Source organism: Miscanthus floridulus, chromosome 17, assembly GCF_019320115.1.
Source record: "Miscanthus floridulus cultivar M001 chromosome 17, ASM1932011v1, whole genome shotgun sequence".
NCBI lineage: Eukaryota > Viridiplantae > Streptophyta > Magnoliopsida > Poales > Poaceae > Miscanthus > Miscanthus floridulus.
Genome location: NC_089596.1, coordinates 87,940,112 through 88,004,896, shown reverse-complemented (window position 1 = coordinate 88,004,896; position 64,785 = coordinate 87,940,112). Strand labels below are relative to the sequence as shown.

Below are 64,785 nucleotides of genomic sequence, written 5' to 3'. Positions count from 1 at the left end.
CAAGTACTAGGTGATGTCTTGACACAAGAGACATACCATGTGGAAAGGGAGGGGGATGACAAGGAGGACAAGAAGGAAGAAGAGGACAAGAAGAAGAAGAGTGTAGCATTTAAGGCTAGCTCGTCATCATCCAAGAACAAGGGCAAGTCCAAGAAAGAATCAAGTGATGATGATGATATTAGTGACATTGATGATGAAGCCATGGCTCTATTTGTGCGCAAGATGGGCAAATTCATGAAGAAGAAGGGCTATGGTGCAAGAAAGAGAAGAGATCACACCAAGAGCAAAGAGTATGTGAGAAGATGCTACAATTGCAAGAGCCCCGATCATGTTGTAGCAAATTGTTCCTACAATAGTGATAATGATGAAGATGAGAAGAAGAAGCACAAGAAAGATAAAATGAAAAGAAAGAGAAGAAGGAGAAGAGAATGATCTTCCAAAAGAAGAAGGGTGGAGGCTATGTAGTCACTTGGGATAGTGATGGTTCCTTGGATGGTGATAGCTCTAGTGATGATGACAAGAAATCTATCAAGAGAGCTCTAGCAAGCATCGCCATCAACAAGAAGCTCTCCATCTTCGACACTCCATCAACATGCCTCATGGCAAAGCCTACCAAGGTAAAATATGATGAGAGTGATGATGATGATGAACGTGAAAGTGACTATTGTAGGAATAATAATGATGATGATGATGAAGATGAGGAGTACACCAAGGAGGAGCTCTTGGACATGTGTGAGCAAGTGCATGCTTGCAATGAGATGAAGAGAAAGGAGTGCAAAGAATTACGCAAGAAAGTAAAATTTCTTGAGTAATCCTTTGATGAGCTCAATGCTACTCATGAGAGGCTAATGGAAGCCCATGAGAAGCTTAGCAAAGCTCACTCTAAGCTTGAAAAGGCTCACTCCTCTCTCATTGAGCAAGTCAAAGTGGAGGAAGCCATGAAGGAGCAAATGATCATATCATGTGATGTGGGACTAACAAGTGATCTTATTAATGAATCTATTTTTGTTGCTCCCACTAATACTTCTTGTAGTAATATCATTTCTACTTCACCTTTGAGTGATGGTCTCACTTGTGAAACCTCACTAATGGTGGAAAATAAGACCCTTAAGAAGGAGGTGAATGAGCTCACTCATGCCTTAGGCAATGCCTATGGTGGAGAAGCCCGCTTGCTAAAGTGCTTGGGTAGCCAAAGGTTTTCTCTCGACAAAGAGGGATTAGGCTATACCCCCAAGAAAGGCAAGGGGGCCTTTGTCACTCCCAAAGCTAGCTTTGTGAGGGACAATGGTCGGTTTTGCAATAGATGCAAGCAAGTTGGGCATATAGAGCAAAATTTGCAAGACTAACAAGAACAAGCTACCTAATGTATCCTCAATCGAATTTGATTCTTGTTACATGCTTTATAAGGGTGCCAACGGTGTGAATGCTAAGTTCATTGGTACACCAATTGTGGGGCCAAAGAAGAAGGCCATTTGGGTACCAAAGACCTTGGTGACTAACCTACAAGGACCCAAGCAAGTTTGGGTACCTAAAAGAAATTGATCTTCTTTTGTAGGTAAATTATAAAGCCAAAGGAAGGCATTGGGTTCTTGATAGTAGGTGCACACAACACATGACCGGTGATCCAAGAATGTTCAATTCAATCAATGAAAACAAGAGCAATGGGTTTGATAGTATCACATTTGGTGACAATGGAAAAGGCAAGGTCAAAGGGCTTGGTAAGATTGCAATATCCAATGACTTGAGCATTTCCAATGTGCTACTAGTAGAGAGCTTGAACTTCAACCTTTTGTCGGTAGCTCAATTGTGTGATCTTGGTTTCAAGTGCATATTTGGTGTGGATGATGTAGAGATCATAAGTGTAGATGGCTCTAACTTGATATTCATAGGATTTAGATATGATAATCTATACTTAGTTGATTTCAATGCTAGAGAAGCTCAATTGACAACATGTTTGATCACTAAGTCTAGCATGGGTTGGTTATGGCATAGAAGGCTTGGTCATGTTAGAATGAAACAATTAAACAAGTTAATCAAGCATGACTTAGTTAGAGGCTTGAAAGATGTCACTTTTGAGAAAGATAAGCTATGTAGTGCATGTCAAGCTAGAAAGCAAGTTGGTAACACACATCCAAAGAAGAGCATGATGAGCACATCTAAGGCATTTGAGTTGATGCACATGGACTTGTTTGGACCAACCACATACACTAGCATTAGTGGAAACAAATATAGATTTGTGATTATGGATGATTTCACTAGATATACATGGGTCTTCTTTCTTGTTGACAAGAGTGATGTGTTTGCAACATTAAAATCTTTTGTCAAGGGTATTCACAATGAATTTGAAACAACCATAAAGAAAGTAAGAAGTGACAATGGAAGTGAATTCAAGAACACTAGAATTGATGAGTTATGTGATGAATTTGGAATTAGACATCAATTCTTGGCCAAGTATACTCCTCAATCAAATGGGCTAGTTGAAAGAAAGAATAGAACCTTAATTGATATGGCAAGATCAATGTTGAGTGAGTACAATGTAAGTCATTTATTTTGGGCCAAAGCAATCAACACGGCTTGCTACTATAGCAACCGACTCTATTGTCACCCCATGATGGAGAAGACACCTTATGAGCTATTGAATGGAAGAAAGCCAAACATAGCATACTTCCAGGTATTTGGTTGTAAATGCTACATATTAAAGAAAGGCACTAGATTGAGCAAGTTTGAAAAGAAATGTGATGAAGGTTTCTTGCTTGGTTACTCCACTACTAGTAAGGCTTATAGAGTTTGGAATTTGGCTAGTGGTACGCTTGAGGAGGTTCATGATGTGGAGTTTGATGAAACAAATGGTTCCCAAGAGGAAGATGAGAATCTAGATGATGTGAAAGGCACTCAATTGGTCAAGGCAATGAGAAACATGGACATTGGTGAGTTAAGGCCTAGAGGGGTGATTGATATTGAAGATGACAAGAATCAAGTGCTCTCTAACTCAAATGTGCAAGCTAGTGGTTCTCATGATCAAATCCAAGCAAGCACTAGTGATGGCAATGTGCAAGATCAACAAGTGGCTAGTTCATCATCTTAACCAAGTGATCAATCAAATGCTAGCAATCAAGTGCAAGTGCTTCAACCAACCAATGTTGCAAGAGATCATCCATTGGATACCATCATTGGTGATATTTCAAGAGGTGTGCAAACTAGATCAAGATTGGCTTCATTTTGTGAGCATTTCTCATTTATGTCATCCATTGAACCTAAGAAGATAGATGAAGCTTTGAAAGATGTTGATTAGGTCAATGCTATGCATGAAGAGCTAAACAACTTCACAAGAAACCAAGTATGTGAGTTAGTTGAGAGGCCTAAGGATCATAATGTGATTGGAACCAAGTGGGTCTTTCAGAACAAGCAAGATCAAGATGGGATAGTAATAAGGAACAAAGCAAGATTAGTGGCTCAAGGTTACACTCAAGTTGAAGGTCTTGACTTTGGAGAAACATATACCCCGGTTGCAAGATTGGAAGCAATTAGGATCTTGCTAGCCTATGCTTGTGCCCACAACATCAAGTTGTACCAAATGGATGTAAAGAGTGCATTTCTCAATGGGTACATCAATGAGCTTATGTATGTTGAGCAACCTCCCGGTTTTGAAGATGATAAGAAACCCAACCATGTTTACAAATTGAGAAATGCTTTGTATGGATCGAAACAAGCACCAAAAGCATGGTATTAGAGATTGAGGGATTTCCTACTCTCTAAGGGATTTAAGATGGGAAAGGTTAACACCACTCTCTTCACCAAGAAGCTTGGAAATGACTTGTTTGTAATGCAAATCTATGTTGATGATATCATTTTTGGGTCAACAAATTAAGATTTTTGTGAGGAGTTTGGCAAGATAATGGCAAGTGAGTTTGAGATGTCCATGATTGGAGAACTTAGTTACTTCCTTGGTCTTCAAATCAAGCAAATGAAGAATGGCACATTTGTGAGTCAAGGCAAGTATATCAAGGACATGCTCAAGAAGTTTGGAATGGATGAAATTAAAGCTATTAGTACACCAATGGGGATAAGTGGAAGCTTGGATAGTGATGCAAGTGGCAACATGGTGAATCAAAAGATGTATCAGTCTATGATTGGAAGCCTACTCTATGTGACCACATCAAGATCGGATGTGATGTTTAGTGTATGCATGTGTGCTAGATTTCAAGCCTCACCAAGAGAAAGTCATTTGAAGGCAACTAAAAGGATATTGAGGTACTTGAAGCATACACAAAATGTTGGGTTGTGGTATCCCAAAGGAGCAAGGTTTGAGTTGATTGGATATTCGGACTTTGATTATGCGGGATGCAAAGTTGAGAGAAAGAGCACATCGGGCACATGTCAACTATTGGGAAGATCACTTGTATCTTGGTCATCAAAGAAGCAAAATAGTGTAGCACTTTTAACCACCGAAGCAGAGTACATTTTGGCCGGTAGTTGTTGTGCTCAATTACTTTGGATGAAGGCTACTTTGAGTGATTTTGGAATTAGGATCAAACAAGTGCCATTGCTATGTGACAATGAGAGTGCCATCAAACTCACAAACAACCCAGTTCAACACTCAAGAACAAAGCATATTGATGTCCGCCATCATTTCATAAGAGATCACCAACAAAAAGGGGACATTTGCATTGAGAGTGTGGGCATCGAAGATTAACTTGCTGACATACTCGCCAAGCCACTTGATGAGAAGAGGTTTTGCAAGCTAAGGAATGAATTGAACATACTTGACTTCACCAATATGTGTTGATGCACCCCCATTATAAGACTTGCCTCTCCTTCGAGCAACACAATGTATAAATTGATTGGCATGACATACATCCTTGCTAAGGACATGATTAGTGCATCTAGACATATGTCACATTTGAATAGGCTCATTCATGAAAATCAAATGAATTTGATGCTTGTATGTTACTACTATTGCTTGTATGTTTGAAATGATCTAATGGTAGCATATGACATGTTTGTAGGCTTGTAAACCTAGTGTTTGATCTATAAAATGAGCTATAAGTGTTTAACTCAACATGGTACAAGATAACCCTCATTTGGAGGTGTGAAGAAGCTTGTCCTTGGATCAAACCGAGTTAAATATCTTTTGCAAGTAATCTAGATTGAACCAAATTGAAAAATGATCCTCATTTCACATGGTTTCACCCCAACCTATCTATAATTTGAACCTATCTATACTTTAAGCCTTTGTGGTTATTGATGACAAAGGGGGAGAGAAACAAAGATTAGAGTGTGAAATAGTGTAGAGAGATAAGATATGACAAAGGAAGATATGACAAAGGAAGGGTAATCTTGAGCACACAAATAGGGAGAGCAAGCTCATGAACTTGTATGATGCATTTGAATGTGCATTTCATATGTTTGCTTGCATGACACAAGTTCTAAATTTCAACATCCATGCTTGTGTGGTGTATGCTAATTGTAAATTTGCATGATGAAATGAAAATCTAGTATGCATAGGTCATCTAATGATTTCATTCCCACAAATTTACAAGTGGTATCTAGCTATCAAGTGGTATCTAGCTATAGTAACTAGACTTATGTTCATCATATGGAAACTAGACCCTTACTTGTAATTTTGATCTCATGGGGTATTCTAGTTTTTATGTATGTCTAGTTACTAATGGTGCTAAGGATGGTATAATGGTGCACTTCGATTGGTATTACGCTTCAAAGGTCCATCTCTTATACCTTAGCATCATTTGGTAGAAATTGACTCCTATATTTCCTATCTAAGCATATGTGCAAAGCTACAATCCAAACTCTTAACACATATGTAGGGGGAGCAATTGCTACCATATGGAGTTCATAAAACTTGTCCATATCCTTTACACATGGTAAATATGCTTGGGCAAGCAACATGAATTCAATTGAATCTTATTTCATATCTTTGTATAAGGGTTGTCATCAATTACCAAAAAGGGAGAGATTGAAAGCTCTAGGTTGGTTTTGGTTAATTGATGAAACCCCAAGTGCTAACCTAGTTTATCAAAGTGATCATGAGATATGTAGCACTACTCTAAGTAATGAAGAAATGATGAAGATCATGACAATGGTGATGGCATGGTTATGATCAAAAGGCTTGAACTTGGAAAAGAAGAAAGAGAAAAACAAAAGGCTCAAGGAAAAGGTATAAAATGTAGGAGCCATTTTGTTTTAGTGATCAAGACATTTAGTGAGTGTGATCACATTTAGGATAGATAGCCGTACTATTAAGAGGAGTGAAACTCGTATAGAAATGCGGCTATCAAAGTGCCACTAGATGCTCTAATTTATTGCATATGCATTTAGGATCTAGTGGAGTACTAACACCCTTGAAAATATTTGTGAAAATATGCTAACACATGTGCACAAGGTGATACACTTGGTGGTTGGCATATTCGAGCAAGGGTGAAGGAGATAGAGATGATAAAGGGTCAGTCTCGCTATTTTTCTACTGACCGGACGCTGGTCTTAGGGGGATCGGTGCGTCCGGTCAGGCATGGTAGTGATGACCCGGCGTCGGTCATGTGACCGGACGCTGGGCCTCTGACTGACCGGACGCTAGAAGGATGCGTCTGGTTAGAGCTGATGTAGCTGTATAGAAATTAGGGTGACTGACCGGACACTGGCTGTGTCCGGTCAAGTACCACCGGACGCGTTCGGTCAGGTTTTGCCGTCTTTGGGAGCTCACTGGAAATGACCGGACTTTGGGTGTTCGGCGTCCGGTCACTTATGGCTGAGCGTCCGGTCATGTCATGACCGTTGAGATCAGACAACTCATGTTGTATGTAGGATGACACGTGGCTGCCATCGGGTGACTGGATGCTGAGCCCTGTGTCCGATCAGTAAGACCGGAGCGTTCGGTCACCCCGATCAATGCCCAGTGAAGGGGTACAACTGCTATATTTCGTGGGGGCTTCTATTTAAGCCCCATGGCCGGCTCTAGCTCACTTTCTTGCACATTTTCATTGACATAGCAATCTTGTGAGCTTAGTAAAAGCACTCCCACTCATCTCCATCATTGATCCATCATCTTTGTGAGATTGGGAGAGAATCCAAGTACATTGCTTGAGTGATTGCATCTAGAGGCACTTGGTATTCGTGTTGCGCTGTGGATTTTGCTTGTTACTCTTGGTGGTTGCCACCACCTAGACGGCTTGGTGTAGCGATGGAGGATCAGCACGAGTTGGTGATTGTTCATGGCCGCCTTCGGTGATTGTGAGGGGAGTTGTACCTTCCCCGACGGAGTGCCAAAAGGTAACTCTAGTGAATTGCTCGTGTCATTGAGTTACCTCACTTGTGAGTAGGTTCTTGCGGTGTCCAATTGTGTGGACGAGGTTAGTGAAACACCTCTTAGCCACCGAACCACCAAGTGTTGGTCGACACAACGGGGACGTAGCGTGTTGGCAAGCACGTGAACATCGGGAGAAAATCGGTTGTCTCTTGTCATTTGCATTCTCCCGGTGATTGGCGTTATCTTCATCTTGTGATTGGTTCATTCCTCTACATGGTGGTATAATCACCCTACTCACTCATTTATATTTTTGCAAACTAGTTGTAACAAGCTCTTTAGAGTAGCAAGTTTGAGAGCTCTTAGTGAGTAGTTGAAGGGTCGAGATGGCGACAAGAGGGGGGTGAATAGTCTTTTCTAAAACTTAAACGCGTCGGCTAACCGATACAAATGTGGAATTAAAACTATCGGTCTAGCCAAGACTATACCCCACTATATATGTTCACTAGCACCTTGCAAAGATAACAATTATGCAACAAAGGTGCCGGGCTAGTTAGAGCTCTCCTAAATAATTCTAGGAGCAAGGTTACACAAACCTATGCCACTAGTACTTTAAGCAACAAGGGAGCTCCTACATATGCTAGTAAGCAAACGCACAAAGCTAACTAAGCTTACTAGCAATGCTCAATAACAAGGCAACCAATGCCAAATTAGAGAGCGCAAATACTTAGCTACACAAACTAAGCAATGTGACTAACAAGGTTACTAAAACCAAATTAGCCACTCAAGGGAGCTACTTCTATGCTACACAAGCAAGAAGGTAATTAGCAAGCTACACAAGCTATCTAATTACAAGAGCAACTACACAAGCTTAATATGTATAAAAGTAATTGCAAGCTTGTGTAATGGGGATGCAAACCAATGGGAAGAACAAGGTTGACACGATGATTTTTCTCCCGAGGTTCACGTGTTTGCCAACACGCTAGTCCCCATTGTGTCGACCGCTCACTTGGTGGTTCGGCGGCTAATTAGCATCACCCGCTAAGCCCGCACGTCGGGCGCCGCAAGAACCTACCCCTTGAGTGAGGGTAGCTCAATGACATGCTTTACTAGAGTTGCTCTTCGCGGCTCCCGCGGGGCGAGCACAATGCCCCTCACAAGCACTTCTCCGGAGCGCCGCACAAGCTTCTTGCGTGCTTCGACGGAGACCACCACCAAGCCGTCTAGGAGGTGGCAACCTCCAAGAGTAACAAGCACCACCGGCTTGCAACTCGATCACCTAGTGCCACTCGATGCAACCTCATGATGCAATTGCACTAGAATCGCTCACTCACACAATCGAATGATCACTATCAAGTATATGTGTGATGGAGGGCTCCCAAGCACTCACAAGCATGGACACTAAGTCCCCCAAGGTGCTCAACACCAGCCATGGCCGAAGGCCACTTCTATTTATAGCCCCAAGGGCTAAACTAGCCGTTACCCCTTCACTGGGCAACGGTCGGGCCGACCGGACGCTCCGGTCGTGTTGACCGGACGCTGGACCTCAGCATCCGGTCGCCCATAGATGACCACGTGTCCCGGTTCCAACGGTCACTTGACTTGACCGGACGCAGCAGCTTCAACTAACCGGACGCTGAACCCCCAGCGTCCGGTCGTTTCCAGTAAGCTCCCGAGCATGACCGGACTCATCCGGTCGAACGCGATCGGACATAGCCCCAGCGTCCGGTCAATCTCCAGCTACTGCTACACTCCACGTCAGCGCGACCGGACGCAGGTAGGCAGCGTCCGGTGCTTTTGGATCCAGCGTCCAGTCACTTGACTGACGCTGGCATCACCTCCATTCTCTTCACCCTTGATCAAGTGTGCTAACCACAAGAATTTGCATCCGGCGCAATAGAAAGTAGGCATTCCATTTTCCCTAAAGCGCCGAAAACCCATCTCACCCCTGCAAACACCACCTCCTTTGTAAATGTGCCAACACCACTAAGTGTACACCATCATGTGTATGTGTGTTAGCATTTTCACAATCATTTCCCAAAGGATGTTAGCCACTCAACTTGCCACGCCACTCGATCCTAGCGACAATGCAAAGTTAGATCACTCGAGTGGCACTAGATGACCGATATGCAAACAAGTTTGCCCCTCTTGATAGTATGGCCATCTATCCTAAACCCGGTCATAAACTTCTCTACACACCTATGACCGGTGAAATGAAATGCCCTAGTTTATACCTTTGCCTTGCGCATTCCATTCCATCTCCTCCAACGTCGATGCAACACATGCACCAACACGATCAACAATGATATGATCCACTTCATATCATCACATGATCATATTGGTTCATCGATCTTGACTCTACTTGCTCTTCACCGTTGCCATCGTCCATCGGTGCCAAGTCTTGCTCAAGCTTCACCGCCACGCGGTCCATCACTCCAAAGCCTTCGACTTGCCCTTCACGCTTGCAACCGGTCCATCAAGCCAAGTCTTGTCTTGATCTTCTCCACCTTGATCACATGACTCAATGTCATGTCTCATGTGCATTTAAGCTCCTTCATCATCACATGTGTGAGCTTTGCAACATCTCCAAGCCATTTTCACCTTTATGGCATATGTTGCTCACACACATGTACCTGTGGACTAATCACCTGTGTATCTCACATAAACACAATTAGTCCACCTAAGTTGTCACTCAATTACCAAAACCAAACAAGGACCTTTCAGTAGTAACTTTGCAAGTTGTGTGACTAGTAATCATTGCAACTAGAATTGTTGGATAGGTGGCTTGCAACCCATATAGAGCTAGAGCAAGTTTGCATTTTGCTATTTGTCATACTAATCAAATTGCTCTAGTTGATTTATAGATTTTTAAATAGGCTATTCACCCCCCCTCTAGCCATACTAGGACCTTTCAGACTAAGTCAAATCACTGCAAAACAGCTGCCACAAGACAAACTGCCACTGCCAATTGAAGCTCCCCTTGACTCAAGTCACACTATCCATTTGACACTCCAGAGGCTTGGCCTCTGTTCCATACTCGTGGGCTTGGCCCTAAGTTCAACAATCACTACCCACTGACCAAGTGCCTCAACACTAACACACTGCTACGAATGGAATAGATAGAGTACAAGTAAGCAATATATTCACTAGAGGTAAGTGTGTCCTATTTAGAAGCAAAGCAATATAGATGAGAGAAAGATGTCGTGGCTTTGCTACCTACAATAATCGATGATACAGCACCCAAGCAGGAGATAAGAGGCCACGGGGCACCACACATCAACTGCACAAGGGTATGACAGAAGAGAATAAGCAAATCAGCATTCGGAGGTGGTTTAGGCAAAACAGCGAGCAGTTGGCGTGCAGGGAGGGATGCTCACCAAGGAAAGAGCGTTGCGAGCAAAAGGAGATGCCTGATGGCAAGCACACACAGCACACGAACATTGCAAGATCACTGAGAAGAGAGAAGTGCAAGCTCCAGCGAGTTCCAAGATGATGATGGCGAGCTCGGCCTCTAGGAGCGCTGTAAATCCTTCACGATCGGAATGGATGCAGGCGAAGGTGGCACTGACGTGGCTACGCGCTGGCACTACGAGGCCACAATGGCAGGATGGGAGCGCGGCGGGTGCACATGGTGCAGACGGGGGCACGCGCGAGTGGTCGGTGAGGCTACAGCGGATGGAGGCGTGGGCGAGCAGCTGGTGAGGAGAGGCACGGCGGCCGGCGGTGAGACCCGAGGCGTTAGGGTTAGGAGCGCGGTCGCCGGTGACGTACGGTCACGAAGCAAGTGCGTTTTGGAGTCAGGCGTGGGCCAGGAGAAAATGAGGAAGAAAAGGGAGCGGCTGACGACACGGGCCCACATGATAGAATAATGAAACACGCTTCCAAAATGGTCACCGAACAGGCACTATTGATGCGGTGGTGACATAGGCGATGCACCGTCATCAACTGTCCAGTGTACACTGTCAGTGGCAGTGCCCAAGGTGTTTTTCTGCTGCTAGCACTGGCACCGTCACATGAACTGTTCATGTTCGGTGGCCTATCCGGTGCCTCCCTGAGTTCCAAATTGAAGTTTGTCTTCGTCGGACCTACACCCAACCGAGTCCCAGCCATAGAGAGAAGCAACTAAACACTAGTTGGGATTGGTACGAGTCATCCTCACTCAAACTCTTATTTTCAAAATAATTTTGCCATAGGCTTAATTAATTTTTAAGAAATTAGGCAACAAAAGAGCAAGAAGACATCATGTGGCCACCACATAGGGGTCATAACTAGTAGGAGCGTCAAATGCAATGCACATGCAAGAAAGTAAATCCAGTTGCTTGTCAAGTTTGATCCAAGGTTAAGCTTTTTCACACATTTTTCGATGGTTATCTTAACCATGTTAGACAAGCCCTAAGTGCATTACTAAAATTTAAACATGTTTTATATTACAATGCAATACAAGGGTCAACACAAACTCATTTTTTAGTGAAGTAACTTAGGTCAAGCACATTGAGCTCATTCCTCAACCTACAAAAGGTAGCCTCATCGAACGGTTTTGTGAAGATATCCGCCAATTGATCCTCGGTCCTTACACCTTCTAGTGATATATCATTTTTAGCAACATGATCTCTAAGAAAGTGATGATGGATATCTATGTGTTTGGTGCGAGAGTGTTGAACCAGGTTATTAGAAAGGTTTACCGCGCTCTCATTGTCACACAAAAGATGTACCATTTCTAGAACTACACCATAGTCTAGAAGAGTTTGCTTCATGTAAAGGATTTATGCACAACAAGCACCCGCGGCAATGTACTCCGCCTCGGCGGTGGACAAGGCTACACTATTTTGCTTCTTAGAGGTCCAAGACACTAGTGATCTACCAAGCAAGTGGCACCCTTTAGATGTGCTTTTTCTATCAATTTTGCAACCAGCATAATTCAAATCAGAATAGCCAACTAGTTGAAATCTAGCTCCTTTAGGATACCAAAGGCCAATGCTTGGTGTGTATTTAAGGTACCTAAGGATTCTTTTAACGGCAACTAAGTGAGATTCCTTAGGATTAGCTTGAAATCTAGCACACATACATACACTAAACATGATGTCCGGCCTAGATGCGGTCAAGTATAACAAGCTACCAATCATAGAACAGTTGAGAGTTTGATCAACCAAATTATCTCCCTCATCTAGGTCGAGATGTCCATTAGATGGTATTGGTGTCTTGATTGGCTTACATTCATCTATTTTGAACCTCTTGAGAAGATCCTTGATATACTTTTCTTGAGAGATGAAAATCCCTTCTCTCATTTGCTTGACTTGAAAACCAAGAAAGAATGTAAGCTCTCTAATCATAGACATCTCGAACTTCTTCGACATCAATTCACCAAACTCTTTGCAATAGTCTTCATTTGTTGAGCCAAATATGATATCATCAACATATACTTGACAAATGAAGATTTCTCCATTAAGCTTCTTGGTGAGTAGTGTGGTGTCGATCTTCCCAATGGTGAAGCCTTTCTCAATGAGAAAATCTCGAAGGCACTCATACCAAGCTCTTGGGGCTTGCTTTAGCCCATATAGCGCCTTGGACAACCTATAAACATGATTAGGATATCTAGGGTCTTCAAACTCGGGAGGTTGATCAACATAGACTAGTTTATTTATGAAGCTATTTAAAAATACACTTTTAACATCCATTTGATATAATTTTATTTCATGATGAGATGCATATGCAAGGAGGATACGAATGGCTTCAAGTATTGCAACCGGTGCAAAGGTCTCTCCAAAATCCAAACCTTCAACTTGAGAGAACCCCTTTGTAACTAGCCTTGCCTTGTTTGTCACAACAATGCCTTGATCATCTTGCTTGTTGCGGAACACCCACTTTGTTCCAATAACTCTTGCATCTTGTGGTCGCTCTTCAAGTGTCCAAACTTTATTGAGGGTGAAGTTGTTCAATTCTTCATGCATGGCATTTATCCAATCCGGATCTTAAAGAGATTCTTCTACATTCTTAGGCTCAATGCAAAAAACAAATGAGTGATGTTCAATAAATGAAGCAAGTTTTTGAGAGCGAGTCATTACACCTTTTGAAGGACTCCCTATGATGAGATCTTGTGGATGTGCTTGAAGTAGAGGTGAATTTCTTCTATCAACCACTTGAGGAGGAGGTTGTGGAGCATCAACATCTTGAGCTTGTGCCACTATTTGATCATGAGAGACATAAGTATCTTTATTTTATACTCTCCCATCTTTATCATCATCTTGTGGCACATTTGATGAAGAAGGTGGATCAATCACATGTACTTTATCTTCGTCATCTTTAGGCTTGATGCCTCCAACCGAAATGTTTTTCATAGCCTCCCTCAATGGTTCATCTCCTACATCATCAAGATTCTCATGCGCTCCTTGGGAGCCGTTAGATTCATCAAACTCCACATCATATATTTCTTCTACCAAGCCAGTTGCATGGTTGAATACTCTATATGCTTTGGACTTCGATGAGTAACCAACAAGAAAACTAATATCACAACTTCTTTGAAACTTCCCTAGGTGTTACCGCTTCTTGTAGATGTAGCATTTGCAACCAAACACCTGGAAGAATGAGACATCCAGCTTCTTCCCATTGAGCAAGTCATAAGGGGTCTTGCCAAGAAACTTTTGAAGAAATAGGCGATTGGATACATAGCATGCGGTGTTGATAGCTTCCACCCATAAATCTTGTGGTGTGTTATACTCATCAAGCATTGTTCTTACAAGGGTGATTAGTGTCTGGTTCTTTCTCTCTACTACACCATTTTGTTGAGAAGTGTAGGTTGCAGAGACCTCATGCTTGATCCTGACTTCATCACAATGTGCTTCAATGTTTGTGTTGTCAAATTCTTTTCCATTGTCACTTCTTGTCTTCTTGAGCTTCACTTTAAATTTATTTTGTGCTCTCTTGGCAAACTTCTTGAAACATGCGGCCACTTTGGTCTTGTCATGAAGGAAGAACACCCAAGTGTATCTAAAATAATCATCAACTATCACAAGACAATAGAGGTTGCCTCCCAAACTCTTATAAGTTGTTGGTCCAAATAGATCCATGTGGAGAAGCTCTAGCACTCTTGTTGTTGACATGTAAGCTTTGGTTGGATGAGTGTTAGCAACTTGCTTGCTGGCTTGATATGCACTACAAAGCTTATCCTTCTCAAATTTTACATCCTTCAAACCTCTCACCAACACATTCTTTATTAGCTTCTTGAGTGAGCTCATCCCAACATGTGCAAGTCTTCTATGCTAAAGCCACCCAAATGATATTTTGGTGAATAAGCATGTCTTCAAGTTTGCATCTTCGGAGGTGAAATCCACTAGATATAGGTTATTGTATCTAAAGCCCTTGAATATAACTTGATCATCATCTTTCTTTGACACAACAACTTCCTTCTCGGTGAACAAACATTGAAAGCCAAGATCACACAATTGACCAACGGATAGCAAGTTGAAGCTCAATGACCAACTGGTCTTGAGATGCTCTTTCTCCAACTTGAGTTTCTTGTTTTCTTCTCTAAATTCATCATGAGTTGATAGCCTCTCAAGATTCTTCTCCATCTTGAGCCTCTTGTTCTCTTCTCTAAGCATCTCATTCTCAAGAGCCATGTCATGATCATTGTCAAGTGTCTCCAAGACAATTGAGTTGGTGGTTGCTAGCTTTTTAAGATCTTTCTTAAGCTTCTCATTCTTATTCTTGAGCTTGACATAATCATCATAGTTGTCGGACTCGACCACTTTCTTGTCTTTGCTACTAGAACCTTGCTCAATGCTCTCAATAAATAAGTCATCATATGATGTGGCTATATCAATCTTAACAACTTGGTTAGTAGCATGATGTGGTTCATTGGATAAATACTCATGAGAAAGCACAAGATTATCATGATTAACTTTGAGAGTGGTGTATTCTTCTTTGAGCAAGTTGTATCTAGTGGTGAGCTAATTATGTATCCCCTCAAGTTTATCATATTTTTCTCTAAGCTCCTTTTTAGAAGTTTTGAGCTCCTTGAGCTTGGATGACACAATTTCATTTTCTTCTCTAAGCTCGCCACTAGCTTTTGCGGCTATGTCATATTTTGCTAAAAGAGACTCATTCTCAAGTTTTAGCTTTTCATTTTTAGCTCTTGTCTTTCTTATGATTTTAGTGTAGTTATTTAGCAAGACAACTAGATCATCATATGAAGGTGATTAAAATTCTTCATCACTATCACTACCATTTTCATCACCACTACAATCATCATCACTTTGTACCTTTCGATCACCCTTGGCCATAAGGCATAGGTGTGTAGAGGATGATGGCGGCAGTGGCGGTGGAGGTAGTGAAGTCCCAATCACAAGAGCGGCCACCTTCTCCTTCTCATTATCACTTTCATCACTGGATGAGCAACTTGATGATTCAATGTCCGTGAGCCAATCACCAACGATGTAAGCCTTACCATTCTTCTTCTTGTGATATTCCTTCTTGTTGTTGTTCTTCTTGTATGGCTTGTTTTTCTTCTTCTCATCATCATCATCACTTGAGTCATCTTTCTTGTCCTTATACTTCTTCTTGTACTTGTCTTTCTTGGGCTTGGGGCTTTGATGAGCTAGATGACCAAGTTCTCCACAATTGTAGCAATCCATTTTGGAGATGGGCTTTCTCTTGCTACTAGTGAAGAATTTCTTCTTCTTTCCATCAAACTTGACACCATTCTTGTTGAACTTTTTGAGCATCTTGGCGGTTCTTCTCACCATGAGAGCAAGACTTGCATCATCGATCTCATCATCACTTGAGCTATCATGATCAACTTTCGCTTTTCCCCTTTTCTCTTGGCTTTCCTTGAATGCCAAATCTTTCTTCTTGGTGGAAGAAGAGCCATCTTGTGGAGTGATATGCATGTACATCTCATGTGCATTGACCTTTCCTAATATTTGAGTTGGCATAGCGATGGAAAGATCACCTTGATGAAGCACCATTGTTGACGGTAGTTAACAACCATTATAAACTATTAATATAACATGCATAAGGACATAAATATGATCACCAACAAAGGTCTAGGGGTTTAAACTAATAAATTCCATGAGTTTTGGTGAATTTGTATTTTCTGCAGGGTTTAACCATAAAACCGTCAAGGTGGACCTACATGTCAGATTTAATTGCGCTTATCCACCGCGAAACGGACACTAGAAGGTTCTAGAGGACACCAGAGGGTGCCACGCTGAGGTAGAGAAGCAGAGGTGGCCCCCACCTGCAGGTCGTCCGGCCCCTAGGCCCACCTGTCAGTCTTCACGTTGCAATGTCAGTTCCCCACCGCCTCCTAGGTTGCATTTACGCCGTTCCTTAAGTCAGTTTGATTCAAGGGCTCACGTTTGATGCTCTAGGCTATATATACCAGCCCCTACCACCCCCTAAGGCATCAAGTCATTTGAGAAGATAGAAACCCTAATCATCCTCAAAGCTCCATTAATTCTAGGGCATAGCTAGTTAGGTTAGGTCTAGAGGGAGGCAAGCAGGCTTCGCTTGGATTCCCGATCGTGTCAAGAGCGTGGTTTGGTATAATCCTTGTACCCCCTCTCTTCTGTATCTCCATTAGTTTTATATGCTTGCTACAATTGTTATGACAATATTAGTATTCACCTTATTTATGTTCTTTGTTATAATGTTCATCGTCTACTTTGATTATATACTTAGTAAAGTTAGTTTATCATTATGTTTATCCATAAGTTCGCAAAGTGCTCGCTCCAAAGTACACGGGGTGAGTGGTCGACATTGTGTAAGCGTGGTGCTTATACATTGTTTACCTATGGATACATCCTATATTCCAAGCCATGTGGTAGATCGCGGATATGACACTACCGTTGAGTCCTTTGTAGTCCACTCCCCGAATATAGGTATACAAGTAGGATCTAGTTATGAAGGAAGACAAGCTCTGTTCTTAATCTTCCTTAGTAATGTCCCTTATGTGTAGATATAAAGATGATCTTAGCCATGATTACTAGGTGTAATTACACTAATCAATGTATGCTTTGACTTGTAATTAAGAATGACTTAGGAATTATTCCTCTAATATTCTACTAGACCATGCTAATGCCATAGAAAGGAGTACTCTGAGTGATTTATCATCATCATTAATCAATACTTTTTATATCTCTTATCCTATGACTTACCCCTATTATGAGTAGAATATTGGCTATGGTTTACTTCTCCATCAATGGTATAAGTTATCAATACTTGTCCAAGCTAGACCTTCCCTGTGGTAAAATATAAATAACGATACCTAGAATACTCTCGGGTGAAGTGCTACAATGGTATAATTATCTGTGCGCTTGCAGATCCTTTTTTATTCATATATCTTTATATTCTTTCTAGTCACATAAAATGATAAAGAACTACTTAGTATCATTCTAGTAGTGATGCTAGGCAGTACCAACAAGCATCTCTGGCACCATCACTAGGGATGACAACCTAGTAAAGTAATGTTAGATGTAGGTAATTAATAGGTGGCTACTAAAACAAGTGACAAGTTAATAAATACCAACAACCATCACAATATGCCCATACTTGTCAATGGAGAGGACACTCAAGATCTTTCTCACAACATCGGATGGTTGCATTTGGGTGAGTCCAAGCCCATTAACCTCCTCTACAAGAACATTCAAGGGAGAATACATTTCATTAGCACTTTCACAAGGTGATAGCGTTTCTCATACTCACTCTTGGTTCCCTCATGGAGCGCACAAATGTCCGACCATAGCGAATGGGTGTATTTGTGATTCCGCACACAGTTAAAGACGTCCTTGCAAAGGCCTCTAAAGAAGGTGTTTCTAGCCTTTGCATTCCACTTCTTGTAGTGAACCTCATCACCTTGAAGGTTGGCGGGGTCCTTAGGTTTTGGGAAGCCTTGGGCGGTGACTCTATACACTCCAACATCTATGGCCTCTAGGTACGCCTCCATGTGAATTTTCCAATAAGGAAAATCATCTCCCTCAAAGACGAGAAGGGGTCCATCCCCGTGGGACATCTTGTTCTAGGTGGTTAAGCCTAATTTAAGGAGCACGAGGCTTTGATACCAATTGAAAGGATCAAGATGCCCAAGAGGGGGGTAAATTGGGCTAATTCTAAATTTTTTGCAATAATTACGTTCTACTCTTAGCCCATTTCACCCCCTTGTGCCTAAAAGTGATTCTATTGTTCTACTGCACAAAAGTTTTACACCCTAGGTTCCAATTCTTCTCTAGCATGCCAATTCTAAGAATGTAAAGACATGAATTGAATTGCTCAAATGTAAATGCTCAAAGTAAAGAGAAGGAAAGGAACGCGACAATATTTTCCCAAGGTATCGGAGAGTTGCCACTCCCTACTAGTCCTTGTTGGAGCACCGCGCAAGGGTGTAGCTCTCTCTTGATCTACGCAAGGATCAAGTGCTCTCTATGGACTGATTCTTCGACACTCCATCACGATGAATCGCCCACAACCACTCACAACATGACTTGGGTCATCCATAAGCTCTGTCGAATGATCACTAAGCTTCCAATCACCATCAAGCCGTCTAGGTGATGGCGATCACCAAGAGTAATAAGCATGAACTCTCACTTGACCCCAACCAAGCCTAATGAGAAGAGTGGATGCACACTTGCTACTCTCTATGCACTAATGAGGTCCTTAATCTTGGATTAGCAAATCTCAATCACCCCACTAGGCTCTTGCCCTCCCTTGCACACCAAATGGTTTCCTCAGCTGAACAAATGGGCAAGAGAACCTCAATGCACGAGATGGAGGGGTATAAATAGCACCAAGGGATGGAACTAGCTGTTACCCTCCAACTTAGCATTTTTGGGGGCACCGGACAGCAACGTGGCACACCGCCACCCCTTGTTTGGTGCCACAGCAACGGCTAGTTCTTGAACTAGCCATTACCAGGCTGGCACCGCCACCCCCTGGGCGGTGACCAGCCCCAGAAACCCCACTCTCTGGATAATTAGGGTGGTGGCACCACCATCCCCTGGCAGTGCCCTATCCGGTGACACTCTTAGCACAACATCAAAACCACGAGCCTTGGGAAAAATAAAGCGGTGGCACCGCCACCCTTGTGACGGTGCCCTGTCCGGTGGCTGCCTAGAGAAAAACACTAAAACCGCAGCCTCTAGAAAAATAGGGCGGTGGCACCGCCACCCCCTAGGTGGTGCACCGTCACCCCCAGGATGGGGTACACCACCGTGTCCGGTGCCACCCCCTTCATTCACCTCCATTCCAAGCGCCATTTTGAAACGTTTTCAAACTTCTGATGATCTTAGGCTTCATCTGAGCTACCTAGTGCTAGATTAAACAAATGTGCAGCACATTCTTCTCACTAGACTGCCTAGGTCAAGCTACCCATCTATGCCCCTTTATAGTACAAGTAAAAGAAAACAAAGTCCTAAAACTAATCTAAGTGTCTCTCAACGCCTAACGACACTTAGAACTAGTCTGTCCTTAACCTTGTCGTCCATCTTTTGAAAACAGAAACGAATTTCATCGGCAGGGGCATGAATGCCATAAGTGCCCAATCAATCATCATTACCATGACCTAACTTATAATGCCTCTGCAAAACACACATTAGTCACAGTAATCATGTGTCATCATTAATCACCAAAACCCAAATAGGAGCCTAGATGCTTTCACGAGAACCCACCTATATCTCGTAGGTGACAGGAAATCACCTGACTTCTATCGGTCTAAGCATGGCTAAGCATAAATTGACCTACTCATACTAGTAAAGGTCCAGGTATGTATATCTGGTGACTGGTGGACAAGGTAAGTCATGCAACAATGGTTTCATCCAACTCCTATAACTTAATGCACAGTATATAAAAGATAGACTCGAGTGCATTTGCAAAGAGAGAGGGTAGGAGGCTTAGAATGCTCTGAGGCTTGCCTGGGTCCAACACTAGGTTAGTGTTTGTTAGATGACACTCGCTTGGTGAGCATCTCCTGTTCTCACACTTGCTTAGTCCTTCCATCTTCGGGATAGATCCACCAAACACCATCTTCGGGTTCGGCTCTAACATCACATCCTTCCATCCTTCATGTGGTTCATCTAGCGTACCTAGATGAGATGCACAATGCAGATGTATGAATACGAAGAATGACAACAAGTGATGCATCACATAAAAGCATTCAAGACAAGCACAAGGTTACACGAGAATAAATAAGCAACTAGGGTTGTTCAACTAAACGTGTTTAACCAAAATAAGAGCAAGTTAAAGCAATCAACTTAAGCACATGCACAGCATCTGGATAGCAGCACAAAAGGCACTTGTTTTAACCATAACTAGAGTTTTAGGCATCCAATAAAGATGATCCTAGACTTTTTGAAAAGCTTAGGAAATTATCTATAACTTTGTTATTTACACCTAGATCTGATTTATTAGTTAACTAGGTCAAAAACCACAAGGAAGAAGAACTGCACAGCAAGGATAGAAAACTGACATGAACTTCAGAAATGTATATTTGAAGTTCTAGACATCCATCCAACATGATTCCTAACTTTATGGAAAGTTTATTAAGTTGTCTATAACTTTCTTATTATCATCTCAAGACGATTCAATAGTTAACAAGACCAACAACACTAAGAAGCAAATCTGTCCAGACTTGGACAGATTCTAGCATTAAACTTTAGGTATCTGTATCTAGAGTTCTAGACCACCAAAAGGAGTGTTCTTTAACATTTTGGAAAGATTATGAAAAGCACTACAACTCTTTTATTGTCACTGAAAGGTGATTCACAAGTTATCTTAGTCAAAAAGGCATATCAGTGTAACACTGTCCATAACACAAACAAAACCTGATAGGGTATTTGTAAAAGCTATAACTCCCAAACCAGTTGGCCTCAAATCATGAAATATTAGGACAACCAAGATAAGTAAGTTATCTACAACTTTTATATTCACCACATCTACAGCAAACACCATCATCAACACGTAAATATCACTACAACAAAAACTATACAAGCAGTCATTTTCAGCATATGTGTAACCAAGTCCTTCACTTGGTTCAACAACAAGATCAAATATGTACAACTAATTACATGGCTCTCAAACTACTACTAATATAATAAATTAGCATTAGTCATAGCTAACATGAAAAGCATATTAACATATCTTCAAAACATGGAGGTTACAAAGTGATACTTATCTCTCATTTCCATTTACTGGACACTCGTTTACCGAGTAGCAAACATAAGCAACACATAAAGAAAGGTAACCTACCCCAAGGTGATTTAGAGGCTAGTCTTCACCACACACAAACATCCTCAACAACCACACAACGATCATCTCATCCAAAGTAGAGCTAAAGCAAAGATTATCGACTTGCATAAGCAACATAATTATTAGTTGATTATACTAACATGAGAGCACACATATGTCATTCAAAAGCTCAAACCAACATCAACATAGTTCAGCCACCTCTGTACCTTAACGCAAGCAAGAAAGCACCACATGAATCATATAAATCTTTTCCAAACATCTCTTACTAGCTCTAAAGTTAATTCTTAAACCTATATAATTAAAAACAAGGTGGTGTGGCAAACATCTCATTTGAAGCTGAGATTTTTATGTGTGACAGAGGTTATCAAGATAAGACTACTTCACAAATTTTTACATGCCCAGGTTTCATAAATTAGTTATTACAATCAAAACAAGTTTTACATGCAAAAAGGCACGTGAGAACAAGATAAATCTATAACTTAACATTTTCTGTAAACACATGGCTATATTAAGGTTCCATAGGTCCTAACAACATCATACAAAGGTAGTGGAAGCACATTTTCTATTTTTACACATGTATATTATTTATAAACCATTTAACAAGCACTAAACAAGTTAAATCAAAAGCTCAGTCATAATACACCTAATAAACCTGAAATTTTTACCATAGCACAAGCATCACATTAATATCCTAGCATAAAAATTTCACTCCAATTGAAGCACTACAACATCATATATGATTTAAGCACAGAAAACCCTAACAAGGCATAAATATAAATCTACAACAAAAACTTTCTACTAAAACATGCTATGTTATAGTTTCACTGCATAGATCTACTCATAAGGATTCCAAAACATCTTCATTTACTATTTTATGATTTTTCTATGAATTACTATGTATTTTCAAAGTTTCAGCTAGATTATATGCATAAAAGAAAAGATTAACAGATAAAGGAAAACACTTTCTCAACTAGGCCCCTGAACTTTTCCGGATCTGATCGGCACTATTCATATGAGTGTAGGGTTTCACATCTGGAACCACAAAAGAGTTTCTGTTTCCATTTTACTCCCTCTCTTCTTCTTCTCGACGGAAAATAGAGCAGGGCAGCGGGTGGAGAACGTCAGGGAGGCCGGGACCCGGCGAGAAAATGTTCGGCGCTGGTAGAGAAGGGCCGATCGGGCTTGGACGTGGCCGCGCCTGGCCTTGACTGTGCCGGCTGTAGCCAGCCGCAGCCTGGCCACGGCAACAGGCGGCACCGACGCACGGAAACGACGATGGCCAGCGGTTGAACTCAGGCTAGGGTTTGGGGAGGTAGTCACGGAGTCGGAGGCAAGATCGGTGGTGGTGCTAGAGTGGCCCGCTGGGGTGGAGGAGAGCAGGGAGTGGTGGTGGCAGCCCAGAGTTCTGCTTGGGCGGCAGTCATGGCGGTCGCGTCCACACTCTGGCGCAGAGCGAGGAAGGGAGCGGGAAGAGTGAGCGCAGTAGGGCCAGAGTGATTGAGGGTGAGCGTGGAGAGTGCGGAGGCAGATGGCGCACTTGGGCGAGCTCCCCATCGAGGCAGCAGCACCGGCAGAGGAGGTGGGGGCGCTGCCCACACATGGACGCCACGCAGCCAAAACGACGAACACCTGGCGGGCGCTGTTCAGCACGACTTCGGGTCCAAATTTCGGCATATTCGGTTGAGATTCGGATCTTGGGTGCTATAGCAAAGTTTCTCTTCTCTGGCTAATCTCCCATCCCTATTAAGGGTGTACGGTCATTAGAGTTCTATATTAGCGGCTAATTAAACCCCAAGTTGACATTGTCAGTGACTTGACGAGGTTTAAGCCTTGTTCTGCTTGAGCTCCAATTACTTGGTCCAAACATGGTCAAACTTGATCCAACTTCTTCCTAGACCTTCTCCATGGAATTAGCTCCAACTCTTATCTTGGACCAATTCAAGTTGCTTCACAAAAACACGAGAACGTGACGTGTCAACACTTATTGCCATGTAATCTCAGACTTAGAATTATTTTGAGTAGGGAGAAAACATCAGTAGATTAAATCTCTGAGCCTCTGTTTGACTTGTTTGCAAGCTGATTCAGGGTATGCTCCAAAAACAAAGTTCGTTTTACTCCACTCAAACTATAACTTTTATTAAAGGTCAAACCCTAGAACTGGTACAGAAGCCACTCATTTTATCTTGGTCAAAGTAGCATCTCAATAAAGCTTAAATGGTTCTTTTTGTCCATTGAAGCACCTTATTGACACTTGCTCAACATGAACATTTCATAACTTTTGTTCATGAGTTTAATTAGAGTTGTTTGAGCAAGGTTGTAAGGTTTGGTTGACTTTACAAGTTTTCATTCACTTAACAAAGTAATCCAAGCAAGAATATTACTTGTCATTCCATTGACCTTTCGATCCCAAACTTCATGAAACTTTTCCAATGGTCAAGATAGCTTGATACTAAGGTGATGCTCATGAAAGATGCATGCTTAACTACTCAAGCCTACATTTGAAAAAGGTCAACATGTAAGCAAAGTATGTTATCCAAGTTTAAGTTGGGGCTCATTTTCATAGGTTTGACCTTAACACCTTCATCACCACTTCCAAAATTTTAGACTAGAGCTCTTGATCATCACTTGATATAACTTACTTGAGTCCAAACTCGCTGCTTAACTCGTGACTAACACCTGGGGTGTTACAAATCTCTAGGCAGGAAAAGGTTCCAGTGGCCGAGATACATTCTTCAATTCTACTATTTCCATTAAAATTATAGGAGTCGTAAATTTTTTTTGCTCAAATTCAAATTAATAAAAAACACGTTACTCCATCTGTTTCATGATACAGATACATTGTTTTTGCTCTGCACTTAGATATATACTATGTCTAGATACACTGTTATTGATATGCACCTAGATATACACTATGTCTAAATACATAGTAAAAGAAATATATCTAGAAAAGCCAAAATGTCTTATAATTTAGAACGAATGGAATATTAATTAAACGCTTTCTTAATATTCCTATCTTGGCCATCACGGTGCATTTCTGCTAAAGCAAGCGGAGGGAGGGCAGTAGCATTACACATCCCTATCACACCTCATATACAAGCCCAACAACCTATTTTAACAAAGTTGCCACCACCAACACTACAGACACTTCTTTTACACAAACTGAATAGAACCAACACATGAAGATAGCAGGTATGATATCCAACTTCATATCACTCATAATAGACATATTTGAATCTTACACAGACACTAGTCTATAACATGATACAAATATGAGGGGTTAACACTTCTTCATATGCAAATGCAAACACATAGACAACACATGACATAAAAAGCTTAAGGTTCATATATACAAGAGCAGATCCTAAACACAAAGTAAGTTCAACATCCACTAGCTGAAGATAACCAATGAGCTAAGAAGTCTCCATTAAACAACTTAAAGGAAGATACCTGATCCAAAAACTTACATCACATAGAAAACATCAAGCCTTCGAACAATATGGGTGAACAATGTCATCTAAAGATTCAAGGTGTGAAGTGACAGACTAAAGACCTGATAGAACGTAACTTGATCTTCACCAACTTAATAGACCCGAGAAATAAAAGAATACTACCTCCATCTCTAAATAAATCAATTTCTAGAGTTGTCTTAAGTTGAACTTTTTTTTAATTTCACCAGGTAAAGATTTATGACACCAATTATCTTACATTGTTCAGGCGCTAAAGGAGACCAATGCAAATGTCTTGTGCTATTGGGCAAAAAGTCTCCCCAAACGATAGCATATAGTCATTTTTGTGGGTCCAAATCTCAGTTCCCTTTTTACTCCCTCTGTCTTCAAATAAATCAATCATAGAATCCGTAACTTTATAAAAAGAGTAACAACATCTATGACATAAAATGAACATATTATGAAAATATACTCTATGATACATCTAATGATATTAGTTTGATATCATAAATCTTGATATTTTTTCTACAAATTCGGTCAAAGTTTAAAAAGTTTGACTTAAGACAACTTCAGGAATCTATTATTCAGGGACAGAGAGAATATCTTCATGATCCGTTATGAATGTTACCCGGCCAATTGACTTAGTAAATGCAATAATCCTTGCTCTTTGTGAGGTTTAAACTCTTGTAGAATTCGTCAATCTATTTTTTTTATGTACAATTTTGAACACTAATATTTTGGTTTAGAAGATGTGAAACAAATGAGGATGCTAGAGAGGGTAAGGTCCTTTTTGCTAAGCTGGCCAAATATCGATCCAAAAGTTAGCATTGTTATCTTTCCCCACTGTTATATTATTATTATCCTGTAATAAAGATCTAAAACCAAAAGTTAGTGTAGTTACCTTTTTTTGCTGTTACTATTGTCATTGCCCTATAAAGATCTTTAAACTGTATCAGTTGTCTCCAAACCGTGTGTAGTCTTGCTGATTTTGTCTCCCAGTCCTTTTCCGTTGGTACAATCTGAATTCCTTATCACACACATTTAATTTGAAGGGCACATCCCACCCAAACGAAGATATTGAAGATCAAGGGTGCAATTAAGTTGAGATTGATTGATTAGCACAGTACTCTTAGTTAGTACGCATGTTTAGCTGCATCGTTATAGCCGGTGATCTATGTCAGTGTGCAGCCATGCAGTGACCTCGACATCTCGCCGTCGTTTGCCGCCGGTTTGTGTTGCATGAATTCTAACCTCTCTTAATGAAGCACGTGTAAAGCACGCTTTCCAAAAAAAAAATATAGCACAGTACTCCATTAGATTAGTCCTGGTGGGATTTAATTCGAATGCAAGCTGCGCTACCTACGATTTGGGGGAAAAGGTCAATAATGAAGAAAGGTCGCTGACGTCAATGTCCAATACAGGTCGATCTCCTCTTTGCTCCGAATTACACGCAGCAAAGGCCAACGAGCCAACGACCAAATCATCTTCCAGCTGCATTTAAAGAGAAGGCCCAGGTCAACCATTGCACGAGTGGTCGAGTGCTGGTGCTGGGAGGAGTATTCTTCGGTCACCCTTTTCATACTATGCATACGCAATAAGCAAATAAGAGCCTGTTCAGTTCCAACCCAAAATCCCAAAAAAATGCTACAGTAGCCATCACATTGAATGTTTGTGGCCCGTGTATGGAGCATTAAATATAGACGAAAAAAAAACTAATTGCACAGTTTGATGGAAAATTACGAGACGAACGTTTTGAGCCTAATTAGTACATGTTTGAACACTAATTGCCAAATAAAAACAAAAGTGCTACAGTAGCCTAAAATTCCAACTTCTTGAAACTAAACACGGCGTAAAGCAATGGTCATCACCACTGAAGTGCCTTTAAAGAGCACAGAAGGACGCAGCAAGAGCAGAGAAGTGCCTAAGCATTAGCAACTGTACGTTAGCGACCAAAATTAGCGATTTGGCATCAACAGGAACCTTCCTCAGCTAGCCATGCACAGCCTTCTTCCGCTCCTTCTCCTCGGCTGGTGGTGTCTCCGCCTCACCGCAACAACTAACAACGACAACCTAAAGTTCTACATCACCACCGAGTGCTCGAACAACATGAACTACACGCGCGGCAGCGCGTTCCAGGCCAACCTCGACGCGATCCTCTCCTCCCTCCCAGACGCCGCAGCCGCGTCCTCTGGGTTCGCCGAGAACACCACCGGCGCCGCCGCGCCGGACAAGGCGTACGGCCTCGCGCAGTGCCGTGGCGACGTTGGCGCGTCGGACTGCCGCTCCTGCCTCAACGACACGGCGCATGAGATGGCCAGCGCGTGCCCGGGCCAGAAGAACGCCATGCTCATCTACGAAGGCTGCATGCTGCGCTACTCCAACGCCAGCTTCTTCGGCGACCCCTACACGTCCAACCCGATCTTCCAGCTGGCGAACGACGAGAACGTGACGCAGCCGGAGCGGTTCATGTCGCTGCTCGGCGTGCTGATGAGCAACCTCACCAGGGAGGCCGCCTACGGGTCCCCGCGCAGGTTCGCAGCCGGCGAGGTCCAGCAAACAAGCTTCGTGACGCTCTATGGCTTGGCCCAGTGCACGCGGGACACAAGCGCGGGAAACTGCATGCTGTGCCTCGCCATTCTCGTCGATGCGATCCCCAAGTGCTGTAACGGGAAGCAGGGCGGCCGGATCTTCTCGCCGATCTGCCAGCTCCGGTTCGAGATTTACCCGTTCTACGACCCCCTGGCCGCCCAGCCGGCCATGTCACCAGCGCCGGCGCCACGAAGTGGGCCAGTCAACGGCAGCGACCTTCCCGGCCCACAAAACACTGGTAAGTTGAACTACCACTACAGTGGCCTTGCCAGTGGACTGTGGACTCCAAATTATGCGTGTGGCTCTAGCGAAGTCCAGGACTGGCCCAGCTGGGCCCCGTCACTATCGTTGGGCCCTCGCCAGCCAGCCCATCAATCAAATGGTAGAAGTCGTAATCCTATTGACTCCGCAAGAGCGCACGCAGTCACGCACTGCCCCTGCTGGTGCGTCGGTGCACCTAGACCTAGAAATGGAAGTCACACTCCTGTCCAATAAGATATTTTGACTTTTCTAAATACATTATTTCTGTTATGCACTTAAATTCATATGCATGTGTACTAGAAGACAAAATTCCTGAAATTTTGTTTTGTAGTTCACATACAAGTGAAATTTGTTATTTTCGTATGATTTTTTTTTTCCAAAAATGGTTTTACATCTCAACTTTGCATGTGACCACATATGTCAATGAACTATAGATATGCCAAGTTTCAAATTCTTTTGAGTTATACAAGTGCATTTTGAATTGGTTTTCATGTTTTCACCAAAAATGTGGTTCCCATCATATATTTCCACTAGTTAGCTAACAACTAGTTGAAGGCTTGACAAAAAAAAAATAACATTCATGTTTGAATATACTAGGGCTAGTTTTAGATAATTTTTAGCTAGCTAGCAATTAGCTCTGGCATCTAGACAGATCCTTACTCTCAATACGTATGGATTGGAGGGGGTTTTCTTCTATGTAAATATGCCCAAAAGAGGTCAAGAAATCATCTGATCTAACTTCAGTTTGTTCAAAAAGCATGTTAGTCATTACGATGTCATTTATCACCAAATCACGAAAATAGTATTAGAAACCCACAAAATTTGTTTCCAAATGCTTTAAAGAGTCGTGTCTAATTGGTAAAGTATAACAATTTCCCGTCAATCTACAATCCGTTTCATTGTATTGTCTAATAATGAGGAAAGTGTAATTTGAATGCACGGTGGACTTGCCTTCCATCCAGATCCAAATAATGTTCTATGGCTTTCCATATATAGTTGTCAACTAGTTTATTACAAATGCTGTTAAAAGCACGATGGTTTCAGTAGTTTGGTTCAAAAGATGAGTGATTCTAGGTGAAGGTTGATGAAAGAGCTTCTGTTCTGATTAAGCTCCGTCGGTGCAGGAAGTAATAGCACAGTCAGGACAGCACTTATTATTGTCTCGATTCTTGCTGCTGTCATGCTGCTGCTGCTGCTGCTGTTTGTTGCTGCCTACGGCTGCAAGAAGAACAAAAAACCATACAAGCACGTGCAGATAGTAAGAGACGGTAAGTTACTGAAATGTTGTTAGCTATCAGGAGAGAACATTGTGGTGCAACCTTCAGGCTTGGATCTTCCGTTTTCTCTTATCAATAGGACATGGGGCTGAAGAAGAAGAAATGAGAAGTTCAGAACCTCTCACATACGACCTGAGTACTCTGCGAGCTGCAACTGACAACTTTTCAGAGGAAAATAAGCTCGGGGAAGGAGGGTTTGGTCCAGTCTACAAAGTAAACTTCAATCCTGGAGCCCGACCAAAAATTAGTGCCTAAAAATGGTCTTTCTCATAATAAGAACACAAAATGTCTGATGGTCCGATCTCATCTCAATGTTCTTCAGGGTACCCTACCAGATGGGCAGGTGATTGCAGTGAAGAGACTCTCCAGAACTTCGAAACAAGGGCATGTGGAGATGAAGAACGAGGCTGTCCTAGTTGCAAAGCTCCAGCACAAGAACTTGGTGCGGCTTCTGGGCTGTTGCATCGAGGAAGACGAGAAGCTCCTTATCTACGAGTTCCTCGTCAACAAGAGCCTCGACAAGATCCTTTTTGGTGCTCGCTTGACCATAATCCTTGCATGTCAGGCCACTCGGTCCTTTTGTTTACTGATGAGTGAACTCAACTTTCAGATCCTATAAGGCAGCAAGAGCTAAGCTGGGGGCAGAGGTACAAGATCATCGAGGGAATTGGCCGAGGGCTTCTCTATCTTCACGAGGATTCGAGGCTGACGATCATCCACCGTGATCTCAAGCCAGGTAACATCTTGCTTGATGCGGACATGAATCCTAAGATCTCAGACTTCGGCTTGGCGAAGCTGTATGACATCGCCTTGAGCGTGGCAAACACAAGCCGGATAGCTGGTACATAGTAAGTTTGGTCTCCAAATTCTTCTATATAACCGTGCCACACGTGTAATTACCAATAGCAAGGATGTAGATTTATATTGTACCTCCTAACTTGCCATGTCTTCGAGATGCAGTGGATACATGGCGCCGGAGTACGCCGTGCGCGGCACCTTCTCCACCAAGTCTGACGTTTATAGCTACGGCGTACTTGTCCTAGAGATCGTCACTGGCCGGCGACCAGCCGAAAATCTCATAAACTTTGTAAGTTGTAACCTTTGAATTAGAACATGGATTGCAGTTTACTAGTCCACTCACTAACTCTGCACGGGATAGAATCTTATGAAACTTAAGCATCTCTAAGTTTGTGATATATTTACTATCAACAACTAATCAAAATTACTTATCTTTACACACTATCTATTTATTTTCTACATCCATTTAAAAATTAATTACTCTATATGTTTTTTCCATCAATATTCATATTGTTTTCTCACTTTGTATCACATATCTATGTCCCTACGATATGTGTTTAGTCGAAATCTTAATTTTAAGTTATATCAGTTCTTGTTGTAGCCTATGTATTATGACATAATTGATCTAGATTTTGGTTTCTAAAATTTGATCTTATTAGGTACTATAATTTTTTTGTCCACATTAAGTTGAAACTCTAGTACTTATGGTACCTTTTATTCCAAATTCTATTTGTGTTTTATAAAAAATGGATTCTATGCTGTGCAATAACATGCCATTTATTTTGAGATCTGATACTGAATATCCTCTATGAAAAAATATGTATATTTTAATTTTCTTAAAAATTACTTAAAAATTAAACTATCTGAGAGGACCGAGGATGTCGTCTAGAGGGGGTGAATAGGCGTTTCTAAAATTTAACCCTTTAAAATACGAAAACGATTAGTGTTGGAGAAATAAATCCCTCACGAGTTAGCCAACAGAGAATACAAGGTATAAAGAATATATCTAGAAGCTACAACCCTGCAACAAACAAGTTAGAGCAGCAGGTATACAAATTCAGCACAGTGACCAAATAACAGACATGTCCGGTATTAATACCGGACACGTCCGGTATTCACGGGTTTGTCCGACCAGCTCTCAACTTGCTCCGATTGATCTCTCTTTTCAAACCAAGGTCCAGACCACTATTGGTAACCTGCAGATAAGCTCAAACAACACACAAAGATCACAAATACCAAATGTAGAGAGAAATCGAGACACGGTATTTGTTTTACTGAAGTTCGGACTCCGTCGAGTCCTACTCTCCGTTGAGGGGGCTACGAGCGACCCAGCGAAGGTCAGCTCTAGAAGACCACGAAGGCCACTCTAGCCGGAGTCTTTTTCAACTTCTTTTCCTCCTTCCACTAGTTGATTCCATCCCTTGCGGCGGTGGAATCGAACCGTTACAAACTTCCCGAGGCACACCACAATCTCTTGGGTGCTCTCCGACAACGCCTAGCCGTCTAAGACCGAAGAGTCCAAGAGTAGCAAATGCAAATCACGAGATCAACAAATATGCACAAGTGCTCAAGGGTGGCTTGCTTTCAATTTTGAATCTCACTCAACCCACAAGATAATTTTGCAAGTTTGAATCAATCACTCACTAAGAGATGGTTCGAGAGTGTTCTCAAGGCTCAAAAACATGTGAGGTTGTCAGCAGAATCAGCCGCCTCCAAAGGTGGAGGCTAAGGGGTATTTATAGCCCCTTTGAAAAACTAGCCGTTATGTAGCCGTTGGGCAATACTGGACACGTCCGGTATCTGCCGTACGGCCCCAACAGTAACTTTGTCAATGTCGTTGTGAGGCGTCGGAACTCCCGACGAGCCAAGCCGAGACAACGAAGAAATTGCTGTGACAGGGCAAATACCGGACACGTCCGGTAGGTATTGCCTGCACAGTGCCAACAGTCACTGAGTCAGTGGCGCAAGTGAGGCATCGGAACTCCCGACGATTGCCAAAACTCCCGACCGTCGGAACTCCCGACTCACGTCGGAACTTCCGACGAACCAACCCGAGAAAGCTGAGGAAATTGTTGTGGCTGGGAAAATACCGGACACGTCCGGTATTGCTAGACCAGCAACACCAAGTTAGATCTTATGTCTCTCAAACACTCAAAACTCACATGGGTTGGCTTGAGCACTTATGAATGATTATCCATCAACATGATGCATCCCTCTTAACAGTACGGCATACATATAACTCAAGTTTAACTGAAAAAGGAATTTGAAGCGCTTGAGTTGAATTTTCTTGAACCGAAATGCCATAGCTTTCAATCTTCATCAAGAGAGGGTGTCAACATGTCGACTTTGATTTTATCCTTGAGCATAGCCATCTTGACCATTTTGACTTGATTCTATTCAATAAATGTGAATTGGCTTCAAAGTTATCAAGTCATCCATTTATAAAAGTCATATAGGATTTGATTCTCCACTTCAATATGACCAATATGATTTGATCGGTGCCTTGACTAAATGCAAGTACTTCCTTCTTTACCTTATCTAGGTTCCTCGGTCACCAAGCCGTCGCTTGCCCTTCACCCTTGCTTAATACCTCGAAGCCTTTCCTTGCTATCTTCACCATCTCAAGCCATCTAGTCACACTTGGTGTCAAATCATTCATTAAACTCATTTGTATACATGTCTTTAACTTAGCAAGCTTTAAAAGGTGAGACCAATCTATATGCAATCCCTCAAGTCTCATTAATTATTATTCACCGTGCTTGCTTTCATATGAGTCATCGAAATCCCACAATAAACAAGCCTTGCATGAATTACATTTGCATTGTTGTCTTGTGTTTGAACTAGATTGTTTCAACAATACATCATTTTGGCTTTCATTAAGTACCTGTGAGATAACCTATTATATGTCCACACTTAACAAACGGGTTAGACCTTTAATCACGTTGTCATTCAATCATCCAAAACCCACTAAAGGGCTAGATGCACTTTCACTATCAAAGTAGATATATTATTATTTTTTAGTCAAAATATAATCTATCAAAATAACAAATAAATAATTTATTTTATTCTCATGATATATTAATAATTTAAATTAATTGTCAAAGTGTGCTTCCTTAAGAGAAGAAATTTTCGTAATTGCTAAACAATAAAAATATGTATCTATCACTCATGCATGATTGTATTCATGATCTCCATGTGGCATACAATATGTATGTTTGTTTTGAGATAACTTTTTACCTATTAGTCACATCAGCGGGCAATTAAAAACATATGTAGGCATATATATCTAAAAATAATTTGGTGGGATAGTTTAACTTATATTTCATAATGACTAAGGTGTAATTCTATAAAAGGCAATTCTAGAGACGGTTGTTGTTATTTACAGAGGCAAGCGGTCCCGGCTGCTAAATAGTTTTTAAAAATTCAAAAATTATAGAGGCAAGCAGTCCCAACTGCCAAATCAACAGCCCACATATGAGGTTTTTAAAAATTCTAAATTTTGAATTTCAAAATCTAAGAACTTAAAATGGACACTTTGATTATCTTTCATAATAATAAATTTGGGTAACTATGAAGAAATAGAAAAGATCCAATGACTCCGTTGTCGTTCATTTTGATTATCTTTCACAATAATAAATTTGGTTAATTATGAAGAAATAGAAAAGATCGAACGACTCCGCTGTCAATGATGGTTGGACTCTAATAAATGGATGGTCTAATGTTTCTGATTTATTAAATGGATTAGATCTTTTCTAAACGTGTCTCGCGCGTAGAGACTACATCGAGGAAAGCATATTACTGAATTATACTCAATTCCGATCGCGTGTGGCACGAGCAGGTTTGGGGCCAATGGAGCCATCAGAACGTGTCGCAGTTGCTCGAGGGCTGCCCAGCCGATGGGCCGGGCCCGCAGGAGATGTTGAGGTGCATCCACGTCGGGCTGCTCTGCGTGCAGGAGGACCCACGCCTCCGGCCAAGCATGGCGTCCGTCGTCATCATGCTCAACAGCCGCTCCATCACGCTGCCCATTCCCACGGTGCCGGCCTTTGTGAGCCCAGCCGAAGGGCCGAGGGCGGCTGCTCCGGAGCCGTCGATCAACGAAGGGTCTGTCTCTGACTTGGAACCTCGTTGATGGTGTACTGCAAATTGCCTCGGTCAAAATCAGAACCCAAAAACTGTTCCATACCAAGTTGCATCTCTATATTAGTTCGGGTAGCCCAAGTGGTACAAAACAGTTTGACTTTTATCTCCTTTTATTTTATAGTAGAGTGATAATAGCGATAAGAATTGCTACGGCGGTGCAATTGATATCGTAAATCAAGCAATCCACAATTATGCATGCATGTCACGCCAAAAATATAATATTATTTTGTGTCATGGACTTATGATTAATATATTGTCCCTCTATGCTATGGATTAACTTGGACATAATAGCACAAAAGCAAAAAAAAAAGTTTTTAAAAAATAACACAATCATACAAACCCAGATAAGACATGAAATTCTTGCTTATAATTAAACTCTAACATCATAAACAATTCTGTACATAAGAAGATACTCTCTTCGATTTAAATATAGAAATAATGTTTATTTAAATGGAGTGCAGTCTAAGACGATAATTAAGTAGTGTAGTAGTAATCTAAGCTAGGCCTACGTAGTCCAATTCTACGGATCCCAGCCACAGCTGCCCGTCCTTCTCAGAGACGTCACTCAGGGTCACACCCTTGGCCGCCGTCAGCTCCTCCACCGTAGTCCCGTCTACACCGAGCCGGACGCCAACTAGATGCTTCATTGGAGGCGCCGTCGTGTCGAGCCGCGCCTTCTCCTGGTTCAGCGCTACCCAGTAGCCGCCCCTGGTGTCGCGCCTCACGTTGTCCGGGTACCCAGGCAGGTCCGCGAGGAGCTCGTACTGGCCGGCCTTGGGCCCCTTGAGCCAGTACCTGAACGCCTGGCACGGCACGGTGTGCGCCACCACCACATGCGTCCTGTCGGTGCTGACCGCCACGCCGTTGGGGTACGGCAGGTCGGCCTTGAGCACGGTGACTTGCTTCGTCCGCGCATCGTACTTGAGCAGCCGCCCCGTCGCGTCGGCGTTCATCATAATCTCGGTGTTGAACCTGCGCGGGTAGGTGGTGCTGCTGTCCGTGAAGTATACGTCGCCGGTGGCCTGATCGACGTCGAGCCCGTTGACGAAGTGGAACGGCACGCCGTCTGCCGCTTGCGTCGCCAGCACCTGCGCCTCGCCGCCGTTGGGCCCGACCTTCATGAGCCCCATGTATGCGTCGGCGATGTAGAGATCGCCTGTCATGGCGAAGAACTGCAGCCCAAGCGGGCGGCCGCACATGCTCTCCGTCTGCTCCGACGGCACCGCGGACGCCGTGCACAGTGGGATCTTCCGGTAGTTTGCACCGTGGGCGAACGTGGTCCAGCCGAGCGCGCTGCCGCCCCACTTGAGGACACGGCCGTCCGAGACGCCGGCGTAGGGGCCCTGGCCGCGGCGGTCGAAGGCGAGGCTCTCAGCGCCGGTGACGCCGTCGGGCAGCGGCAAGTGGAAGCTCCAGCGCGTGGGCGTGGTCTTGATCGGCTCGGCGGCGCAGAACGACGCCGGGAGCAGGAGCGCGAGCACGACGGCGAGTAAGAGCGACGCCGCACGTTTGATGCGCCCCATCTCGACTACGTTGTCAGTTGGCAAATTGAGCTACGTACTTTGGTTTGATGCGACGGCGAGGCGGGCAGGTAGGTGCCGTTTTATAGGCGGGCCTGGCGGTGCGCGGCGGCCGTGTCGGACTCGGACGCGGCCTCGTCCTTGTTTTCCTTTCCAGGTTCCGATCCGATATGTTGTACGACTCCACTCTCCACCTCGAGTCCGACTCGCTAAACTGATTTGCGTCCATGGGGGGTAGGAATATTATATAGCGTAACGTGTTTGTTTTTTAATTTGAATTTGAGCCAAAAAAAAAATTACAGCCCCTGTAATTTCAATGGAAAGAGCAGAAATGAAGGATCACGTCGTCTTCGTCCATGCTAAACCCTGCAATCCATCAACGTGCCTCCAAGTCAGAGACGGAGACTTTGTTGATCGACGTCGACGGCTTCCCTGCGGTCTCCATCGGCTTCTTTGTGGGGACTACGAAGGCCGGCGACGACGTGCGTGGCGGCGCAGCCGCCCTTGCGCCCGCTGGACGCTCGCCCTACGGTGGGGGCTTTTTTGAGAGAGATATTGAGGAAAGGGGGCTTAATGGGAAAATGTCAAGGTCCTAAACGAGTTTGGGCAACATTAAAAGTTTATAGACCCAGGTTCCGATCCGATATGTTGTACGACTCCACACTCCACCTCGAGTCCGACTCGCTAAACTGATTTGCGTCCATGGGGGGTAGGAATATTATATAGCGTAACGTGTTTGTTTTTGAATTTGAGCAAAATTACAGCCCCTGTAATTTCAATGGAAAGAGCGGAAATGAAGGATCACGTCGTCTTCGTCCATGCTAAACCCTGCAATCCATCAACGTGCCTCCAAGTCAGAGACGGAGACTTTGTTGATCGACGTCGACGGCTCCCCTGTGGGGACTACGAAGGCCGGCTTGGTTGGCGGCGACATTGTGACGATGCGGTTTCTGAGCATGAGGAGGACGGACGCCATGCGGGGCCGGAGCTGCGGATCCTCCTGGACGCAGAGCAGCCCGATGTGGATGCACCTCAGCATCTCCAGCCTGTCCGGCTCCTCCGCCGGGTAGCCATCGAGAAGCTGCAGCACGCTGCCGAGGCTCCAGTGCCTCCAAACCTGTCCGTGCGGCCGTGCCCGCGCGCCCCATACATACATGATCAAAATTAGCTCGCCATTGCAAGCAGTGATGCGTGTTCTGATTCCAAGGTTACACTTACCAAGCTTAGCAGATCTTCAGAAGCTCGCCGGCCGGTGACGATCTCCAGGACAAGGACGCCGTAGCTGAAAACGTCTGACTTGGTAGAGAAGATGCCGCGATAGGCGTACTCTGGTGCCATGTATCCGCTGCATCTCGGAGACTGTCAGGACTCAGGATGCATGTACAAATGGAGCCACGTATGTATCTCTCTATTGGAAAAACTGGACATAGACACGTTTGAGGAAAAAAGAAGAAGAATTAAGGAACTTGGAGACGCCAAACTTACTAAGTTCCAGCAATATGTCTTGTGTTTTCTGCGCTCGATTCCATTTTAAATAACTTGGCCAAGCCAAAGTCGGAGATCTTGGGGTTCATGTCTGCGTCTAGCAAGATGTTGCCCGGCTTGAGATCACGGTGGATGATCGTCAGCCGTGAATCCTCGTGAAGATACAGAAGCCCTCGGCTGATCCCTTCGATGATCTTATACCTTTGCCCCCAGCTTAACTGCTGTTGCGTTTTAGGATCTGAAAGTTTGGTTTATCTCACTTAGTAGTTAGTAAACAAATGACCAAGTGATATGATATGAAAATAAAATGATAGTGATCACTGGTTCATGCACCGAAAAGGATTTTATTGAGGCTCTTGTTGCTGAGGAACTCGTAGACGAGGAGCTTCTCTTCTTCATCGATGCAGAAACCGAGTAGGCGCACCAAGTTCTTGTGTTGGAGCTTTGCAACGAGGACAATCTCGTTTTTCATTTCCACAAGTCCTTGCTGTGAGATTGTTGACAGTCTCTTCACTGCAATTTCCTGCCCATTTTGCATCGTGCCCTGAAGAATATTGATGTCAGAACATCCTGTGTTTTGTGCTTATTTGGCAGCCACGCCAAAAGAAAGTACTATTTGGCATGTTGGGCATTTTGCTGCAGGATTGAAGTTACTTTGTAGACCGGTCCAAAACCGCCTTTCCCGAGCATATTTTCTTCTGAAAAGTTGTCAGTGGCAGCCCGCAGAGTACCTAGATCGTACTGGAGAGTTTCTGAACCTCTCATTTCTTCGTCACCTCCATATCCTGTTTATATAAGATCGAGGAAATGAAAGAGTCAACTCAAATCTGAAGGTTACAGCACATTGTTCCAAAGATACGCTGAAGTTGTTTCAGCACATACGCTTGTTTGTAGTTCTGTTCTTGCAGATACAGACGGCGAGAAGAAGCAGAAGCAGCAGCAGCAGTGTGAGAGCAACAGGAACTGAGACGAGGAGAGCTGTATTCCTGACCGTGCGCCGACTGCTTCCTGGGCCTGACGTGGTGGAAAATTCAGAACGAAGCTGTTTCGACCTTCTTCGAATATGTTTTTTTAAGGGAATTGCTCCGGGACTCCTCTTTATAAAAAATTGTGCGCATCTCAAAGCAGCCCATTCATCAATAAATTATTTTTTTATTATTTGCACCTGGGTGCTGCATGGGCCTGGCCCGTCCAAGCCTAACCCGTGCCCAGAAAGCCAGAACTGATCCAGAATGAAAGTCACGCGTCCAGGAGCCTCAATCCTGTTGTTCGGTGGTCGGCGGAGATCACGTTGCTGTTTCAGCCCTCCATACCGCCGCTAGCCCGTGAGGCGCTCGGCAAAGCGACTGAAACCGTTGACTAGCGCCGTCAGTCAACTTTTCTTTGCCGAGTGGTTTACGGGCACTCGGCAAAGCCTTTGCCGAGTGCCCGACTAAAGACACTCGGCAAAGATGTCTTTGTCGTCAACGGCTTTGCCCAGTGATCTTTGCCGATGGTTACACTTGGTAAAGTCTTTACCGAGTGTATATGTCACAAGCACTCGACAAAGAGCCTGAGTCCAGTAGTGCGGCGCGCTTTCGCAGGGATCGGAGGATCGAGCTGAGGGATCGCCCTAGGCTTCTATAGCGGATCGGAGGAGGGAGATGGAGGTCCTGCCTGCTTGCCGGCTTCCAGACGAGTTGGCCGCGAGACGAAAATGACATAACGCATGGAGCCCGCTGTCCGCCGTATTTCCGCAGGGGCTCGGAGAAGGGTGCGGCGGAGCACGGTTTCGCAGGGATCGGAGGAGGCAGTGAATGTGTTGCCTGTCTGCCGGTTCTAGACGACTCATCCGCAAGGAAACGCGAGAGGCCTTGCACACGTGCGTGTGCGTGACTTTCCCTGGATCAGGGATGGGGTTGACGGGCTAGCCCATGCGGAACCCACGTGTAACAAAATAATAAAATATTAATTTATTTTATGGAACTGGTTGCTTCGAGATGCGTATAATTTTTAAAAAGAGGAGTACCGGAGCAGTTTTTTTTAAATGCCTGGAGCTCTCTCTTTCACTTACATGGAAAAGAGAGTTTTAAACAAAAAATACAAGCCCCGGCGGCACGGCACAGTAGGCTGGGCTCCCCGTCATTGTACGATAAATATTAATATTTTGTTAAATATATTTGGTCAAAGTTAAAAGTTGTTGATTTTTTAGAAAGCGAGAATGACTCTTTTTCAAGACAGATGGAGTATTTATTAGTATTTGTGATGTGTATCCCTTTTTTGCATTTTTTAAGGCCAATTGCATCAGAAGTTTCATTAAAGTTTTATCAAAGTTTCATCTGCATTTAATAGGTTGTCACATATGCCTTTTATTGACATGACAACGTTTTTTTTTAAAAAAAAGAAAGAAGAAGTGAGTTTTATTGAGATGAAACTTTCTTGATTTGGTTTTCAACTCTAGATTAATCACAAACGAAATGTCTATAAAACTAAAGAATGAAACTATGTATTATGGGAGATTGTTTCATCCATGTTTTATTGCATTTTATATTCTTGGAAATAACACTAAACTCTCCATTGAGAATGACATAAGTGACGGTCTCATGCAATGTATCTAGAAAATTTAAAACGTATAATTTAGAATGGAGGGAGTAGGTACTGAAATAGTTGAAGATACGCTATAGATTCTCTCTACTCTTTTTCAGGAGTCAAAACACACTAGTACATAAAACAATTTAAATTTAATGACCTGTCTTTGAAAATCGATTAACAGAGCTCGCCTTCGTCATTGGTTTTCAGAAAACCAAGACCTATAACTTAACACACACACACACACACACACACACACACACACATATATATATATATATATATATATATATATATATATATATATATATATATAGGATTCGATATTTTTTTATAAATATTCTGTAATCTTTTTTTACAAATCTTTTTAAAAATCTTTTGTACCGCTAGCACTTTCGTACCACATATGCGGCCGTGGAGCTCTACCGTGCCGCGGTGGGGCAGTGGACGACGGCGGCCGCAGGGTCACGCGCTCCCGGAAGCGGAAAGCGTGACCGGTCGCGCGTTAACACGCTCCGTTGTAAATATAAATACAGCCGGCCAAAAGTTGTATGATTAGCCTTTCTAACTATCCTTATTCCTTAAAGACTATTGAACCCTAGTACCCTACGAATAGGGAGAGACCAGAGATATTGACTGACCGGTGGACATTGCCGTCTCGGCAGCCTGGGCGTTGTAGAAAGGCTTCACCGCGAACCGGATGTAGCAGCTCCAGTTGAAGAGCCGACCGCCCTGTCTCCCGCTGCAGTCTTTGTACGTCTGAATCTTACTGACGGCGTTGGCGAGGCAGCCCTCGCAGTCGTCGGGCTCAAGGTCCCGCGTACACTGCACCATGCCGTAAATCTTCTCGTAGTCCGCGAGGTTGACCGAGCTAGCCGCGAACAGACGCGGGGAGCCGTACGCCTTCTCAGCGAGGCTGCGCATCAGCCCGTCCCGCGACGACGCGAACTGAGGCTGCGTCGCGTTGTCGAGGTCACACATGTAGAGCGGATCCTCCGTGTCGGCCTCGCCGAAGAAGCTCGCGTTGGAGTAGCGCAGCAGGCAGCCTTCGTAGATGAGCAGGGCGCTCTTCTGGCTAGGGCACCTGCTGGCCACCTCATGCGCCGAGTTGACGAGGCACGCGCGGCAGCGCTCCGCGCTGATGTCCCCGCGGCACTGCGCGAGGCCGTAAACCTGGTCGGGCGCGGCGGCGCCGGTGATTTTCTCGGCGAACCCAGAGGACGACGCGGCCGCGGCGGCGGGGAGAGAGGAGAGGATCGCATCGAGGTTGGCCTGGAACGCGCTGCCGCTCGTGTAGGTCGTGTTGTCCGGGCAGTTGTGGTACATGTAGAACGTAAGGTTGTCGGCGTTGGTTGTTGCGGTGAGGAGCAGGACGGATGACGACGCACAGATGAGAACGAGCGGAAGGAGGCTGCGCTGCCTGCGCATGGCTGGAGGCTCGTGGTGGTGGAAGGAGGCGGCTGCTGCTGCACTGGCTCTGCAGTGTTGATGCTAGTTTAAAGAGAATGCATACGCTGGATGGTCAGTACAATTGTTTTTCTTCCTTTTGCTTGTGAAGCTCTTGACCAAGCAACAGGAAGACTTCTGGTTCACCCGTCCAACGTCTAAAATAAAATTAATATATTCTGTCTATAATGCCAAATAGGATTCGGGTTTTTGTTTAGGACAGTTACCTATTCCCCCAGTTCTTAGGGTGAACATGTGATATGTTTTATCGCATATATCTCTTACAACTAAAAAGAATAAAAGTAAGATATTTTTTTGGTGCGACTTTTTTTTTGGTCGCTCCTCTTCCCGTCCGTGCGATACCACGTCCCCCGCCGCCCGCTCCCTCCCCTCCCCTCAAATCACGCTCGCGTAAAGGAATCGTCAACCAGGCGTGCGATACATCGCTCTGCCTTCGCCCGTGCGAAAAAAAATTCTACCTCCTCGCTCGCGTAAGTCACGCCTCCAATCGCTCTCTCCCCCTCGCGAGATCCCTCTTCCCCGTGCGGTCGTGCCCCTCGCCGTGCGCTCTCGCGCGCCTCTCCGCACGGTCTCCCACGCCGGCACCTGCTCTCCCTCGCCGTCGCACTAGCGTCGTCGCTGCCCTCGCCGAACAAACGAGACCTCGCCGAACGGATGAGCCCCCGCGACCGCGATCCCAGCACGCCGCCATCAGGAGAAGCCAAGCCTGAACGTCGCCGCCTCCCGAAACGAGCGACGCGATCCACCTCTTCGTCTTCCTCCGCCGTGGCCACGCGGGCGCGGGCGCGCGGCGATACCTCCGCTCGGGGCCTACTCCACCTCCACCTCCACCTCCTGTCCTCCACACCATGGGCGGCCCCACATCAGTCATCAAGGATGGGACCTCCCTCTCCGGCGGAGGCGAAGGAGCAGCCGGATCTGGCGAAGTACGATCGGATGCTGTGAAGGGAGGAGTGGATCCGGCACTTGGTTTGTCGATGAGGACTCGGAGGCAGCGGGCGCAACGCAGGAGCGAGCACACGTCAACAATCACCGCGACGTCAACGCGCAGGTTAGTGGCGGAGCACGGAGGCTGGAGGCTTTTACACGTATGCCATTAAAATAGTTTGTAATTACACATAAGTCATTAAAAAAATTGACTGCACACGAGTCTCGTCGTTCTAAACTTCTTTGCTTTCCAAGCCATTCCAAAATACCCTCAATTCCCGCCGGAGCTTTCGAACTTGTTTTGTTTGCCTGCGCTCCCGTTCCCATCCTGTCTGTCATCGCCGATCCTCCATGTCCATCTCCATCCCGAGCTTTTCTCCCCACCAACCCTCCTCCACCAGGGGGAGATTAATTAGTTAGTGTTTGATTAGGCAAGGATCCGTCGCCGTCGTCTGAGGATCCATCGACCGATCCGATCCATGGAGCTGATCTGAGGAGCGAGGCCGGGATCGCTCGCTCACTCGCTCGGAGAAATTATTTCCATCGATCGCAATCGTATATAGCTAGACAATAACATCGGCAGCGGCGTCGGCGCTCGGCCCGTCTCAGCCCAACGAACGATGTGGTGACGACGACGACGGCGGCAACAATGCCGGCTCCCGGCGTTTGATTTTGATCCGCCTGCCAGCGTACGATGCATGGGCAACTCCTGCCGCGGCTCCTCCTCGCCCACCGACTACTACTGGTACGGCCACCACAACAACAGCAGCGCCTTGTCGTCCTCCCTCTCCGCCTGCAGCAGCTCTAGCAGCAGCGACCTCCTCCGCAACAACCACCAGCAGCGGCGGCGGCACCACCGCGCCTGCAGCAGCTTCACCAGCACTAGCACCACCATGCGCGGCGGCGGCGGGCACCAGCAGCACCTCTCGTCCCCGACCGCGGTGCTGGGCCACGTCACCCCGGCGCTGCGCGACCTCTACGCGGTGGGGCGCAAGCTCGGGCAGGGGTGCTGCGCAAGCACTACGGGCCCGAGGCGGACGTGTGGACGGCGGGGGTCATCATCTACATCCTCCTCAGCGGGGTGCCGCCCTTCTGGGCGGAGACGCAGCAGGGCATCTTCGACGCCGTGCTCAAGGGCGCCATCGACTTCGACTCGGAGCCGTGGCCCACCATCTCCGACAGCGCCAAGGACCTCATCCGCCGGATGCTGCGGTCGCCGCCGGCCGACAGGCTGACCGCGCACCAGGTGCTGTGCCACCCGTGGATCTGCGAGAACGGCGTGGCCCCCGACAGGGCGCTGGACCCGGCGGTGCTGACGCGGCTCAAGCAGTTCTCCGCCATGAACAGGCTCAAGAAGATGGCGCTGCGGGTGATCGCGCAGAGCCTGTCGGAGGAGGAGCCGTGCGCGCGAGAAGAGAGAAAGGATAGGGACGAGAGGGTATTAAAAACGTATTAACTGACCGGGCCCACATGTAATGGTGAAAAACAAACGAAACACCGATGGAATGTCTTGGAGAGCAAAGAAGTTCAGAATGATGGCACTCGTGCAGTCAATTTTTTTAATAGCTTATGTGTAATTATAAACTTTTTTAATAACATACATGTAAAAGCCTCCAGAGGCTGTTGTGGGCCCTGCCAACAGTACGACGACCTTGAGCTGTTGCTCAAAGGTTCGATTCTCCCCAGCCCTGCTTGTTGGATTAAATTATTTGCTTCTTGTCGTCATCTTCAGTGTTTCTCCTGCGGTTGATATGGGCATCTGAAACTTGGTGCAGAGGGTGGTAGGGGATCTCCATTCTCAAGCAATTTCGCTACTAACTGATTACTTTTAGGAGGAATTCCTTGAATCTCACCTGAAAAGGATCACTATCTCTGCAAAGGAAACGAGGCATATCATCAATTTCTTTTCTTTCTTTCTTTACTGACCCGGAATCCTGTCATTTGCATAGCTGGTTTCATGTGTAGTAAACAAGTTAGAAGCTAGAACCTTGTCCAAACCTGTTTGCATATGTTGCTAACGATCCAGCTCCAGATAATATGTTGTGAAATGTGTATGCTATTTTCTTAATATAGATGTTTATTACTCTGCCATATTCTATAAGTTTGCATAGTTCCATTAGTATTCTTGATCAAATGGATCCTGAGATTGATCGGCAAATTTCAGAACACGCTGCACGAATGCATAGATATTGCACTGATGATGGAGGTAGCTTTGCTGTTTTACAGTCGAATATATTTGTTTTCAATTCTTCCATTCTTTTCATTTGCTTAATAAAAGACAACCTCATAAACTGTAGGATTAAGAGGTATCTTTATAAAGAGGGATATGCTGAAGAAGATGACGGTTATGCTAATGCAGCCATTTTTTGTTGAGTATTGCTCCATGGTCAGAATAGAAGAGGCAAGAAAGCCAAGCAAGACAGGCTAATTGTCAAATTTCTGAAGAAATACATTCATTATGCGAAGAACCTTATTCAACCGAAGCTTACTGGTGAGGTAACCTTTTCCAATCCTGCATACGGAGCCATACACTGGTTTAAGTTGTGTTCTGATGCATAACAGTGAGTGGAAATTTTCTTTTCTCTGAATATTTTTTTACTTTTTTTTATTTTTTATTGGTGTGTTGTCCTCTCAAGTAAGAATTTTTCTCCCTTAGATCTCGATTCCCTGATGGAGTTCTTCTCTGATCCAGTTGCGGTGGTGGCCGCGTGGGTGTGCTGCAGGGGACAAGGGAGGACGTCATGCCCATTGCCACGGGGCTTAGTGGGAGGAGATGTAGGCAAGCTCTAGGTGAGATGGTCTGGACGTCTGGTCCTTCTTCAGGGCTCAGTTGGGGTGGAATGTGTAATTACTATGGAAATTACTTGAAAATTTATTTGTGGTTTCAAAGATCTCAAGTTTGAGTGAAATTACTTGTATAATTATTTGTGGTTTCAAAGGCTAGCTCTGACCATACATCTACTGACGGGATTCAATTGCTGGACGTGGTCCTAAGGATATGCAATCTATAAAGAGGGATAAGAACCATATCATATTTCGTGGCACTAAAATACTACAATTTCTAGAGTAGTAAATACAGATAAGGTAATTATTTTGTTACAATCTTTTGTAGTTCCGTTCAGAGTTTTGGGGTTCCTGTCACAACAATGAGCATAATGTTGCTCTCTGCACCAAGATCCATTTTTTCTCACATAGAATGTGTATTCACCACTTGTCCACCTCCTTGCTCAAATCAGCAGAAAGGCAATCATGGACTTTCTTTCCTGAGGGATTAGTTGTTTATGTTCATGCAAATCAATGAGGGGCTGTGGGTTTTGTATTTGTGTTGCAGAGTAGCAACAAATTCCAGCAAGTTCAAAAAGTGAAGTTCAGATTTCTAGGTGTTTGAAAGTTCATTCTTCACTCTTTCAGGATCGTTGAAAACAGTCTGTTTGTGGCTCTGTTGGTGCTACTGTTGCTTCCAATCAGATCTGAAGGATGGAAAGGAGGCGTGGACCTCGCAGGACCAGGGGCTGCAGCTCTAGCCTCCTCTATGTGATCGCGGTAACAACTCGTCTGAAATCTTACTGTTTATTGTATTCAAGGTTTCAAACTGTAAGATTTTTTTTCTGTCCATGATCATTACTTCAGTTAGAGAGTATCCATCTCACTTTGTTCCTGCATTGCCTCATTGTTGCCGATTTGTACATGCACAAAATTAAACAAGATATAATGACTGGCCTCTATGATTTCGTTTTTTATGCCAAATGGTTTAGGCTAAAATTTCGAGATAATATAAAAATATATACCAAATGATTCAGCTATGGATGATGCAATTTTTCGACTGTTCTGTGCTTGTTAATCAGAGGTTCCTATGTGTCTTAAGATTCAGCCATTCAGGGGATCCACTTTTTATAACACCTTTCAGCGTAGGAAAACGTATGCTGGTTGTTCTGGAATGCCACACGCTTTGGAGTCGAGAAGTTGAGGTGGTGCACGGCGACAGCGAGCGAGCGATTGTTAACGCGGGAAATCGAGCTACCACAGCGAACGACGGCGAATCATCATCCACGCGCCGGCCGAATCCGGAACACGCAACAAAGCAGCGTGCGAACCGCGTCGATCCCGCGGTGGTTATCGACGACACAAGCGCCGTCGTCACGTCCTCGCGGCGTCCTCATAATGTACTCGCCCCACTTGGCGGGCGTTAGGTGATAGGCACGCGCGACGGCGACGGCGACGGAGCGGAGACCGCGGCAGGCAACGCGCTCGTAGTCAAATCCGCGTGCCCGCCGCCCGGCGTCCGGTTTCCCGGTCCCGGGTGGCCCCGCCCGCACGGCCTTTGTCTGTGGCCAATCTCGGTGCGCCGGTGCCCACTGCCCACGCACTGGCGTCCTGCCCACGGCTGCTACACGCGCGAATAGTACGACCCTGGTGCCATGTCGCACCAGAACCGTATAAGGCTCTGTAAGTCTTCGGGGTGTTTGGTTTTATGGAGTAAATTTTAGTTTCTGTTAGGGGAATTTCTTATATGTCATTAAAAAATATCGTAATGTTTTGTGTGTCTTTGAAAAAGTTCAGTGGTCTTCAGCGCCACTGCTCCAAACTTTTTTGTGCCCTTTATGCAACTGCCGTCAGTTTGGGCTCTAACGCCGTCAAACTGCAGGTATGAAAAGTCAAAAATACCTTTATGTCTAAATATGTCATTAATTTTTTTTGAGCATCTTAACGACTTCAAATGAAAAAATTCAAAACTAGAAAGTTATAGATCTCGTCGAGATCTATAATTTTCATATAAAAATTATCTTCATTTAATTCTGCAAAAAAATATGATTTAATATAATTAATATATCTTAGAAAAATCATATCTTTTTTTGCGAAATTAAATGAAAATAATTTTTATATGAAAATTATAGATCTCGACGAGATCTACAACTTTCTAGTTTTGAGTTTTTTCATTTGAAGTCGTTAAGATGCTCAAAAAAATTAATGATATATTTAGACATAAGGGTATTTTCGACTTTTCACACCTGCAGTTTGACGGCGTTAGAGCCCAAACTGACGGCAGTGACATGGAGGGCACAAAAAGTTGGGGCAGTGGCGCTGAAGACCGCTGAACTTTTCCAGGGGCACACATGGCCTTGCGATCTTTTTTAATGGCACACGAGGAATTTCCCCTATTACATTGGATGTTTGACACTAATTTAGAGTATTAAATATAGACTAATTATAAAACTAACTGCACAGATTAAGACTAATTTGCGAGACGAATCTATTAAGCCTAATTAGTCCATGATTTGACAATGCGATGCTACAGTAAATATATGCTAATGATGGATTAATTAGGCTTAATAGATTCATCTCGTAAATTAATCTCCATCTATATAATTAGTTTTATAATTAACTCATGTTTAATTCTCTTAATTAACATACAAACGTCCTATGTGACTGGGGACTAAACTATAGTCATCAGTACCAACCACCCCGTTTGTCTCGTCAGCTTTGAAGAGATCAGAAACCTGAGTTTTGCCGATATAGGGAGGGGGTTTCCATTTCCCTGGCCTGTCCGCACCAGAACTATTGGGCGCCAAATGCAGCTGTGGCTCCAAACGTGCAGGCAGAGTAGGCGTGCAACCACGAACTGTTCAGCAAGACTAAAAAATAAACTAAAATATTGTTCCGACTGATTATTATGAGAAAAAAAATATTCATCTATCTGAAAATACTGTGCATATGAACAGTATTTTTTTGGGTGGGCTGGCCAGCCCAGCCTCAGCCGGCCAGCCAGCCGAACACTAAGTGGTGATGATGGCTTAGCTTGATACTAAATTTGGTTGCCTCGCGTCGTGGTCGACGTAGTTGGAAAGCATAACGCACATGTCCGCACAGGACTTGGACCGAGTAATAGCAGCCAACAACCGATGGGGAGGGAGGATCGGAGGAAGGCAGCCGCCGTGGTGACTGGTGAGCACGAACCAGCAGCCGGCGCCCTCGCGCGCGCGCTGCCGATCGGCCGGGTCAGAGTATCAACGGGCGTAGGCAGCCTCGCGCCGGCGGGCAGGACGTACATGTGGCCTCACGCTCGCCGAGACGTCGACCCATCGCGTTTGCTACTGCCACAGCACGCGATCGGAGGCCGCGCACGCGGAGGCACACGGAGCGTCGGAGCGCCTTGGCAACAACCAACCCTTCTAAGATTGACCTCCGCATCGCGCATCTGATGCTCATTTCCCCTTTTTCCAGAGGCCACGACTCGCGATGGATCGGCGGCGCGCGTCAAACTCAAACTCCATGTTGCCGTCATGACTCGCGAGTCGGTGACGTTTCGGCAGCTGAAATATACCGGCAGCAAGCCAGCAAGCACCTCGCCCTGGTCGTCGGTTTCGCTCTGGTTGGCGGCGATCTAGAAATGCGCGGCGCGGTTCAAGCCTCAGACTTGTCGTTCGTTGGGCATCTAGATGGCGAGACGAGACACACTAATCAAGAAAAAAGTTCAGAGCATCTCTAATGATCTTTCTTAAACCGTTTTCTAAATCTTTATTGGAAAAATCATTATAATAAAATCGCTCTTTATATCTCTCCATCCAACAATAACTTTTATTTATAATAAAATCACTTCACTCTGTCTTTGACAAGCAAGAAACCAGAAACAAAGAATGGAAATATTTGGATATCAATTGAAGAAGTTGTTAAGTAAAAAAAATCATCAAGATTTCTATTGCTAGGATATAAAGAGATTTATGGAGTTGTTCTTAAACAAATAAACTAGGGAAAATAGGGCGACAAAGAATATCTACACGAATGTGCATGAGCTATCAGTCAATTTTCGCATTTGCTTCAAGAGGATACTTTTTTTTAGATAAATGATAGTTTATATCCGGCTTCATCTACACCAGGGTAGAATCAGGTCAATTATTAAAAAGTTTGGGCCGACGACCGACGCACAAGAACCAAAACGAGTCTACAACTAAACTCGAGGATAACAAAGCGTGAAGCAGATCTTGACTACTATAGACCAATTAACCTAGATGACAACAACCCATTGAAACTAAAAAAATACAATGCCGATGTCTCCAAATGCTGTCCAGCAAGGGTCAATTGGTCTCGAAGATCATCATGCCGCTGCAGTCTTGCCCATTGCCTTAGCCAATGGGTTCCCCTGAATAATACATGCAAAAAAGTTTTCGGTCTACACTTGTCAAAAACCACTTCATTTCTTGTTATCCAAATTGTCCAACATAAGGCTGATGCCGCTATTAATAATAACAAATTATGTATGTTATCATCCGCTTTAGACCAATTAACAAATAAATCTGTCGGTGTTTTGGGTCCGGCGGATCCTCAACCGACTAGTGAAAGTGTACTGCGTGCCCCTAATCCTGGATAGTGATGCAAAGAGACACAAGGTTTATACTGGTTCAGGCAATAGGTGCCCTACGTCCGGTCTGAGAGAGCGATCTTGTATTTCTTGCATCGAGGTGCTTGTAGTAGGGGCTTACAAGCTGAGCGAGAGTGGGAGCTAGTCCCAGGTCTCTGCGTGGAGTGGCGTGGGTCGCTTGAGATATTGATCTCTTACAGTGAGGAAGCGTGTGTGTTACAGAGCGTTGTGCGTTGCTTTGCATGTGTGTGTGTGAGTCCCTTGCCTAGAAGCGGTCCCGGTCACTCCCTTTTATAGCCGAAGGGAGGCACGGGGCGGTACATGGATTTGCTACGTGACGTTTTGTGAGCAGAGACGGCATGTCCGAGCCCTGTAGCTCGTCACTGTGGCGGTATGGTTGGTGGAGCGGCCTTGTCCTCGGTGCACTGGAGCGACGCGCCGGCCATGCCTGATCCTGTGCGACGTGGGAGCTCCTGCGGCCTGACACAGGGCATGGCGCGTACTGCGGACGACGTGCCGGTCCCAGAGTGCTGACAACATAGAGAGCCGAGGCCCAGTCGGTGCCGAGGCTGGACCATTGAGGGGGGCTCGGCGGGCGCGAGTCCCGAGGCTACAGGAGCCCGGAAGTGGATAGTCGAGGCTCGGAGAGAGCAATTGGTCTTGTACGTCGATTCCGATGCTACAGGGACCCGGACTTGACTCTCCACGCCGTGCTTTCGTTGAAGCAGGGGTTAGGCAGTATAGTGCAGCACGGGTGTCAGCCGTGGGCACAGTGTCGAGCACAGCGACCGGTAACCCCTGCCCTGTCCTATCCCGGACGGCATGGCGTCGATGTGACTCCCATCTCATCGGCCACTCCGCTGTATTGAGCCGTCGTTCGACTGACGTCGTGGGAGTGGTTGGACGCGTTAGTTGGACGTGACGTCCTGTCAGAGAAGTCGGTCAAGGCGGTGGTGACGGGGTTGATGCCGAGCCGGCCTCGAGCGAGTCGGAGAATCGGTACCTCATCTGAGGCCTCGTGGCGTGGGGCCTTGGGCGGGGCAGAGAATAGGTACCTCGTCCGAGGCCTTACGGGCGGGGCCTCGGGCGAGTCAGAGAATCGGTACCTCGTCCGAGGCCTCGGGCGAGGCGGAGAATCGATACCTCGTCCGAGGCCTTACGGGCAGGGCCTCGGGCGAGGCGGAGAATCGGTACCTCGTCCGAGGCCTTACAGGTGGGGCCTTGGGCGTGGTGGAGAATCGGTACCTCATCCGAGGCCTTACGGGCGGGGCCTCGGGCGAGTCGGAGAATCGGTACCTCGTCCGAGGAATCGTGGGGCGGGGCCTCGGGCGAGGCAGAGAATCGATACCTCGTCCGAGGCCTTATGGGCGGGGCCTCGGGCAAGGCGGAGAATCGGTACCTCGTCCGAGGCCTTATGGGCGGGGCCTCGGGCGAGTCGGAGAATCGGTACCTCGTCCGAGGCCTTACGGGCGGGGCCTCGGGCGAGTCGGAGAATTGATACCTCATCCGAGGCCTTACGCACGGGGCCTCGTTCGAGGCCTCGTTGTTTTGTTCTGGGCCGAGCCCGCTTTGGGCGAGCCCCGATACTATTCGAGGTGGACCGGGCGGTCCAGCCGAGCCTCGGATAAGGTGGGGGTTTTGTCGGTGGTTGTCTCTTGGCTTCGATATTTACGAGGTCTAAGCGCTTTTTTCGGTTCTTGCTTAGGGGACCCCTTTTCATGGTACCCGACAGTAGCCCCCGAGCCTTGGGGAGAGTGTGAGCGCTCTCCCTGAGGTTTTGACGAGACTTGGCTCACGGCAGCTCCTGGCAGGATGGCGTTTCGTACTCAAGGCTTCGGTGGGTGCGTGCGAGCGCACCCGCCGGGTGTAGCCCCCGAGGCCCTGGAGGAGTGGATTTATTCCTCTAGGGGCTTTTCTCATGTTGAGTGAGGGGTTTTATCACGTTTGCCGAGCCCCCGAGTGTGAGTTCGGGTCGCTGGGTCTCGGCTTGGTTGTAGGAAGAGCCCCCGAGCCTCTGCTCGGAGCAAGAGGGCGATCAGGAGTTTCCCTATCTTTTTTGTGCGGCCCTCACGCATCCTTTTTGTTCGGAAGGAGGGGTTTTATCGCATTTGCTGAGCCCCCGAGTGCGAGTTTGGGTCGCTGGGTCTTGGCTTGGTTGTAGGAAGAGCCCCCGAGCCTCTGCTGGAAGCGAGAGGGCGATCAGGAGTTTCCCTGTCTTTTTTGTGTGGCCCTCGCGCATCCTTTTCGTTCGGAAGGAGAGGTTTTATCGCGTTTGCCGAGCCCCTGAGTGCGAGTTTGGATCGCTGGGTCTTGGCTTGGTTGTAGGAAGAGCCCTTGAGCCTCTGCTCGAAGCGAGAGGGTGATCAGGAGTTTCCTTGTCTTTTTTGTGTGGCCCTCGTGCATCCTTTTCGTTCGGAAGGAGGGGTAGAGTATGCCAGGCTACCCTCGGTGGGCGAGCAGCGACACCTCCGGTGTGCTGTTACTAGGTAAGTTCGAGTGGAGGCTCGTGCCCCATTCGATAGGGGTCGGCTAGCGGTCTAGAGACACACTCCAAAAGTACCAAAGGGCTTCTCTAGTGGGTCCTAGGGCCGTTCGATTAGCCCCGGGGGCTCGGTGCCTCCCTATGGTGGGATCCCATTCAGAGACCTCCCTGCTGGTCTCGGACACGACTTAGGGCATCCCAAGCAATTGCTTGCTTGGGCCTCGGCCATGTACGGGCTCGCCCATAGTCATCCCTGACTCTATTTGTCCTGGGGTGGCTGTCGAGACCCTCGGGGGCCCAGCCTTCGAACCCCTGGACCGTAACGGGCTCGGTGCATAGTTCCTTAATCTAAAAGGAATCGGGTGTGGGATATTCCCTTCCCATTGGTTGACGATGGTGGGTGCGCCTTTTGAGGTGGTTCCTTGGGGAGATGGAACGGTGCCTGCCGTCGCTGCGGTCGAGTGCGACGCGACATCTGGGGATGGGATGTTACCGTGCGCGCGATTAATAAGGAAAAGGTGGACGCGTGGGCGGTTTGGTCGGATCCGGATTAACTGCGCTAGATCTGAGGGAAACTTCCCCAGTTTTGTTGCCCGTCCATTTCGCCCTCTTCCCTCCCTCATAAATACGTGACGAGCCACGCCCTGCCCCTCCTTACCTTGCCTACCTACGTTCGCCCTTTCTGCCCTCGAGCGGTTGCTAAGAACAGAGGAAGAGAGCGCCGGGGAGAAGAAGGGAGAAGGGGGAGGAAAGGAGAGAGGGAGAGAGAAGGATAACGAGAGCACACCTTACCACCGTAGCTGCATTCTCCACCGCACCCATGGCCGGCGGCGCTATTGTTGTCCAGGCGAATCCTTGGGGTCCGTCCGACGTGTCCGCGGCGACGCTGCAGTCGCTCGTCGACGACGGTCTCCTCCGCTCGGTCACCGACCCCAACAGACCAGAGTGGATTGCTCTGGGGGGCGAGCCGAAGCCGAGGCCACGCGATGGCTACATCGTGAACTTTGTGGCCTTCCACGAGCGTGGTCTCAGCTTGCCGGCGGACCGGTTCATGCGGGCGCTCCCGCATTACTCCGGCGTGGAGCTCCACAACTTCAACCCCAACTCTATCGCGCAGGTGGCCATCTTCGTCGCCGTCTGCGAGGGGTACCTGGGCATCGCCCCCCACTGGGAGCTATGGCTCCATTTCTTTCGGGCAGGGCTCAACACCAAGCCAACGAGCACGACGGGCACACGGAAGGCGTTGAGGGCTGGCGGCTACACTCTCCAAGTGCGCCAAGACAGGCAGCCCTTCTATATCCCGGCCCAGCTTGCATCGTCCAACCGCTGCTGGTACAACAGCTGGTTCTACCTCCATAATGACAACGGTGGGCTTCCCCCCTATACCGGGTGGGTTGTGGAGAGCCAGCCGGAGAGGTGGAGGTATGGTGTGTCGTTGGCTGATCAACCCAAGCTACAGCCGCTCCTGAAGGCGCTGGAGAGGCTGCGTAGCCATGACCTTATGGTGGCCATGGTCATGGCGGCCTTCCACCGCCGAAGGGTGCTACCGCTGATGGCTCAGCGGCAACGCCTATTCGAGATGACACCAGGTGAGCCGATCGACGACATCTGGTTGTCCGCCGTCGCCCTTTCCAACGAGGAGGTTCTGCGTCGGGTGAGAGAGATGGTGGAGGGGCGACAAAGGAGCAGTGATATGACCCCATTCCCGATGCGCCTGTCGTGGGGGTATATCTCTCTGGTGAGTCACGCATCGCTGCGGCCCCCGAGGCCTCCTTGCTCCTTATGTTTTCAATTTGTTCCCTTATTTGCGCTTGTCATTCCTGCAGGGGATGAGGGATGTGCGAGCCTCCCCACCGCCTATTCCCGAGGACATAGGGCGGTGAGCGGAGAATAGGGCGCACGCCAAGGCATACAAGGAGCAGAAGGACATCGAGGAGGCAAGGCGTAAGTGGAAGAGCCTATGGAGAAACGTCGCCGGCAACAGAGGCACGACGGTCTCCCGGAGGAGCCGTCTCCATCATCATCGTCGAGGGGTTCTTCGAGAGATGACGACGAGAGCGAGGCGGGGCGGGGTCCTCTGGACCATCTCCCTGACATCAGGGAAATGGTGCCTGGGGCGTTGACGAGCGGCTCGGCGTCTCCAGGCGGAGGAGGACAGGGCGCCTCGGGGCTGGCGATCGCCCGCCCTGGGCCGAGGCTGACACGCCTAAGACACGGGCGTTGGGGAAGCGCGCCGTCAGCCCAATGGGCTCGACGGCGGAGGTGGAGCGGGCGATGACGGGGGCGGCCCAACCGTCTTCGCAGAGGGCTGAGGAGGCGCTGGGGTTTGGCGAGGGCTGGCCGGTACCGACGGACACGAGGGCCGTGCCACCGCCGCCGCCACCGCCGTTGCAGAGGACGAGGGACGCAGTGCGGAAGCTATTGTGTCCCTGATCGAGGTAAGTGTTTTGTCAGTGGTGTTTGCAGCATCTTGCACTCGTTCTTTGGTCGTATGCTGACCAAGTAAGTGTTTTGTCTTCAGCCAGAAGCGTCAGGTGGAAACGCCCGCCCTAGCACCGCGTAAGGCGCTCAAGGTGAGCACCTGCTCCACCGCCCGATGGGTGGTGGAGGCGCAGGCCACCATACAGCGTGGCGTGGCGTTGGCCAACGCTGACCCGAAGGAGCCGGTCGCCCAAGGAGAGGCTACTGAGGCAGCCATGAAGCAAGCGGGGGAGGAGGTGCCTACGCCCCGCGAGGCCAGGGCCCTCGAGCTAGGTGAAGTCGAGGCGCCTTCAATCGCTGAGGCCACCGAGGGTGAGGTTGAGGCCCCTAGGACCTTTGAGGCCGAGGTGGTGGAGGCCGGGGCTTCTAGGGCTTCCGAAGCTGAGGTGGCGGACGCCGGGGCTCCAAGGACCATTGAGGCCGAGGTGGCGAAGGCTGGAGCTCCTAGGACCACCGAGGCCAAGGTGGCGGAGGCCGGCTTGGGCGCGGCGGAGCCGGTGGCCCAAGATGCAGAGATGGAGGTGGGGCAAGCTTCGGTACCGCCCCCGGTCCAAGACCCACCGTCGTCACAAGAGAGCGCCCGAGAGGTGGAGGTTCATTCAATCTCCTCCGACGATACTTCCTGGGGGGAAGGAGGTGGCGGACGCCGAGGCGGCCAGCACCATGGAGCAGCCAGCTCCGACTTCTAGCGAGGGAAGCTCGGCCCTCATCCAGGTACAACCCGAGTCCTGTGGGTGGGATCGCCCGCGTGTCTTGTGGCGGAGCCAGGACAACCCTGAGGGGGAGCCTCTGTTCACCCTTGAGGACGTGACCGAGGGGGGCGCTGGGGCTCCTTCGAGCAATTTCGCCGTCTGGCGGAGCGGTCACTGCGGACAGCGCTGTCCGTCGTGGCCGACGACCTGCCCAGCATTGCCTAGGTGCGTGCTTTCTTTCCTTGTGCTGTGTCGTCTTTTCCTGAGTTTTCTCGCAGTGCTTGACATTTATTCTGCCTATCCAGGAGCTCGAGGCCCGGTCCCTCAGGAAGTCGATGTTCCTCCGGCGGGAGAGGGACGTCTGGGACCAGCTCTGGCAGTAGAAGGACCTGCTCGCCAATGCCAATGAGCTTCTGTCGACATAGAGCGCGGAAGTGGAGGACCTCTGCCTTCACTGTGCTGATATGAAGGCCGAGGCGGCCACGGCTTGGGAGCAGGCCATCCCTTTGGCGGCGCGGATCAAGGAGCTAGAGGAGGAGCTGACCTGGGTGGCTGATGAGCGGGACACCTTCAGGTCTCAGGCCGAACAAGTGGCGGCCTCTACCAAGGTCATCGCTGGGCAGCTGGGGGCGGAGCAGGGAGTGCACCTGCTGACGAAAGGTGCCCTAGCGGAGGCTGTCAAGGTGGCCGAGGCCTTAGCCTGGAAGGAAAATGCCGAGGGTGAGTCCTGTTGAGCCGCGCCCCTTGTTTTATTTGTTCTTCTTGCGTTTGACCCCTAACTCCCCGATGTGATGCAGAGCTGGAGAGGCTTCTAGGGCGGCCGAGGCCTCTTGGGTTGAGGTCCAAAACTAGAGGGAGAAAGCCAAGGGTGAGTCTCATAGGCTTGCGCCCCTGTTTGGCTTGTTTTCTTTCGTTCTTAACCCCATCCCACCTATCTTGGCGCAGGGTTGGAGAAGGAGGTCACCCAGGTAGCCGAGGCCTCCGTCGTAGTGCAGGCAGTGCTCAAGGCCGAGATCCAAGAGCACAACACGCTGTAGAGCACCGCCTGTACCGCCTGCGAGGCCCTGGAGGTTGGAGGGGTCGAGTCGGGCAGCTCCCTCGGGCGCCGCTTGATCGCGTTGAGCTGCCGAGTCCATGAGTGGCTCCGGGGGGCGCTGCATACGGGCGTCAAGCGTGCCCTGGCCAACGTCTCCTCGCACTATGCCGGCATCGACCTCGAGGCCGTCAGCGACGGTTACGTCGTGGCTAAGGATGACGAGAAGGCCGAGGAGGAGGTCATGAAGCTGGTGGAGGTGGCTGAGGCCCCTGGCATGGCACTGACCAGGTTGTTCGAAGAGGAGGTGGTTCCTCCTACGCCAACCACCGACACTGGCGACCCTGAGTTTTGACCTAGGCCAAAGGGGCCATGTAAATAGATTAGGACTTACATTATTGTACCATAACGCTTGTGGCCGTCGAGGCCTTTTTGAAGTACTTATGCGTATACGCTTTTTAATCATTTTTTATTATATTTCCGAGCCTCTGCCCTCTGTCTCGTCTTTGAATATATCTCTTGCAAAAAACTTCCTCAGAGCCTAAGCTGCCCTTCGGGCAAAAGGTGGTGAGGGAGTTGCCATAGCCCAGAGGCGTAGGCCGTCTCGTGGCTCGGCTGACCTTTTGGCCCTGAGACAGACTTTTGGTCCTTAGCTTTTTACAATCAATTTGTCAGAGTACGCGAGAGAGTTTGGCGTAGAATTTTTTTTGAAAAACGACTAAAAAATAGTGTCTGGGACTTAGGGGGGTCCCCCCTTCTAGCCCCCGAGGGAGGCTCGGTTCTGCAGAGGCAGAGCTGAGTCTTATTCGAGCCCCGCGGTGGGCACCTCTGCAGAGGCCGAGCCGAGTCTCCCTTATAGCGTTATCGTAACGCTAAGCCCCGCGATGGGCTCGTGGGGTTTTTCGAAAAATTAGAACAACTAAAGAACGCTTCTTTATTGTATTTTGGGAAACAATGTATACAATGCTTAGAAATTTAAGGGTAGAAGCGACGTAGTTGTTCTATGTTCCAAGCATTGGTGAGGATTTGGCCCTTCTCATTGGCTAGCTTGTAGGTCCCGGGCTTTAGTACTTGGGCAATGATGTACGGCCCTTCCCATGGCGGGGTCAGCTTGTGGTGGCCCTTATTGCTCTGCCTCAGTCTCAGCACTAGGTCGACCACTTTCAGGTCTCGGCTTTGAATGCGCTGGGCTTGATAGCGTCATAGGGCTTGCTGGTACTTGGCTGAGTGTAGCAGCGCAACGTCTCAGGCTTCCTCCAGTTGGTCGAGGGCGTCCTCACGGGTAGTGCAGTTGCTCTGCTCATTGTAGGCCTGTAGCCTCGGGGAACCGTACTCTAAGTCAGTGGGGTGGATGGCCTCGGCTCCATAGACCAGGAAGAACGGTGTGAACCCCGTGGCTCGGCTCGGAGTGTTCCTCAGGCTCCAGATGACCGACGGGAGTTCAACGAGCCATTTCTTGCCAAATTTCTTCAATCGGTTGTATATTCTTGGCTTGAGGCCCTGTAGGATCATGCCGTTAGCACGTTCTACTTGGCCGTTTGTCCTAGGGTGTCCTACGGCCGACCAGGCCACACGGATGTGGTGGTCGTCGTAGAACGTCAGGAACTTATGGCCAGTGAATTGTGTCCCATTGTCAGTGATGATGGTGTTTGGAACACCGAACCTATGGATGATATTAGTGAAGAACAGCACCGCTTGCTCGGATTTGATTCGAGTGATCGGATGAGCCTCGATCCACTTGGAGAACTTGTCGATCGCTACCAGCAAATGGGTATAGCCCCTGGGGGCCTTCTATAGAGGCCCAACCATGTCCAGCCCCCACATGGTGAATGGCCATGTAATGGGGATGGTTTGGAGGGCTTGGGCCAGGAGGTGCATCTGCCGCGCATAGTACTAGCATCCCTCGCAGGAGCGTACCAGCTTGGTGGCGTCAGCAACCGCCGTTGGCCAGTAGAATCCTTGGCGGAAGGCATTTCCGACGAGCGTCCGAGGCGCTGCATGGTGCCCGTAGGCTCCCACGTGCAAGTCCCAAAGTAGGGCTTGGCCTGCCTCGGTGGTGATGCACCATTGGAGGACGCCAGATGGGCTTCGCTTGTATAACTCGCCGTTGCTGAGGACATAAGTTTTGGCTCATCACGTAAGCCATCAGGCTTTGGTCCTGTCTGTAGGAAGCTCTCCTCGAACGAGGCAACCAAGGAACAGGACTTGCCAGTCCATGCCCTGGTCGACCTCGGGAGGCTCTGCGTTGATTTTCATGGCCTCTTGTTCGGCCATAGGGGTCTTGGTGACAGAGGGGGCCTCGGACCCTGCGGTGGGCTCGACTGATGGGCCCTCTTCCGCCACCGAGGCATAGTCGATGGAAGGCTTGTGGAGGTCTCTGGCGAAGATGTTCAGGGGGACCAGGGCTCGTGCCGACGCCATCTTTGCCAGTTTGTCCGCGGCCTCGTTGAATTTTCGCGTAATGTGGTTGAGTTCGAGACCATCGAACTTGTCTTCTAGGCGACGTACCAACTTGCAGTACGCCTCCATTTTGGGGTCATGGCAGTTCAACTCCTTCATCACTTGATCGACGACGAGCTGCGAATCGCCCCATATGTCGAGACGCCGCACTTCAAGTTCGATGATGATCTGCAAGCCGTTGACGAGGGCTTCGTACTGGGCTGCGTTGTTGGAGGCGGCGAAGTGGAGCCGAATCATGTAGCGCATGTGCACTCCGAGGGGTGAGATGAAGAGCAGACCCACGCCTGCCCCGGTCTTCATCAGGGACCCGTCAAAGTACATGGTCCAGCATTCCGCCTGGACTTGAGCAGGTGGCAGTTGGGTGTCGGTCCACTCAGCCACAAAATCGGCCAAGACCTGGGATTTAATTGCTTTTCGAGGCGCAAAAGACAGAGCTTCCCCCATGAGTTCGATGACCCACTTGGCTATCCTACCCGAGGCCTCTCGGTTCTGGATTATCTCTCCCAGAGGGAAAGATGACACCACGGTCACCGGGTGGGACTCAAAGTAGTGACGTAGCTTGCATCGAGCCAAGACTATGGTGTAGATCAGCTTCTGGATGTGGGGGTAGCATGTCTTAGTCTCAGAAAGCACCTCACTGATGAAGTAAATAGGTCGTTGGACGGGTAGAGCATGCCCCTCTTCCTGCCTCTCGGCCACTACGGCCACGCTGACCACTTGGGTCGTTGCGGCGACGTAGAGTAAGAGGGCCTCGCCCTTTGTCATTGGCACCAGGACGGGAGGATTGGTGAGCAGTGCCTTGAGCTTGGCGAGGGCTTCTTCGGCCTCGGGGGTCCAAGAAAAGCGTTCGGATTTTCTCAAGAGGCGGTACAGAGGCAAGCCTTTTTCGCCAAGGCGCGAGATGAAACGGCTCAGGGCCGCAAGGCATCCCATAACCCTCTGCACTCCCTTGAGGTCTCGGATTGGTCCCATGTTGGTCACGACCGAGACCTTCTCTGGGTTGGCCTCGATGCCACACTCCGAGACTATGAATCCTAAGAGCATGCCTCGGGGGACCCCAAAGACATACTTCTTGGGGTTGAGCTTGATGCCCTTCTCTTTGAGGCATTTGAAGGCCACCTCCAAGTCATCGACGAGATCACTGGCCTTCCTGGACTTGACCACGATGTCATCCATGTAGGCCTCGATGGTTCGCCCGATGTGCTCGCCGAAGACCTAGGTCATGCACCGCTGGTACGTGGCTCCAGTGTTTCTGAGGCCAAATGGCATAGTCACATAGCAGTACATGCCAAATGGGGTGACGAAAGAAGTCACGAGCTGGTCGGATTCTTTCATCTTGATTTGATGGTAACCGGAATACGCATCAAGGAAAGATAGGGTTTCGCATCCCGCAGTGGAGTCGATGATTTGGTCAATTCGCGGTAATGGGAATGGAACTTTTGGACATGCTTTATTCAAACTGGTGTAGTCTACACACATCCTCCACTTCCCATTTTTCTTCTTAACTAACACGGGATTAGCTAACCACTCTGGATGGGACACTTCCTTGATGAATCCAGCCGCCAAAAGCTTCTGCACCTCCTCGCCGATGGCCCTGCACTTTTCCTCATCGAATTGGTGCAGACGCTGCTTCACTGGTCTAGAGCCGGCCCGGATGTCCAAGGCATGCTCGGCGACCTCCCTCGGTATGCCCGGCATGTTCGAGGGACTCCACGCGAATACATCGGCATTCGCACGGAGAAAGTCGACGAGCATGGCTTCCTATTTGCTGTTGAGGGTGGCACTGATCCTCAGCGCCCGGTCGTTGGAGCAGGTGGGGTCGACCGGGACGAGTTTGACGGCCTCTGTGGGCTCGAAAGTCCCGGCACGATGCTTGGAGTCAAGCGCCTCGCTACCAAGTCGGTCGAGGTTGACGATGAGGGTCTCAGCCTCCATGAGAGCCTCAGCGTACTCGATGCATTCGACATCACAGTCGTATGCATGTTCGTACGTGGACTCGATAGTGATGACGTCGTTGGGGCCCAGCATCTTGAGCTTGAGGTAGGTGTAGTTGGGGATCACCATGAACTTGGCGTAGCACGGGCACCCCAGGATGGCGTGATAGGTCCCCTTGAACCCAACCACCTCGAAGGTGAGGACCTCCTTGCGGTAGTTGGAGGGAGTGCCGAAGCAGACAGGTAAGTCAATGCGCCTGAGGGGTCGCGTGCATTTCCCTGGCACGATGCCGTGGAAGGGCGCGACATCGCCTCGGAGCCGTGACTGGTCGAGCTCTAGGAGCTCCAGGGTGTTAGCGTAGAGGATGGTGAGACCGCTGCCTCCGTCCATCAACACCTTGGTGAGCCAGGTGTTGCCGATGATTGGGTCGACGACGAGTGGGTACTGCCTGGGGTTTGGGATATAATCGGGGTGGTCATCCCGATCAAAGGTGATCGCCTCCCGAGACCAGTTGAGGTACCGAGGAGTGGCCACCTTAACCGAGAAGACCTCCTGGCGCTCCTTCTTTCGCTGGTGTGCCGTGAGGCACGCTGAAGGCCCGCCAAAGATCATGAAGGCGTTGTGCACCTCAGGGAACCCGTCATCCTTGTCGTCGTCCCTATCGCCGGCGCCCTTCTTCTTGGCATCGTCGTTGGGGAGCCCGAGCTTGGCATAGTAACGCCAGAGCATGGTGCACTCTTCGAGGGTGTGCTTCACCGGGCCCTGGTGGTAAGGGCAGGGCTTCTTAAGCATGTCGTCGAAGAGCCCGGAGCCTCTAGCGGGGCCTCAGGGATTCTTGCGATCTACGGCCGCGACTAGATCGGCCTCGAGGACCACCTCCTTCCCCTAGCGACCCTTTTTCTTTTTCTTGGGGAGGTGGGGGCTGAGGCCCCAGGGGCCTCGTCCCTCCGCTTCCCCTTGGCGTCGTTGTCGGGGAAGATGGCCCCGGTAGCCTCTTTGCCCTGCGGCAAAGTTGGTGGCGATGTCGAGGAGCACGGCCACCGTGGTCAGTACATTCCGGCCTAACTCTCGGACCAGGTCTCGGCAGGAGGTGCCGGAGAGGAACGCCTGGACAATTTCTGAGTCACCGACGCGGGGCAACTCGGTGCATTGCTTGGAGAAGCGTCAGATGAAGTCTCAAAGAGACTCGTTCGGCCTCTGGCGACAACTCTTGAGGTCCCAGGAGTTCTCGGGGTGCACATAGGTGCCCTAGAAATTCTCGACGAAGACCTTTACCAAGTCGCGCCAGTTGTTGATCTGCGAGGGAGGGAGGTGTTCGAGCCAGGCTCACGCTGAGTCCGACAGGAACAAGGGGAGGTTGCGGATGATGAGCAGGTCATCGTCCGCGCCGCCTAGCTGATAAGCCAGGCAGTAATCAGCCAGCCACAGCTCAGGGTTGGTCTCGCCGCTGTACTTCGAGAGGTTGGCTGGTTACCGAAACTGGGCCGGGAAGTGAGCACCATGGATGGCCTTACTGAAGACTCGAGGGCCAGGTGGCCTAGGAGAAGGACTGCGGTCCTCCCCACTGTCGTAGCGACCACCTTGGTGCGGGTGATAGCCTCGGGCGGGCCCATCGTAGTCGTGGCGCCGTCACCTGCTGACCACATCGTGGTCGCCTTGCGCCTCATGTCGGTCACCGAGGCGATCTTGCACCGAGGGGGCCTTGTTGGCTATCGGTGCCCAAGCATGCTCGGGACGAACCGAGGCCTCTCTATCCTACCGAGGCGGTGCCATGGGTAGTTCCGAGGCGCCTCCACACCATCGAGAGGTGGTCTCGAGGCTCGTCGTGGACCCGTCACCCCTCCGAGGTAGAGGGCTCGGGCATCGTTCGGAGCAGCATCGCCGCTACCGCGACATTCTAGCTAGCGCGATTGAAGATAGGGGGTTGCTCGCCCCCTTCATCGTTGTTGATGCGGTGGTTGACGTCGCGAGCCCTCCGCCGGGCTGCTCCGCCATCATCACGACCCCGTTGCTCTTGCTCGAGAGTGTCTCAGAGCTGCTGCAGAAGGAGTCGGTCTTGTTCGACCTTGGCCTACCTGGCGCACCAACTGTCGGTGTTTTGGGTCTGGCGGAACCTCAACCGACTAGTGAAAGTGTACTGCGTGCCCCTAATCCCGGATGGTGATGCAAAGAGACATAAGGTTTATATTGGTTCAGACAATAGGTGCCCTACGTCCAGTCTGAGAGAGCGATCTTGTATTCCTTACACCGAGGTGCTTGTAGTAGGGGCTTACAAGCTGAGCGAGAGAGGGAGCTAGTCCTAGGTCTCTGCATGGAGTGGCGTGGGTCGTTTGAGATGTTGATCTCTTATAGTGAGGGAGCATGTGTGTTACAGAGCGTTGTGCGTTGCTTGCACGTGTGTGTGTGTGAGTCCCTTACCTAGAAGCAGTCCCGGTCACTCCCTTTTATAGTCGAAGGGAGGCACAGGGGCTGTACATGGATTTGCTACATGGAGTTTTGTGAGCAGAGGCGGCATGTCCGAGCCCTGTAGCTCATCACTATGGTGGTATGGTTGGTGGAGCGGCCTTGTCCTCGGTGCACTAGAGCGACACGCCGGCCACGCCTGATCCTGTGCGACGTGGGAGCTCCTACGGCCTGACGTAGGGCATGGCGCGTACTGCGGACGACGTGTCGATCCCAGAGTGCTGACAACGTAGAGAGCCGAGGCTAGACCATTGAGGGGGCTCGACGGGCACGAGTCTCGAGGCTACAGGAGCCCGAAAGCGGATAGTCGAGGCTCAGAGGGAGCAGTTGGTCTTGTACATCAATTCCGAGGCTATAGGGACCCGGACTTGACTCTCCATGCCGCACTGTCCTTGGAGCAGGTGTTAGGCAGCATAGTGCAGCACGGGTGTCAGCCGTGGGCACAGTGCCGAGCACAGCGGCCGGTAACCCCTGCCCCATCCTGTCCCGGACGGCATGGCGTCGATGTGACTCCCATCTCGTCGGCCACTCCGCTGTATCGAGCCGTCGTTCGGCTGACGTCGCGGGAGTGGTTGGACGCGTTAGTTGGACATGACGTCCTGTCAGAGAAGTCGGTCAAGGCGGTGGTGACATGGTTGATGCCGAGCCGGCCTTGAGCGAGTTGGAGAATCAGTACCTCGTCCGAGGCCTCATAGCGCGGGGCCTCGGGTGGGGCGGAGAATCGGTACCTCGTCCGAGGCCTTACGGGCGGGGCCTCGAGCGAGTCAGAGAATCGGTACCTCGTCCAAGGCCTCGTGGCGCGGGGCCTCGGGCGAGGCGGAGAATCGATACCTCGTCCGAGGCCTTACGGGCGGGGCCTCGGGCGAGACAGAGAATCAGAACCTCGTTCGAGGCCTTACGGGTGGGGCCTCGGGCGAGGCAGAGAATCGGTACCTCGTCCGAGGCCTTACGGGCAGGGCCTCGGGCGAGTCGGAGAATCGGTACCTCATCCGAGGCCTCATGGCGCGGGGCCTCGGGCGAGGCGGAGAATCGATACCTCATCCGAGGCCTTACGGGCGGGGCCTCGGGCGAGGCGGAGAATCGGTACCTCATCCGTGGCCTTACGGGCGGGGCCTCGGGCGAGTCGGAGAATCGGTACCTCGTCCGAGGCCTTACGGGCGGGGCCTCGGGCGAGTCAGAGAATCAATACCTCATCCGAGGCCTTACGCGCGGGGCCTCGTTCGAGGCCTCGTGGTTTCGTTCTGGGCCGAGCCCGCTTTGGGCGAGCCCGGATACTGTTCGAGGTGGACCGGGTGGTCCAGCCGAGCCTCGGATAAGGTGGGGGTTTTGCCGATGGTTGTCTCTTGGCTTCGATATTTACGAGGTCTAAGCACTTTTTCGGTTCTTGCTTAGGGGACCCCTTTTCATGGTACCCGACAAAATCATTTATGCTATGGGGGGTGATATCCCAAACATTAAGTGTACAGCGCGCCATAGGAATTTGGCATAATAACATTGAAAAAAGAGGTGTTGAATGGTTTCTAGGCAGTGACAGAAGCAGCATCTTTTGTCACCATTCCAGTTACGGTGGGCAAGGTTGTCCTTGGTTAAAATGACACCTCTTTTTAGATACCACAAGAATATTTTAATTCTTGTAGGATTTTGATCTGCCATAAATCTTGTGACACTCTGACCCCATTGTTAATTAACACAGCATACAAAGATTTAACAGAAAAGCTACCTAATGAATGCAATGTCCAAATAAAAACATCTCTTTCTTCTTGTAAGTTCACATCTTGTAGAGATGCAACGATTCTATGCCAGTCCCTCAGGTTTCGACCATCTAGATTACGGCGAAAGGAAATGTTCAGCGGGACTGATGTAAGTACTTTTGCCACAGAATCTTGCTTTCTTCTCACAATGTTGAAC

At 47.7% G+C, this 64,785-nt stretch overlaps 3 protein-coding genes across 4 annotated transcripts; 1 reads left to right on the top strand and 2 right to left on the bottom strand.

Annotated features, from left to right (window-relative positions):
* Positions 1–26,875: 26,875 nt before the first annotated feature.
* On the top strand, positions 26,876–34,245 carry LOC136517951 (cysteine-rich receptor-like protein kinase 10). The gene is made up of 7 exons (XM_066511608.1): positions 26,876–27,766; positions 28,914–29,057; positions 29,146–29,279; positions 29,389–29,599; positions 29,677–29,914; positions 30,027–30,153; positions 33,703–34,245. Exons 1-7 carry the CDS (start codon positions 26,935–26,937, stop codon positions 33,994–33,996), a joined length of 1,980 nt encoding a protein of 659 aa, XP_066367705.1. The 5' UTR covers positions 26,876–26,934; the 3' UTR covers positions 33,997–34,245.
* A 117-nt stretch (positions 34,246–34,362) lies between these two features.
* LOC136517953 (protein STRICTOSIDINE SYNTHASE-LIKE 10-like) lies at positions 34,363–35,997 on the bottom strand. The gene has a single exon (XM_066511612.1). It carries the CDS (start codon positions 35,528–35,530, stop codon positions 34,502–34,504), a length of 1,029 nt encoding a protein of 342 aa, XP_066367709.1. The 5' UTR covers positions 35,531–35,997; the 3' UTR covers positions 34,363–34,501.
* Positions 35,998–36,039: 42 nt separating this feature from the next.
* On the bottom strand, positions 36,040–41,287 carry LOC136517952 (cysteine-rich receptor-like protein kinase 6). Of its 2 annotated transcripts, none has more exons than XM_066511610.1 (7): positions 40,222–41,287; positions 37,895–38,026; positions 37,667–37,797; positions 37,346–37,556; positions 37,013–37,250; positions 36,746–36,872; positions 36,040–36,644 (listed from the first exon to the last, which is right to left on the bottom strand). In XM_066511610.1, the coding sequence occupies exons 1-7, from the start codon at positions 41,006–41,008 to the stop codon at positions 36,366–36,368; spliced, it is 1,905 nt and encodes a 634-aa protein (XP_066367707.1). In that variant the 5' UTR covers positions 41,009–41,287; the 3' UTR covers positions 36,040–36,365. The 2 variants fall into 2 exon arrangements, with proteins under 2 accessions (XP_066367707.1, XP_066367708.1); XM_066511611.1 differs by having other exon boundaries at positions 36,506–36,644; positions 36,746–36,886.
* Positions 41,288–64,785: the final 23,498 nt, after the last annotated feature.

What these genes read in the sequence shown, in the direction of transcription:
- LOC136517951 (XM_066511608.1), top strand. Translation starts at nt 26,935, where the DNA reads ATGCACAGCCTTCTTCCGCTCCTTCTCCTCGGCTGGTGGTGTCTCCGC. An exon ending in TCCCGGCCCACAAAACACTG is followed by an intron (nt 27,767 to 28,913) that starts GTAAGTTGAACT and finishes CCGTCGGTGCAG; the next exon opens with GAAGTAATAGCACAGTCAGG. An exon ending in CCGAAAATCTCATAAACTTT is followed by an intron (nt 30,154 to 33,702) that starts GTAAGTTGTAAC and finishes TGGCACGAGCAG; the next exon opens with GTTTGGGGCCAATGGAGCCA.
- LOC136517953 (XM_066511612.1), bottom strand. Translation starts at nt 35,530, where the DNA reads ATGGGGCGCATCAAACGTGCGGCGTCGCTCTTACTCGCCGTCGTGCTC.
- LOC136517952 (XM_066511610.1), bottom strand. Translation starts at nt 41,008, where the DNA reads ATGCGCAGGCAGCGCAGCCTCCTTCCGCTCGTTCTCATCTGTGCGTCG. An exon ending in CCTCAATAAAATCCTTTTCG is followed by an intron (nt 37,251 to 37,345) that starts GTGCATGAACCA and finishes CCAAACTTTCAG; the next exon opens with ATCCTAAAACGCAACAGCAG. An exon ending in CTGAAGATCTGCTAAGCTTG is followed by an intron (nt 36,645 to 36,745) that starts GTAAGTGTAACC and finishes CCGCACGGACAG; the next exon opens with GTTTGGAGGCACTGGAGCCT.